Source organism: Durio zibethinus, chromosome 2 (genome assembly GCF_047325235.1).
Source record: "Durio zibethinus cultivar Kanyao isolate XHJ-2024 chromosome 2, ASM4732523v1, whole genome shotgun sequence".
NCBI classification, from domain to species: domain Eukaryota; kingdom Viridiplantae; phylum Streptophyta; class Magnoliopsida; order Malvales; family Malvaceae; genus Durio; species Durio zibethinus.
In genome coordinates, this window is record NC_143163.1 from 33,517,592 (window position 1) to 33,589,680 (window position 72,089).

At 29.2% G+C, this 72,089-nt stretch overlaps 4 protein-coding genes across 6 annotated transcripts in view; all 4 read right to left on the minus strand.

The window, feature by feature from the left end:
* Nucleotides 1-7,845: 7,845 nt before the first annotated feature.
* On the minus strand, nucleotides 7,846-9,666 carry LOC111317448 (sufE-like protein 2, chloroplastic). Its single transcript, XM_022919872.2, has 2 exons — nucleotides 8,737-9,666; nucleotides 7,846-8,276 (listed from the first exon to the last, which is right to left on the minus strand). Exon 1 carries the CDS (start codon nucleotides 9,448-9,450, stop codon nucleotides 8,737-8,739), a length of 714 nt encoding a protein of 237 aa, XP_022775607.1. The 5' UTR covers nucleotides 9,451-9,666; the 3' UTR covers nucleotides 7,846-8,276.
* Nucleotides 9,667-14,468: 4,802 nt separating this feature from the next.
* Nucleotides 14,469-20,183, minus strand: LOC111317921 (Melibiase family protein). Of its 2 annotated transcripts, none has more exons than XM_022920450.2 (14): nucleotides 20,041-20,183; nucleotides 18,931-19,090; nucleotides 18,536-18,793; nucleotides 18,168-18,342; nucleotides 17,694-17,755; nucleotides 17,460-17,623; nucleotides 17,231-17,328; nucleotides 16,683-16,741; nucleotides 16,457-16,591; nucleotides 16,129-16,373; nucleotides 15,878-16,037; nucleotides 15,088-15,163; nucleotides 14,923-14,973; nucleotides 14,469-14,785 (listed from the first exon to the last, which is right to left on the minus strand). In XM_022920450.2, exons 1-14 carry the CDS (start codon nucleotides 20,106-20,108, stop codon nucleotides 14,568-14,570), a joined length of 1,929 nt encoding a protein of 642 aa, XP_022776185.2. In that variant the 5' UTR covers nucleotides 20,109-20,183; the 3' UTR covers nucleotides 14,469-14,567. The 2 variants fall into 2 exon arrangements, with proteins under 2 accessions (XP_022776185.2, XP_022776186.2); XM_022920451.2 differs by lacking the exon at nucleotides 20,041-20,183 and adding an exon at nucleotides 19,475-19,664.
* Nucleotides 20,184-20,834: 651 nt separating this feature from the next.
* LOC111317922 (protein PECTIC ARABINOGALACTAN SYNTHESIS-RELATED-like) lies at nucleotides 20,835-26,422 on the minus strand. Its single transcript, XM_022920452.2, has 11 exons — nucleotides 26,009-26,422; nucleotides 25,682-25,732; nucleotides 25,490-25,580; nucleotides 25,060-25,136; nucleotides 24,329-24,417; nucleotides 23,537-23,656; nucleotides 22,786-22,902; nucleotides 22,510-22,653; nucleotides 22,298-22,421; nucleotides 22,010-22,201; nucleotides 20,835-21,615 (listed from the first exon to the last, which is right to left on the minus strand). Exons 1-11 carry the CDS (start codon nucleotides 26,309-26,311, stop codon nucleotides 21,256-21,258), a joined length of 1,668 nt encoding a protein of 555 aa, XP_022776187.2. The 5' UTR covers nucleotides 26,312-26,422; the 3' UTR covers nucleotides 20,835-21,255.
* A 43,114-nt stretch (nucleotides 26,423-69,536) lies between these two features.
* The window catches only part of LOC111317923 (uncharacterized), a 4,892-nt gene continuing 2,339 nt past the window's right edge, over nucleotides 69,537-72,089 (minus strand). The window contains exons 1-2 of one of the 2 annotated variants that reach the window (XM_022920454.2): nucleotides 71,405-72,089; nucleotides 69,537-70,022 (exon numbers count right to left, since the gene is read on the minus strand). The exon at nucleotides 71,405-72,089 is cut by the window's right edge and continues 2,339 nt beyond it. In XM_022920454.2, coding sequence (XP_022776189.2) covers nucleotides 69,951-70,022; nucleotides 71,405-72,089 — 757 coding nt within the window. In that variant the 3' untranslated portion in view covers nucleotides 69,537-69,950. The other variant, XM_089752427.1, reaches the window with a different exon arrangement.

Below are 72,089 nucleotides of genomic sequence, written 5' to 3' on the forward strand. Positions count from 1 at the left end.
TAATATCAAAATTTTAGATGCAAAGATGTCAATGGTATCTACTGCATAATTAACTAATCTAATAATATACCAACACAAATCTCGTACTTTCTAATGATTATAATATCCATTAATGTTCATCTTTAAAGTTTCCCAACTATGATATTTATGGAAAAACATTAAAAATAAAATGGATAAAAGTCATGCTTTAGTAAATACAACAACTTAATGTTTAATAAATTATTAGTTGTTGCTGCCATGTCATGCATGACATTAACCTGATGCTTGGGCGATGTATAAAATAGTTGATATCTTAAAAAATATTCTTGTTGAATTTGTCCCCATATCTATATACTCATTATCCATCCTGCAGGTTAATGAAAGAACCCATTGAAATTAAAGATTACTTTGCACTAAGTTGCAATTTAATTTTACTTGTAGCAGTAAATTTACAACAAGTTTGACTTTTTTGGATGCTCAAGATGACAGACAGACACTTGAGCGCCAATTGAAATTTCGCTCTAATAAATCAAATTTGAAATTTTTAACATTAGATTATGACGAGTATCAATTATTTAACTGCAACTAATTAATAAAAACTAAAAACTTCATTTCATTTATTTATTTATTTATCTGGATTAATAATATATTTAAGTTTTTTTTTTTGGCCAACATAATGTGATTCATTATATCAGGAGTAAGAATACAACAAATGTCTTTCTATAAAAGAATATCCTCAGAACCTTAATCAAACATCGGAGATCTTTCACCAAGAAATCAGTATCTTAAGGTTCTATATTACACCTCAATGGGGGGTAGGCATGTTGAGCCTGAAGCAATAAACATAACAATACAAAAGCAATATAACACAATAAACCCATAGTAATAGACAACAATCAATAATCAACAATGCATGAAAAATAAAGCATACCAAGATTTACATGAAAAACCTTTCAGTGTAGAGGAAAAAATCACGGATCACTAGAAAAATCTTCGCTATCAAATAATGGATATACAAAGTTTTTTTCTAGCTAAAACTAGAGCTAATCAACAACAAGAGAGACAATTGGAGAAATCTCACTAAATAGGTGACTCAACAAATACACCCTTGATTTGTTCCTAGAGAGCTTCAAACCCGATCTTTACCCTTCAAAATGTAGAAATCTGAATCATAAACCTACTGATAAAGTTTTAGCTCAATCAGATCACGGATCGATTTTCATTCAACCAACTCTCCCTTCTCTTTTTTCTCTCTATTTGTTTTGGCTTTTTTTCTTTTTCTTCTTGATTTATGACACCACCTTAAAATAGCTCCACCTCTTTTTATTAAGTAGCTAGGGCTCTATGTAAAAAGAAAGACCAAGGCCCATGGCCTTTGATTGGTTCAAAACCAATTACATGGGGCTGGACCCTATTTTCCTAACAATCTCTCTTTTCAGCCCCATTAGGAAGAGATTCATCACCATAACAATTTCATTTGGAACTTACCTTGGCCAAAAAACTCATTTCGACCAAGTTACTGCAGAGCTCAAGCTTTTTCTTAGAAAGTATTTTAGTCAACAGATCTGCTATATTCTCATCAATATGGACTTTCTTCAACAATATCTGTTATTTTCAATCACTGAACGTAACCAATGATATCTAACATCAATGTGCTTTTGTTCTAGCATGGTACATGGCATTCTTACTCAAATCTAAAACACTCTAGCTATCATAAAATATCACATATTCTTTCTAATTTAATCTCAATTTAAGAAGAAAATGTTTCATTCAAAACATTTCTTTGCCTGCTTCGATTGTTATAATATACTTAACCTCTGTAGTTGACAAAGTAACACACTTCTATAACTTAAACTGTCAAGACACAGCCTCTTCTGTAAAAGTGAACAAATATCTTAAAATAGATTTTTTACCATCAAAATCACCTGCCATGTCAACATCAGTAAATTCTTCTAGAATTGGTTGTGAAACTCTATAACTCAAGCACATTTTTGAGTTGCCCTTCAAATATTTAAAAATCTATTTCATTGCTTCCCAATGAACCTTTCTCAAATTAAAAAAAAATTTACTCACTACACTAACTGCATGAGCAATGTCAAGCCGTGTACAAATCATAAAATACATTAAAAAACTGACTACATAAGAATAAATAATACTAGATTAGCTAGTTACTCTTGTTTAGATACTGGAAAGATTTCTTGCTCAGATGAAAATGATTGGCAAGTGAACTACTAATTAAAATTTAGCATATTACATGTTGAATCTATTAAGCACCCATTTAACATACCTTTTTTCGTGACAACCATAGTTTTCTAGCTCTCATATCCCGAATAATGTCCATACCGAGAATCTACTTTGCTGAACCTAAATCTTTTATGTCAAAGGACTTAGACAATTATTCTTTTAACCTATAAACCATACCAGTATCTTATCCACAATCAATATATCATCAACATATAATAAGAAAATAATGAAGTTACCATCAAAATTTTTTTTAACATACATACAAGGATCCGTTACTGTTCTTTTATAGCTATGGTTCACCATAAATAATCAAACTTTTTGTACCACTGTTGCGAAGCTTATTTCAAGCCATACAAGCTTTTCTTTAATTTGTAAACTAAGTGCTCTTTTCTTTTTACTTCAAAATCCTCAAGTTGATTCATATAAATGTTCTTTTACAAGTCACCATGCAATAATGCAGTTTTGAATCAAGTTGCTCAAGCTCAAGATTCAAACTAGTTACTAATTCTAATACTACTCGAATGGAGCTCATCTTCATAACTAGAAAGAAGATTTCACCAAAATCGATGCCTAGTTTTAAGAAAAACCTTTCACCACTGATCGAGTGTTATACTTCACTAGCTTATCACCATCATTTTTTAACTTGAACACCCATTTATTTTTCAACGACCTCTCCTCTTTTGAAAGTTTAACAAGATTATACATACCATTTTTTCGTAATAACTCAATCTTTTCTTTCATTGCTTTTAACTAGTGCTCTCTGTCCGAAGTAGCATGCACATCTTAAAAGCTCTTTAGCTCCCTCTCATTGGTAACTAAAATAAAATCTAAACTTGGATACATGGTAGATAGCCTGTGCTCTCTAGTAGATCTTCTAGGTTGAAACTCTATACCATCTGACGTTGAAGGTAGCTCCCTCTGTTCAACACTCTTTGGTGAAAAAAATTACTCTCTATGTTCAAAACTGATTGCATTTGGCTCATCACTAACTATGGCTGGCTCATTCATATCTTTAAGTTATGTTTCTTGCTCATTTTTACCATCTGTGCTCTATTTTATGGAACCCTTATCAATGTTAAAACATCACACTTAATAGTAATATATGTAGTCTTCTCATTTTTTTCAAGCTCTATTATGGTTTTTTTTTCATGAAAAATCACATCTCTACTTCTGACTATTTTTTCTCTTCACTGGATACCATATCCTGTAGCTAAATTTAGCATCATCATATCCTACAAACACACACTGTGTGATTTTACTGTCAAGCTTTGACCTCTACTCTTTTAGCATATGCATGAATACTTTACACTCAAAAACTTTCAAATGAAAGTATGAAGCATCTTTCTCTATCCACATTCTTTCTAAAATATCAAAGCCCAAAGAAACTAATGATGATCTGTTAAGCAAATAACAAGTTATGTTGACTGCTTCACCTTAAAATGGCTTTGATAATTTTACCATCCTCAACACATATATGACTTTTTTCACAATGGTGTGGTTCATCCTTTCAGCTACATCATTATGTTACGGTATTCTAGGTTCTATTATCTCATGCCTGATCTCATGCTTTGAATAATACTCTTTAAAGTCTTTGGATATGTATTCCCTACCATTATTAGTCCGAATACACTTTAAGGGTAACTCTGTCATCCTTTCTACCATAGCATGAAATTTTTAAAAATATTGTAATACTTGACTTTTATTTTTCAATATATACACCTAAGTCTTACGTGAAGCAACATCAATAAAAGTAACAAAATACTTGCTACCATTTAATGACTCAACCTCAGTGAAACTACATACGTCAAAATAAATTAATTCCAATATTTTTTTTTTAGAACTCTTACGAAAAGAAACTGTATTGTGCTTACTAAACAAATAATGATCACATGAATCGAGAGATATACCTTTGGTCAAGGGAATGAGAAACTGCCTTGCCAAAACTTGTAACCTATTCTCACTCATGTGTGCCAGCCTCTTATGCCACAAGTTTGTTGAAGCATCATCCTCAACTGCATTTATCTAGTTGCCATTCAATTGCATCCATGTATTATATATTGTGTCGCATAGTTTTTTCCTTGCAACTACCATAGATCCTTTGAGAAGCTTTAACTGCCCATTATTTTGTCAACTCTCATATCTCTCATTATCAAGGATATTAATAGCAAGCAAGTTCATTCTCATATCCAGAATGTGCCTAACATCTCTTAAAGTCAGCATGTAGCCTGTACTAGTTTATATAACAATATCACCAATCCCAACAATCTGTGATACACTATTGTTTCCCATCTTAGTGCAATCAAAGTCTTTTACTTTGTAAGTTGTAAACAACTCTCTCTTAGAAACACAATGATATGCTACTTTTGTGTCAACTATCTACTCAATGTCGATATCACCAATATGATTACAATCATCATGTGTACAAATCAAAGTAATTGAATCATTATCTAAATTCACTACTGCAACATTGCCATCATCTGAACTCTTGTTTTTCTCATCTTTTCATTCTTGCTTTAAGATTTTATAATGTCATTTTATATAACCTGCTTTACCACAATGGAAACACTTCATTTTATCTCTAGACTTGGATCTATGTTTAGACTTACTACGACCTTTTGAATTCCAACCTCTGTCAATGTTTCTACCCCTATTCTCTGTGACCAAAGCTTGATTCTCAGGGTCTACATCTTTTCGCTTTGTTTTTTCATTAAGCATACTGTCTTTTATCATCTCCAATGTCACTTTGTAATTAGAAGCTGAATTAAGAACAATTACAACTAAAGTATTCTAGCTATCTGACAATGAACCCAAAAGAAATAATACATTCATTTCATCATCCATCTTAAGCTCCATAGTAGTCATTCGATTAAATATATCTTAAAAATCACTCAAGTACTCTGTAATAGATCCATCCTTATACTGTAAAGTTGTAAGCTTTTTAACAAACATAAGTTTATTCATACCTATTTTTCTCTCATACAATACTGTCAATTTTTTTCAAACTGTGTGGCATTTGCCTCCTGCGATACATGATAGAAGATGCTGATATGAAATCATTTTTTTATTGTAGCCATCGTCTTTCTGCCAAACTTGTTTTAGTTTTCATCTTTCATAGCTGTTGGTTTAGCCAAATAACCCAATATCGACTCATACAAATCTTTGTAGTATAAATGATCTTCTATCATTGGCTTTCAAATTTAATAATTTAATGCTATCAATTTTATCATGGAGTCTGTATCACTCTCTATGATTTCAAACAAAATTTATTTCTATCTTGGGCTGCTTTTATATTAATGTCTTAAAATAACCTCACTCTGATATCACTTGTTGGGCCTTAAGCAATAAACACAACAATGCAAAAGCAATATAACGCAATAAACCCATAGTAATAGATAACAATCAATAGTCAACAATACAAAAAAAAATAAAAGCACACCAAAATTTATGTGACAAACCCTTTAGTGTAGAAGGAAAAATCACAGATCATCAAAAAAATCTCCACTATCAAATTATGGATATACAAAGTTCTTCTCTAGCTAAAATTAGAGCTAATCAACAACTAGAGAGACAATTAGAAAAATCTCACTAAATAGGTGACTTAACAAATACACCATGGATTTATTCTTAGAGAACTTTAAACCCGATCTTCACCATTTAGAATGTGAAACTCTGAATCATAAACCTGCTAACAAAGTTTCAGCTTAATCGGACCACAAATCGACCTCAATTCAACCAACTCTCCTTTCTCCTTTTTCTCTCCATTTTTTTTTAGCTTTTCTTCTTTCTTTTTTTGGTTTACGACACCACCTTAAAACAGTCTCACATTTTTTTATTAAGTAGCTAAAGTTCTGTGTAAAAAAAAGACCAAAATCTATAACTTTTGATTGATCCAAAATCAATTACATGATACTAAACTCATTTTCTTAGCAAGGCAATCCGTCCTTATTCAAAATGATTTATTTAAGTTAGAAACGTAGAAATTGTGCCACCCTCTACCTAATTATCGTACAATTGTTAAAAGATTAATAAATCGACACCAACCTAACTTCAGCTTGGAACAAACATTCAAGAAATTTAGAAGAAATTTGTCATTGGAACCATTTATTATCTGCATGACTTATCAATGACAACAACATTCCATCGGAAATTGAAAAAAAAAAGTATTAACTTATCACTCTATTTATGTAAGTGATCAAAATTTATCATTAATCTTTCAATTATATAATTTTATTACTACATTTTTATTTTGGAGTAAATTTACCACCATGTTTTTAATTTTGAATTAAATTTAATCAACGTATAACCGTTTAAAAATGTTTTATGTAATATTTTTGTGAGAAACTGTTTTATAACAAGAAAAAAAAATCTTAAAAATGACATTGTAGGAGATTAAAGTCAATTGAAAGATCATGATATGACATTTTATTTAATAAAAAACTTGTGAAAGAAGAAAAGAAATAAAATTTTGAATTATGTGATATTATATAATTTAATAAAAATGTTATGATAAAAAAGAAAAAAACATATTTTTTATTTTTAGCTTGATTAGTGTTTTTTTCCCTACCATGTCATTTTCAAAATTGTTTTATAACTGTAAAATAGCTTCTAATGAAATTTTATTAAATATTTTTAATTGCTTCAAAATTAAAAATAAAATAGTAAATGTGTTCCAGAATTAGAATTATATGATAGTAAAATTGTATCAATTGAGAGATTGTTGATACATTTAAACTACCGCTTATTAAGTGTAGTGATAAATTTGCACCTTATAAAAAATAACCAAAAGAAGGAGCAATTTATTTTCCAGATATTTATATATTTCCTACAAAAAAAATTTTTTGACTTATAAAATTTACTAGTCATCAATGACAAGATATATATGAAGACTTGGTTTGTTTGTATTCAACATTACTTTTCGGATGAGGATCGGATAAATCAGTTTAGTGTAAAAACCATTTTCCAATACTAACAACTGTGATTGTCAAATGCCGATTAGCCATAGTAATTTATACAGATAATAACACGGTTTTGGGATGAATCAGTCGTGAACTCATTATCTATGTTATGTTTACTTGGACATATTAAGGTAAGTGTCGAATGTGGGTATCATTTTGACGTTTTAAGTTTTTTTTTTTTTTTTAATTTTATATTTAAAAAATTAAATACATATTTGATATACAAAATTATAATAACCTGAAATAAAATAAATATTATAAATAAAATAAAATTAAATAATATCATTTTATTTTATATTTTATATGTAAAAGAATTAGGATAAAATAATTTATTTATTGATAAAAATTATTTTTTTTTAAATTTTATATAATTTAAATTATTGATGTAATTTTTAAAAATATAATAAGATATGTAAGTTCAATCTTATGGATTAAAACTAATATTCTCTACTTTGAGAGAATTGAATTATCTTATATCAAAAGAATAATTAATTTTTTTTATAATTCAATTTTTTTCTTTAAAAGTAAATTAAATACATTATAAGATGATTATTATTTTATCTTATTTATCATCTTATATACTAAATATGATTTAAATCTTTATTTTCGTATCCATTGAATGTGTGTTAGAGATATTTTAAGAGAATCAAAATTGGAGCAACATAGGTAGGCTGAAATTCTTCATTAAATTGGAAATTATAATGGGGTTTTACAATACACAAATTGGTAACAATTCCATTGTTTCTTACACTCCTTTGTCTTACAAATGATAATTAAGTAGATCAGTACATATATACTACATACGCTGCAATAATGCAATGTCAAACACTTTTGCTTAACTTCAAACTAAGTACTATTTCAACCGTTTTTTCTTCAAGTAATTCAACACGAGGGAGGACTCCAGCTTTTCTTTTCTTTGTAAATTACCCAAATTTAGTAGATACCTGGTCTGAGCATCCCATTTCCTATAAATTCTTTTGAAGCAGGCCTCCGTTTCCAAGAAGCATTCCTGCTTAATCTTTCCCATCACTTGCTAATTGATCAATGGAGTGCCCTCTTAAATTGTTTCTTGTAGATGATCATATCTTTCGTATATCCCTACGACAGTTTCTGATATTGTCAGTCCAAAATTCTACTAACAAGTATAACGAAAATTGAGATGCAATTTAATCAATAATTTCGGAAAGCAAAGAAAATTATTATTAGAATAATAAAAAGAAAATTTAAAATTTAATTTAATTAATTTATACAATCACTTTTAAAAAATATAATTTAATAATTTAAAATTTTAAAATTTAACACTTATAATGTTTTTTGTTAATGTATTACGATTTTTTTATATAAAAAAAAAAAAAGATAATTTTTCTTTTCATATCAATTGTTCCAAAAACTTTGCGTTCTAGCAGACTTGTCCAAAGATATTGGTCAATGACCCACCTTTTTTTTTTTTTTCGAAAATACCCTTTTTATTGAGATTTCCCCATATCCAACTCATGATACTACCCAACTTTCATTTACACATCTTGAAAATACCAAAGACAAAGAAACAGGGGACAACCTAAACTCTGGTGTAACTGCCATGATTAGAGCTGACAAGGAATGAAGGAAATGGCCTCAGCTGAGGCAGCTTTCCCTCTCTCTCCACCATCAACGCCTCCGTTCTATCCCGCATACTAATCAACACATTCTGCCACGTGTTGACTCTCGATTTGGCCTTCCCATGGGCCCCGACGTTCAACTCAACCAAATCCTCCGCCCTCACTCCCACCACCTCATCAGGATCGGCACCGTCCATCATCCATATTAGACACGAACAGAACCCTTTAGTAATCTCCGAATCACTGTCGGCTCGAAACCTTGCCTTTCCATTTTTGTCTATTCTGGCGTCGAGCCACACCTGAGTGGTGCAGCCCTTGACTCTGTTCTCCGGCACCCGAGCCAACTCGTCAAACGGAGCAAGCATCTCTGCGTAACGTAAGAGCCGTTTCACGCGATCTATTGGCTCTGTTAAAGACTTGAATTCTGAAATCAAAAGCTGAATCTTGTCCGAAACTCCTAGTCTGTAAGTGGTTTCCAAAGGAATTTCAATCGCCGTTGAACAAGAAGAAACAGCGAATTTCTTATCCGAACCAGATACACATAAGAATTTTGATTTATTTAATCTGGGAAATTTTAATTGAGACTTGTTACTGCTAGGGAAAAAGTCTTTATCTCTGAAGCAATAGCAGGATGATATATAACCAGGGGTAGTTCTTATGGATGAGGAGGTCATGTTTGGATAGAAAGAAAACGAAGATAAGTGGAAATTAGGGAAAATGAAAGAAAATTAAAAGAAAATTACACAGAGAAGAAAAAGAAAGGAAAGAGCGAGAAGTTCGTTAACGTTGAACAAGTAAAGTGGAAAAAAGATCCTTAAAATACGCAGCCGATCGGTTGTCTGTCTGTGTCTGAGATTGTTCGTGGAAACTGAAGTGGCTAAGCTGACTTTACAAAGAGAAGACCCGAAGGGCTTTATTATAAGGAGTTGGTTTGGCATTAAAATACTGACGCGCCAAAAAATTGCACAAATGGATTTTGGACCGCAATATTATTTTTTTCATTTCCACCACAAAAGTTCATACACGATGTCAGAAAAAATTATTTTTATAACTCCTATTAGTATTAGTAAATTGCACAGAAACTCGAGTTTATGTCGCCAATTTTAAAAGTTGATATTTAATAAATTTAAATTTTATATTTTAATGTGTATTTTTTTTTTTAATTTTTAGACTGTCACATTTTTTAATAAAATTATATATATTGCCAAAGTTAGTGTTATATTTTTGAATGAAGTCTTAATCCATAAAATAATGATTTTAGTATCAACAAACTTATGATTCCAGATAATATTTTAATATTTTATTACCTATAGTTTGTTAGTTTACAATACATAAATATGATTAACAATCACATGTTTATTTTTAAATTGTAGATTTGGTTTCTTATGCGAGCTATAAAGATAAATATATAAAATATTATTCTTTTTCTTTCATTTTGTTTGTTCATGTTTAATTTTTTATCAACAAGTTCAACTTTGATCACTGTTTTAAAATATTATATTAAATTAAAATTTAAAAAATAAGTAAAAATTTGAAATACCAAATGTATAAATCTTATTATTTTTTTAAAAAATTATAATTTTATGATTTTATTAAAAAAATGGTAGTTTGTTTTATCTAAAAAGTGAATTAGATCATGACAAGCATAATGGGCCCCTAAACTTATTATTAACTATGTTAATTGATATGCTAATGTTTTTAATATTTATTTATTTTGAAAAGTAAAGCACATCTATACAGAAATTCATTCATCTAGCTATATAGTTGGAGTTGAAGAGCCTCATTTAATGATGTGTGTGCATTATTATTATTTTTAACACTTAAATTTTAGTATTTGCATTTTAAAATACTGTTAAAGAGTAAGAGCAAATAATAAAAAAACATATTTAATTAAAATGAATACATGGTAAAAATGATGTAACATAGAAAATCATTAATAAACATTAAAAGTTTTAATTTTTAATCATTTCAAAGTATTTTTTAATACTTTTGGATCATATTATGCTTTTTTTACTTTAACAAAGAAAAAAAAAACACAATTATATGGAAACCAAATTTATAAAAAAGATAAATCCAAAAATAAACTCATTTGATTTATGAAATTATATCTAAAACGTGATATTTAATAAATTTAAATTTTAAATTTTAGCTCCTATAATTCTTTTTTTTCTTTAAATGACGATTTTTTTTGTATAAAAAATTATAAAGAGATTTTAAAAAGAGTAATAAAAATAAAAATAATAAATAATTGATATTTCATCCTTTTGCATAGGTGATCGCTCTTCCCACCATGTTTGAATTAACAAATAATATAGGCATGAAATCATGTTTCCTTGCACTTATTCAAATCCTATAGGCAAAAAAAAAAAAAAAAATCATTATTAGCAAATGAAGTGGGGAAAACATAAAAAAAAAAAGCATTTAAGCCAGACCGCCTCTAGGTCCATTCGCAATGTCTGGATTTATAATTTCCGAAAGCGTCATGGTCAAAACTCAAATGCATATGTGCATTATGTTTTTACAAATGTTCATGATAATGAAAATAATTATGAATATTGAAATTTGAATTTAAAATCTGCTAAACATTAATAGTTGCTTGAACAAACTCAAATGCCTATATGTTTAAACGTATGCAATTTGAATAGAATCTTTGTTTGCTTTTGTTGATATTGGACTTTTAGTTTGATTTCTCCACTGTTGCTTCATGGAAAAAGAATTTGATATGGCGTTGAATTTGCCCTCCATTATTGGCCATATGTCGTAGCAAGAGACAAGGGCTTTGAAATTCAGACAAATAGGCAAAGACTTGCCAGAAACCTTATCTGCATTATGGGACTCACCGTTCTCATTAATTTGAGCTTCTACCCTTTTATGCATAAACAAAAAACCAATAGAGTTAAAATTTAAAACCCTCTCTCACGAGAAGAAAGGCATTTTGTGACTGCCAAATGTGTTTGCTGAAGTTGGTTGCAATTTGATTAAAATACGAAAAAAATGTATTTTTTAATAAAAATTTTCTTAGAATTCTTTTATTCCCTAATTAAACTTTTAAAGCGTTATTTTTTAATTAAACTCTTAAAGTGTAATTTTTGTTTAATTAAACATTTAAAATATTATTTTTTAATTAAACATCTATTTTAAAAATATTTTAGTGGTTTTTACTCAAAATAAGAGTTTAATTTAACAAAAATAATTTTTTAAGAGTTAAATTTTAATGAGTTGGCAGGAATTTAATCTTGGATTAAATACTATTTTTAAGAATGATTTTTGCCTTTAATATATCGTTTTCACCAAATTTTACAAAGACAGTGCATTATTGTAAATTTATTTCCATAAACATCGCCTCCATCAGTACCACTGGCACTAATTTTCCATCAGCATTTTTGTATTTACGGTCTGCTCTTTTACACTTTTAGCCATTATTTTTCAATATAATTTTTAATCATATTTACAATAATGATTTTCACAATTCATAAGTAAATCTTACACATGTGAATGATGCTGATGAATGTTTTGAGAAATAATAAATAAATAAATAAATAAATAATGGATAGAAACTCAACCCTTTCCTTATGTTTAAAATATAAAGAGTCAACCTTGTTCAAAAGATAAGAATTTCAATCCTTTTCTTCAAATTAAAAATAAAAAATCTAAAGAGTGGACAAATTCCAAAGAAAATCACTAAATTGCCCCACCTCAAAAAAATCCAATAAAAATCACTAAATTTCCCCATCTCAAATATTATGTGCTTCTTTTTTTTTTTTTTTAAATGTCCATTGTTATGTAATCTTAAATGTTGTGGCATCACGGTACAATCCATCCGATAGTAGATTACGTAAAAATTTAAGGCAGTGTTTGGTATCTCTAGTAAGACTATAGTAATTTAATTATTTAAGTAATTTTATTATTAAGATAATCTTATCACTAATTAATTTAAAATTATTTTATTTGATTAACAATCATTAATGCTTAGTAATTAAATATTACTATATTTGGTATTATTAAAAATTAAATATTATTTTGTTTAAAGTACGAAAATAACTATATGTATTACAATAATTATACAAATTAATAATTTAATGTTATTTAAAGATAGTAATTTATAAAATATTAGTAATATTTTATAAATTTTTTTAATAAAATATAATTAAATTATTAAATTAATAAATATATTTATTGATAAATAAATTATTTTTATAATAAAAATTATGTAAAAAATATTTGAATTCAAAAATAAAATTAATCTATTAAATTTATAATAAAAAACAAATAGATTATATTATATATAAAATATTAAAGAAAACACAATTTATTTTTTAACTATTACATTAAGTATTAGTTTTCAAATAATAAAATTTATAATATAAATAATTACAATTTTAAGAAGAAGCAAATTTGTAATTCATATATTAAATATGTAAATTGATTATTATTAATTTTACATATCATTTTATTTCAATAATAAAACCTTTTAAGTTCATGATCTAATCATTTTTAATGATATAAAATCACCTTCACTTAAGATTATTGAATGTTTTAAAGTGATTTAATTACTATATATAAATTATCATAATTTTTAAAATGATCACTCTATATTAAAATACTATTTAATAGTATTTAATTATTTTAGTTGATTTGGAAAGGGAAATCTTGCGTTAAAATAAGAAAAGAAAACTATAATGATTTGAAAAATATTACAAATTGGCCTCATCGTATCAATGCTTTGAACTTAAGATTTAATTTAAATGATCTTACAAAACTGTGGTTTAATACCCAAGGGCTAGCAAAATTTTTTCCCTGTATTCTAAGCTTGGACCTCCCTTTGCATTAAAAAAAAAAAAAGCAGAAAAAGCCGAAAAGATTTGAGAAAATTGAGATGATTCTTATAGGTTTGCTTGTTTGAATAGATTAAAGAAAAATGAAAGAGTTCATAATATGATAAGCCATATAATATGTGTTTGTTTTGGTTGAAAATATTTTATAAGATTAAAAAAATGAGAGAATTTATGAGTATTATTTGATATTGAATATTAATTAATATGATTATATATTTATAAATTTTTATAATTAATGAAAATTTTTTTTGTTGATATAGACTGATTAGATTAGTCATGTTAAATTATTATTTTATATGTAATTAATTTATTGTTTGATTTTATTTTTGTTAATTTAGATGCTCTAATTAATTAGGAAATTTTGCCTAATAACTAGAATCAAAGCTGATTATAAAACTGATATTACAGCTATATTCAAAGCAAATGCAGATGAAATCCTAATAATTGATATCAAAACATTGGTCGAAACGTGAGAAAAGACAACCCCAAATGAACTTGCTTCAAGGAAGGGTTTAAGCTTATGTGTTGAGAGATCAATTTGAGTAAAACGACAAAAACATACAATAAAAGATAATTACAAAACTTTCATTACATAAAATTTGATAATTTGATGAAATTTTAATAAATGTGAAGATTGTTAAAATTAATTCAAATTACATAAGAAATTTATTTAAGATTTTTTTTTTTAAGATTGATTAGATATTATTTGATAGATATGAAAACATACAAAAGAAGAATTTAAAAAAAAAAAATTTTAATAGGTAAATTTATATATTTATAAATAATAAAATTTTTTATAGAATTAAGTAAGAAAAAAGATATAAAAAAAATTATACAACAACAACGACAACAGCATTAATATAGATAATATAGATCACCATTGCATAAGAATGAAAATCGAGACATAAAATAAGATGTAATGGGCAGAGGGTATCTGACCATAAAACTTTCCTACACTAATCACAAAGCAGAACAAACAAAGCAGAACCATGCCTCTCCACTGCTATTGATATCAACTGTTTTGTCACTCCATAGTTTCCACTCCAAATTTCACGGTACTTACATGATGCTCCTTTCAAGTTTTTCCAGGGAAGTACCTTAGAAAGGTCTGCTACGTTAGCAGATATCACAATCTTCTCCGGGTTCAAATTAAAAAAAGCAAGATATATTTCTCCTGGAAAAGTATGAAAAAGATAATTAAAACAAGAAAGAGCTTTCAAGTAGGACAATATTCTCCGGCATGGTGTTCGAATCTGCTGTATAAATTGATAAAAAAAAAAAATCTTATCAACAGTTCCAAATATATCAAACCTCTTATTCCAGTTGCAATCCAAGAGCGAGTTCCACTGGAATCGACATCAGCTGCATGAACAATCAAAAAGTATTTGGAAAGTAAGAAAAATGTAAATTATAACAGAAAAAGTACCAAAGTCTTGTAGATTTCTGTAGCAATTCAGTTAACACCAAATATATCACCTTCCAATGATCCCACTGTTGCACATAGACCAGAATAACTGTTTATGAGAGATCCATTAGCATTTAACTCCCACATCTGTGAATTTCAGAATGGAAGCATTAGGCTTGAAGACTTTATTTTTATACACCTAGCCTAGAAAAACAGTCATCAATAACAAGGTACTAAAATTACTGGATAATGTTTATATTTAAATGCTAGTGGTCTGATAAGGGTCAGATACGTTTCAAGCTAACCAGCATGAGTTGATAACAATGCAGTCCTGCCTACTAGGATTGTGCATTTATGACAAAACTCTAACAATTCTTCTTATTTGTGATTATCGAGCTACCTGAATGGAGCTATAAGGGAAAACGTGTCAACAACCCATTGTTTTAGATTAGGTTAATGTTATGAATGGCCCATGAATTATAGTGAAATGTTCAATGTAGTGCCTAAATTTTAAAAATCTATAATGTAATACCTGAACTATGAATTTGTTAACTAATATGATATTCACTCCTAATGTAACAACTCCAAATGATGACACATGACGCACAAACAACCCTCCAAGTATTATGTTAGTTAACAAATTCATAGTTCAAGTATCATATTAGAGATTTTCAAAATTCAAGTACTACATTGGACATTTTACTATAGTTTATAAGCAATTCATAACATTAACCCTTTTAGATTCCATTTTTATTCATCATCTTTGGCTAATTTTCAGGTAAGTATTTCCAACTTTTTTCTTTGTTTGGTTTTAACTGTGCATCGAACTTCTCTACTTCGTAAATTACAAATAAAGAAAACCTGATTAGCATCCATCTTGCAAGGTGAGAAAGAACCTCCCCCAAATTCCTTTGAAGTAAGCCTCCTTCTTGGAGAACCATCGAAGCATAATTCCATACCATCACTTGCTAATAAATGGAGTGTTCCCTCATATTGTTGCTTGTAGATCATCTCTTCACCCCTGAATAAGTTGTATCCAACACAGAATAAAAAGTTGCATGTTGCAAAAAATGACAGGAAATAAGGTAACTAAGAAAGATAAAACTAATTACGAAGCCAGAAGAGGTTTTCTCTTGTAAAGGCATGGAGGTTCCTCAAATTTGCTTCCCAATTTCTCTTTCCAGCAGATTTTTTCAAGATCTTGGTCAAGAGCTTTAATTGACCAACCATTTGCTTTAGGATCCATGCAGACAGAAAGGCCCAAAGCTCTTCTATCTAAGATGCTTCCTTCTGCCAAATCCTTGGAGAGAACCTTATTCTTACTTGTTGATCCCTCTGTGCCAGTAATATAACGAAACTGTAAAAACAACAAAATAGCATGTTATTATTACATTAATGAAAGTTCAGTTTACCAAAATATGTCCATGAAAGTTTACATACCTCCATATTGTTTGAGCTAAAAGAGTTTATCTCAAGCAGTGTAGGGTTTGTGATCAGATTGTATGTGGTTTCGTCCAGCTTTCTTACATCTCCTCCAAACATGAGAGGAGACTTGGCCATAGCCCATAAAGTCATCTGTGAAAAGAAAATAATAAGGTTAACATAAATTTCTATTTGTAGTGCAAAGTAATAGAAGACCAAATCACAGGTATTTATAGAAACATACCTGAGTTCTTTGCTCGTCTAGATTAAGATTACACGGTCTATGTGGACCTTCATTTGAACCTATAATGCAGGAAAGTATCCAGTTATTTCTGGCTATTCACTGATTCTAGGTAAGCCCTCACATATAAATGCCCAGCTCAGTACAGAAACTTCACAACTAAAAAGGTAAAAAATGCACAAAAAAACTTGGTTGGACTTTTCTCGTCAACAAAACATGATATCAGATAAGTTTTAAGTTTGAGAATTTAATTCTACAGACAATGAAAGGCCAAATACAATTCTATTGGAGTATAAGTTGCTCTGCAGGACTGAATATGTCCCAATCATATTCTTAAGAAATGCTATAAAGGTTGAGTGCATGGGAGCAAACAACTACCATTTACCCAAAAGAGAGTTAACAGCAAGCATCACATTGTCACTTTTTAATTAACTGATAAAAGCACTGGGTTACTAAATTGCGATATTTCTTCAATCAATCTTGTCATCTCCTTGAAGTGAAAGGGTAGGGTCACCAAGAGAAAGGAATAGCTATTTGCTGGGGCTTATAACCTGGATCAGTGAGCCATCCCAATGGTAACATATCCAAGTCAGGCCACGACCTCCCCAGCAAGCCCTTGGCACCTATCATTTTAGAGGTAGAGAAGTCTCTGAAATAGAAGCCAAGAATATCAGGTTACGTAAAAGATAAAGAAGCAAAGTGCACTAAAATTTAAAAAACGCATAAGTTGAAATCTCATCTGAAGTATAAACTCTTAATCTTATGGAATGCTTGATCCACCTGCTAATGTCAAAATGGGACACAACATCTCTCCATGTATCCCAATCATCCCCAGTAATCCTGTACATATTGACGAGTTCACTAACATCTTTAGCCATAGCTGGTGTCGCACTAGCACCAGGGGACAACGAATATAAAATGGGGCGATCAAGCTTTCTCAGAACCTGCAGAAGGTATCTCTCTTCAGAAATTTTAACATGAATATCACTAGTTTTACCACAAACCACTGCATACCTCTGATACAAAGGTTATCTCATCTATATCCAAATCATCACCAAATACACAGTCATGCTTTACTGCAAACAGAAAAACAAATAAAATGAAGGAAATAGCATTAGAACGATCCCAGTTATAGCACCACAAAAAAGGAAATTTATCTGATCAAGTTGTCCATTTGTGATTGACACAAACAATAAAAGATTTATGTGCCTCAATTGGGATGAATTTAGTTACAATCCTCCCAGGCTTTCCCATTTTTATCCATTAGCCCACTTCTAAGATTAAAAATGATTACCAACTCATGCTTTCAAGAAAGGGAATAGATTTTAGCAAGCTGAAGAAATGCAAACATGAATTTACCACTTTTTGTGCTATTCAAAACACACTACAAAACTATATTTCCTAAGGCATTCAGTCAATTTTTTCACAATTCAAAGTGTCGCAATGAAACTGATTGCAGGAAGACTTTAAAATAACTGTTAACATTACCAAAATCAACACCCCACTCAGCATATTGGAGATAAAGTGACCTCAAGAAGGCTCTTCCAGCTTCTTGGTTGGTATTTACACTCATGAAACCATGTGACATCCAAGCACAAGCCCTCTCCTTAAGCCCTATATCTTTTGCCCTCCACTGTCTACCAGACTCTTTGTAGGCAGATCCCTAATAAAAGAGAATAGAAAGAAAATAAAAGTTCAAACATAAGTGTCAATGCTAATGCTTCAAATTTCTTGAGTTTCTTGATATTCACCTTCAACATTTCCATTTCAACTTTTGTTATTCAATGTCCTTTTGAAGTCACCATTGGAAGTTAAAAAAAAAAGGAGTAACTTGTGCTGGGAATAAGCATTAATACCTTGACAGAGTCAAAGATGGGGGTGTTTGCATTAAAAGCTTGCAGGCTTATCCCTCTCATAACATGAATTCCAAACTTCAAACCCATGCTATGTACTTTCTTGGCTACTTCTGAAAAACCTTTCCCACCTTTGGATGAAGGCCATCTTTCTGGGTCAGGAATCGGCCTCCCCCATTCATCAATTACATCGAATCCAAGAGAATCAGTGTAAGCACCTTCCACCTTCCTTCTGTACCAAAGGTAATCCACCACAACATACTGTGTACAAGTGCAGGGATAAATGATGAAAATAATTTTTTTTTTTTTAATTTCGCATTAAATTTCCACTTCCATGGTGGTAAGATGTCAATAAAGTATTCAAGGAAATCATTATATAGCCATCAACCATTTCATACCTCATATCCATGTGGCTTAAGACGGTTAGAAACAATTTCAGCACTTTGCAAGAATTCTTCCTCGGAAATAGTCCAGCAAAAGGAATCGTAAGAGTTCCAACCTCTTGGTGGGGTGCTAGCATGCTCTGGTTCAGTTACTAATTGTGTTTCAGACGGTACCCTGAAATTAGTAATCCATCATGATCATCACTTTAGCACTAAAAAGAAATGGAGAATCATTACCAGACATCACCTAATTTAGTGAAACGGTAAGTCATGTAGCAAAAAGATGCATTCATGTTGACATTAGACAAAAAAATTTCTTTCCATTAGAAAATAAGGAAATAAGAAAAAGATATTTGACCATCCAGTTTAACAAACTTCATCTTCATCTTACAAGGAATCCATAGATTATGAATGATAGGATGCCAATTAAGCTGAATAGCTCATATTTGCCCAAGTTATTGGCACTGTATGATTAAAAAAAAAAAATCATATACTAAACACCTCAGAAAGAAAAATAATTACTATCTTAAAAAAATGAAAATAGAGTTTTGATAGTAACATCAGAAAATTTATAAGTCTTTGTTTCACAGCCTCCAATCCCCTCCCTGGTTAATGGACGGGTTTGATGAGATGAGTGGAAACAGTGAGGAAGTATTTCAGCATCAGTCATCTGGTTTTAGCATGCCCCGAATCGCTTCTTATCCGTTTCATGAGCAAAGAATTTTGAAACTACTTCGCAGCTAAAAGACAAAAGCAGTACCCTATAAAAACTGCATACTTAAGATGCCAAAATAGTCTTTTCTTTACAACAAAAGGAACTAACAAAAGAAGCAATGCAGTGAGAACTTCTTGGTATCTCTGAATTGGGTTCCTTTACCCTTGTTTGGTGCTACCGAATACTGATATTTTCACATTTCAGATTCACCCCATTATTAAACTAAAACTGAAACAGCTGTTAAGTCGGTAGTCATTTTAATAAACGATAAATGAACCAAATTATCAATCAAAGCTAATAAATTAGTATCAGCCGTCGCATGAATTGTGCAGCAAATGGTAATCCCGTCAGCAATGGAATGAAAGAGAGAGAGAGAGAGAGAGAGAGAGAGAGAGAGAGAGAGAGAGCACCTGCAGAGAGAAGGAGTGAAGAAGAAGAAGAAGAAGTAACAGAAGAAGCTCAAGACCAAGATCTTCATGCTGATTTCGTCAATTTTGTGTATTCCTTGCGGTGTCACGCCAGAGTCTTGGGCTTTTAACGAGTCTTATTCCTCAGACTTTGATGGAATGGTGAGTGAAATCTATAAATATAGATTTTGCAATAAAATCCCAAAATTGATTTGACTTTTAAACTTTTTTTTTTTTTCACTCTCTTTTGTAGATACATGTAACATTAGTAAAAGGTTAATAGTTAATTTTACCAACCAAAAAAAAAATATATGCTCGGTTGAAGTAGGGATAATTAATTTTAATTAATTTAAAATAATATTTATATTATTTTAATTATTTATTAAATATAATATATACATATATATATATATGATACTAACACACAACAAATACTATATTATTCTTCTATATTTTTATATTTAATAAAAATTTAAAATCATTATCATTTTTATTCTCACGATATAGTTCCTATCCTATAAATCGAATTCTCCATCTGTCCGAGTAAAATTGAAATCCTAATCTCAATCATTATCTCCGTCCTTAACACATTTTCAGACACATAATGTGGTGATGACGTGTCAATCTTGCTGACATACGTCAATATCAGACATATGTGGATCCTTCGCCTTTTTATCACCTAACCAAAACAACTGAAGACAGTAATTCTTTCTCATGAGGCATGGCCGACACCTTTAATGCGAGCCCAGTTTATTTTCAACTCTGTCCGGTCTTACCCGACTTCCAAAATAAAAAGAAGCAGATGAAATGATTTCTCTTTCTTGAACATTCACTAACATTTAACACGTCGTCCTGAATCCCAATACAAAGTAATATACTGTCGTTGTGACAAATTTGACATATGCCAAAACCCATAGATAAAGAAAGGGGCAAACATGTTAAAAATCAATCTGTTGTTTTTGGAGACAATACTGCTAGTGCTGGGTGCCCCGGGAGAGGCAGCCCCCACCAGGTCAATTTCGAATCCGGCTCTGATAGGCCAATACCTGTCTCTGTCCGCACTCCCTTCCAGGTTTTCACTCTTTTCCGGGCTAAGAACTTTATTGTTTGGTCTTTATAGCTTGTGGATAAAAGAATTTTAGTTTGTCATATGCAGATATGCAGTTTCCTTTCCGTGAAGCTCCTCAAAAATAAACTAGTGAAAAGAAATTCGTGCTATCAGGCTTTACACATGCAAGGAGTCAAGGGGTTCTCCCAAAGGTCATAGTTAGGGAAGGTCTCTTCTGGCAATCCAGTTCGCGTCTGGTGGGTGACGACCACATCCTCAACAAAATTTGCCCAGCCCATATAAGGATCCCCAAAAGATTTAGACATAAGCCCCTTGTCTGGTTTTATGGATTTTTGACGGTGACCCATGTACCTTCTCGCCCCGATAATCAATTTAGCAAAGTTGCCTCCATGTGTCATCACGAACACATCAGACTTCAGGCAGACCAAGAAATCAAGTGCTGCCAAGCTTGTTACATGCTTCCTGAAAACAGCTAACTCCTCCTTACTTGCCAACTCCTCCTTGGTAACCTGTTAGAAAGCCGTGTAAGATCAGCTTAACTTTGCAAAAGAAAACAAAACAAGGATTTATTTTCACAAAATCAAAGAAGAGGAAAACAAAACGTGACAGTCTGCATTTCATGTGTCAAGTCAACTACTTGCATTGCAGTCTCAGACATAATTCCTGTTTGTTAACTAACAGATCTGGATGGGTATACAGCTTCACTGCTCCCATATAGAACAAGGACAGTAGCACAGGAAGAGATACTCCCCAGATATATAAAATGCTGAACACTTGAACACAAAAATGCTACAAATAGTTTAAAAAATGCATAGTAATATTGTCTTTGGATATCCAAAAATGATTGCAGACAAGAAGATTTTCTAGCATCCATAGAAAATAAAGATTAAAAATAGAATGTACCAGATTTGGGAACATGTTCCTTAAGGGTGCCATCCGGTTCTGACCACCATAAACCTGGCCAGAAGCAACATAAATCTGTGTTTCCTTGGGATAGCCCATTGCCCGAAGAATCACTGCCACTTCCCCAGGTTCAAGAGGACACCGTCCTTCCTTCCTCTTCTGCAGAGCCAGCTGCCAGAGATGGGATCCATTCTGCATTCACAGTCGCAACAAAAATAAGCAAAATCCATGCAAATTTTTGGTTCTCAAAAAACAAACAAGCTGAAAAAGCAAGTTGTTCTAAATCACCTTATACCGTCGAGGCCATTCTTTTTTTCTGTATTCTGCCATTTTAGCTTTCTCCTCCCTAGTCCCCACAAAATCGCAGAATGATAGGCCCACCATCCCTTTCTCAAATCGAAGATGTAAAGCCCTGAATGAAATGGATTGTTAGTAAACCTGGAGTTCAAATAGCAGGATTTCAGCATAATATTTGTGCCTTAACAGAAAATATTACATACATGTAAGGATTTGGACTTCCTGTGCGGTTCCTCATCCTTGAAACCAATAAATCTGCCATTTGCTCTATCTCTGGAAGAAATTTAAGAGCATGATAATTGACCCTGCATCTTAGCCTGTTGATATCTGGAGGGACATTATCATACCTGAACCAATACCCAGGAAGGGAAAGGAAATACAGAGTGCAAGAGAATTAACAACCCAACCCCAAGTTTCTTATCTGAAATGTAAACTTTTAAAAGTAATAATGACACATATCTACAACATCCATGACTTACCCAAGCCTATCTACAAAAGGTTTCAGGGCCATTATCTTCTTCTCTTTAATCCGAGGCAGCACATTGTCAATGTAAAATTGTGCTGGTGCATATTTTGGAATGTTCTTCACTGTCCGTCTATTACACATCACAAAATCCCTCCATGATAACAATTCCATTGGAAAAAAGTAGGAATAGATGTCTATAAAGAAGCTTTATTAATTCTCGAATTCTCATGTCACATTTGAAGTAGAGACATCATTACCCAATAAAGCCTATGATTGAATGGCTACAAGATCCAAACAAACTATGATACAGATTTAGCATGATGAAGGCCTAGCACCAATGATTCTAACATATATGAAATGACACATGAGCAACATATGTTCTAACATTTTATTTTTTAACATAATTGGCAACAAGGTTCCATTGTTTCCAAGATGAAAAAATAAATAAAAGATTAATATAATCTATCAATTAATATAAAACAATGGAATGGAAATTGCTGGTATGTTGTCTATTAAAAGTCATTATGAAAAATGTCCCAATCATTCAAAGCCCACAGAGGACCCACATCTCCACCACCTCTAGCTTTTGTGCCTCCAAGGACTTCATGCCAATGATAGTCACAATCACAAACAATGAGGAAAATCATAACACCATCATGATTGAAGCAAATCCATAGAAGCAAACAGCTTCTAAATTGGCAGTTGAAATTTGACTAATTATAATTGCAAAACCAGCAGAGAGACAGAGAATCATGAAAAATCACCTTATACTTGTAAATAATTCTGATTTGTCAGTAAACCACTCAGGTATGTCCCGGACAATTGGCAAATCATCCTTCAAGTAGTCAATGAAATGATCAACATCAAAAATGTCTTCAAATTTCCTGCACATAATTTTACAAATACATTACAAACAAAAGCAGGAAATGGAGTTGCTGCAGTTAGATAGTAAGCAACGCAATAAAGCGATTTACTTAGTTTCATGAAGTGATTAGTGAGTAGCAAAAGAAACTGAGAATTTTAACCAACCTATAGTTAGCTTAGAGCTTGAAAGCTCAGTTCGGTGGCAAGAATGTATTTAATCTTGAGGTATTGCTATTTATATATGAAACTTGATAGCTTGTCCTTGACAAGGTTATAAGCCAACCACAATTTAACTTGAATAAAGAAACAGTTATGATGCACCTAAACATTTCAATTGTTAATTAATAAGAATTTCAATGTTAACACATGCTATATTATTCCTCGTAGATTTTAGGCACTATTGAAGCTTTAACATCATGGGAACTGACACAAAGGCACTATAGTTCAAACAAGAATTTAATTCCAAACTCCATAGTCTTAATAAAAATAATCTTTAGTATAACACAATTTGTGTGTATTAAGGTTGGGAAGCTCTAGTATAATAATTAAACACATCTTTTTGCTAAATTAATAATCTCAGTCACTTCTCTTTTATTATCTAATGCATATATGAGTACTTATGTTACAATGGTTAGAACATTATGTGCACAAGACTAACAGCATGCATGAGGTTATTGGACAAGAAATCTCACGTTTGGTCTTTCCAAATCTGGTCCTGCTTCAGCACTGGCAAGATAAGAGTGGCATTCATAATTTTGGCCACAGCCACTGCATTACATATCTGCATGGAATATGCAATAAGTTTGTAAGTTTGTTGCTGGCCATTAAAAGATACCAAATGAGTAGAATTTTCAGAAATCATTCAGCCAAAGTTCCATTTTAAGAACAATTAAAAGGTGTTTGGAAATGATAAAACTAGCATAGAACCAAGATTAAGATCAAGAAATCATGAAAGAACCAAGCAGCAAAAAGTACTTTAAGGAAGCACTTTATTTGCTAATTCTCATCTTAGGCACTGATGTGCTTATCATCCTTTGTTTTTTGTTCATATCAATTACTGGTATCATAAGAATGTATGTCTTCTCAAAAAGAAGTCCCTAGGACACAATAGGCCAAGCAAAATGTCAACAAAATATTGTAATTTTAGACTCTATTTCATAGATTTTTAAGTTAAAGTCATCAAGGTGACAACATAATTGATCATAACGCTTTTGAATTGCAAGGTGAGGCAAGATCTTTTTTATTTTTTTCAAAATCCAAGTCAGTGACAGCAACTATAAGTATCAGTAATTTTAACCTCAATCACTTCAAAAAGGTTTCTGACCTCCTTCCAACTCCATAAGATACATTTGAAATATAAAAACTGGAAACAGGATAAGAAAATCACTCACTCAGGTTGCAACCAGAAGAAAAGAATCCATACCGCAATTCTTTGCTGATTTAGACCACCCTCAGCATGAATAAATATATAACCACTTGTTTCATTCTCAGGAGGAAGGTCTGCACAATGTTTAAAATAGTGACTAACCTTAGCTGTGATAATATGAAGAAGAAAATGAAACAATTTGGTAACAAATATCACGAATGTAATTGTTAACATGTCTCAAAAAGTTTGGAGTGATATAGTTCTTTATGACCATAACCTACAACTTAGCACCTCTCTATCTTAAGAGTATACATACAAATGGTAGAAGCAAGCCATATGATAATATAACTCCTGCTAAACTGCTTTTCTCCAACCCATAACACAAGTTAGGACACACATTTGAAAGTAACAAATAATTTCTTAAATGCAATTGACAAAATCTAGGTGATAGCAAAAACATAGTACTAAAAAAAGGAACCTACAATACCTGATATTCCACCATCACGGCGCTCAGCACAAGGCTTCCAAGAAGTAGTTGCAGAGAAAGGATTCTCCCAAAGTGAAGGATTCTCCTTAACCTAGAAAGCATAAAGCACGATTTACAAATGGCAGAAGCCACCACTAGTACAGGAAGTAAGAAAAATAATAGTAATCAGAACAAGATCCGTCAGAAACTTACACGCGGACAATGAAGGACAATGCCATCTTTTTTGCACAAATACGGGGAATTCTACCATTAATTAACACAGATATTAGTATTAGAAACACAAATTATAAAACCAGGAAAAGAGTTTGCCTCACAATTTCCATTAAAAAAACTCCAATAAACTAAAGTTCGATTGCACTTAACCTGCTAGCTCACTCCAATTAAAAAATTATTTCCCAAAAATTAATACTACTACTATTCAAAAAATAAGAATCATTTAAAATCTGAAATTCGTACGCAACAAAAAAAAAGGTACTGAGTAAATTCAACTATTTAAAACAAAGTGAACCGCTTTCTTACTAATCGATGCAAGATCGAGAAAATGGAGATCAATCCAGCAATGGCGACAAAAAGGAGCAAGAGAAGAGAGATCCTGGAGCCGTGTTGAGAAACCCTAGGATCATCGTTAAAGAAAGGGAAAAAGGAGTGAATTTGTGGCCAAAACGAACGGTCACGGTCTCGGAAAGAATGGCTAAGGTGATCGTCGTCGTTGTCTTGAGGGATGTGATCGTGGATAAGAGGAGAGGCGTCCTCGTCGCGTTTCATTGGAGAAGAAGAGGCTCGGCTCCCGAGTGAGCTGCTTGAGTACCTTAGCTCAACCATGGCTCGCTTCGGACTATAAGCCAGCTTTCGAAAGCTTGCTTCCGCTTCTTCGACTCGGAATTTCGCGTCGGGTGGCTGGAGATACTCGAGAGAAGAAAAGAAGGTTCTTTCAGAGTCCACATGCGAAGTGTTCAGATTAAGTTGACACCATCGAAAAACGTTACTGAAAATACCTTCATTTCTTAAGGGCATTTTCGTCCTTTAATATTTTATTGAAAAGCAATAAGGGCCTTATAAGAAGGCATACATCACAAGATTATCTTTATATATTCTCTAAATTTTCTTCCAAAAATACTTTTATAGTAAATACTAATTTTAACTTTTATTAAATAAAAGAACCCTTTTTCACATACACTAAACTTTAAAATCTTGAAAATAAATTTTGAAGAATTGTATTACATTTTTTAAAATATATTTTTGAGAATATAATATATATATTTAAAAATATATTTTCAAAAATACATAAATTTTTATTTAAATATATATTTAATTATAATGTCTTATAACATTTAATTTTAATTTAAATAAAATAAATATATTTAATCTTAAAATAAAATACTAAAACAAATCCTAAATTAAGTATCTAAACCATACAAATGCTCTTCTATCATTTCAAACAAAACCAATAAAGCAAAAACCAAAGAAAAGAAAACACTTCAATTTCTTTGTTGCATTAGGTATGAGAAAGTAGATTTCAATCTCTTGGCACCCTAAGGAACATTAACCTTGACAATGTCCCTTGTAAGGATCCCTAAACAGATCTCTAATAATTTTTTCGAAATATGGCTATTTAAATCCGGATTTGCTGATCCGTTGACATTATTAGGGTCAATATTCCTTACGATGCTAAGTTATTGTGTTAGAAAAAATTACCATGTCTCTTCCATTCACATATATGATCAAGTAAATTGGTCCATAAGCGCATATAATTTCAATTAATTCATTTTTAATCAACTTATCAGAAATGGATATCTAAAAAATTTTAAAACTTTTAAAAAATGGATATCCGAGAAGCTTTAAGGCTTTTTAAAAATGAATTTTTGAAAAGACTTAAGACTTATCGAAAATGGATTTCCAAAAAGCCTTAGAGCTTTTTAGAAATGGATATCCAAAAAGCTTAAAAACTTCTCAAAAATGGATATAAAGAATTTTTAAGTTTCTCTGAAATGATTTTTCGAAAAACTTAAAGGATTCTAAAATATTCATGTAGACACCCAAGTTTGGAATCAAGCTTTTTGGTGAAACTTCAAATAAGGTTAAATTAATAAAAAAAATAAATAAAAATAGAAGTTTAGTCCTAATGAAAATTTGAGATCAGGGGTTTTGAAATTTGAAACTGTGATTTTAAAAAAGGATAAACAGATCATAAGATAGGGTTTTTTTTTTTAAATAAAAGAGGATTTTGATTTTTGAATCTTTGTGTAATCTGGTGAACCAACCCTATATAAACCTTTTAGTAATCACAAGGAGGACAGACAAAAAAAAAAAAAGGAAAGAATTAAAGAGAAAATTTTCAAAAAAGATTATAGCTTTCTAAAGGGAAGTTTCTATGGATCAGTTATTTTGATTGAAGGATTAGTTTTTTTTTTTTGGATTTTTTTGCATTTTTTTGAAATTTTTTTAAAATTCCAAAATTTGTTTGAATTTTTTTATGAAAATTCAAATTTTTCGACGAATTTTTTACGATGAATCCAATTTTCGATGATAAAACTAAAAAACTAACAAGAATCCCATCGACGTTCTTCACGTTTAAAGAGAGACGCAGAGAAGACAAAAAAAAAGAGAGAGAAAGAAATGGAGCATCTGAGGAAAAAATATTTACCTTTTATACTGCTTGAAAACGAAGCCATTTTGAGCTAAAAACGAAGCAAGATCCATGTGTTTTCCTTTGGTCCGATCCGACTCACAGCGCCTCGACCCATTTACCCATTTCACTCAGCCTCTGTTGAGTTGTTGAGCCAAGTCACACACTAAGCCACTCTAGCCGCATTTGTTTTTGGAGCCACACTTAGTTCGAGCTTAGCCGATCCGCACCAAGGTTTTATTTTATTTTATTTTCCTTATTTATTTATTTATTTTTCTATTTATTTTTTTGCTTATTTATTTATTGGTTAAATTGATGCCATTTATTTATTTAATTTGTAATTGAACATTCTTTAAATTTCTAATGATTTCTTAAAATGACACAAAAAAATATTTTCTAGGAAAAATTGAAGGTATTAATTTTTCTTGAAAACGAAAATTTCAAAAATGTTTGTAGGAAAAATTGAAAGTATCAATTTTTTTTAAAAATAAAAAATTTCAAAAAATATTTTAAAGAAGAGTTAAAAATATCAATCTTCTTTGAAAGTAATATTTCCAAGAAAACATTTAAGGAAAAGTTGAAAGCATCAATTTTTTTTAAAAACAAAATTTTCAAAAAACAAAAAAAAAATCATTTTAAGAAAAAGTTGAAAGTATCAATTTTTCTTAAAGATGAAATTTTCAAAAAATATTTTTCGAGAAAAGATTGAAAGTATCAATTTTTTAAAACAAATTAAAAATTCAAAAAACACTTTAACGAAAAGTTGAAAGTATCAGTCTTTCTTGAAAGTAATATTTCAAAGAAAACATTTTAAAGAAAAGTTAAAGGTATCAATTTTCCTAAAAAAATAAAAATTTCAAAAGATGTTTTTGAGAAAAAGTTAAGAGTGTCAATTTCTTTTGAAAATAAAAATTTCAAAAGATGTTTTTTTGAGAAAAAGTTGAAAGTATCAATTTTCCTTGAATAAAGGCATGAATTCCTTTAAAAAAAAAAACAAAATAAGAAAAACGATCTCTAGAAAAGGTTGAAGTATTATTTTTTTTCCTTTTTCTTTCTTGGAATTCTTTTTTAATGTTAAATAATCTGACAATAGAGCCCCTACAAGAAAAACAATAGTTTTCTTGTATACTTTTGAGGTAAGAGAATTTTTTTAATTTTTTGCCAAAAGTATTGGAGTCAATTAAGAATAATTTTCAATAATTAATTACTTAGTAAGATTTTTAAGGCTTAATGAATAACACAAAATCAAGCTGGTATCATTTTTTTATGGGCATTGTAGGGGTGCTGTAACATTTTCACACATAAATGTACTCTTAGACCTAGTTCTGGTTTCATGTACATTGAATCTACCTTTTAAAGACACTTAAATCAAACTTAAGATTTCTCTTTAAAAAGGGATAGATTCAGTTAGATGGCCAATTGTACATAAATAAAAAAGATTGGTGGTGACTCTTTAAGATAATATCTAGCAATAGGTCCACGAATCTAGACATTATGATAATTTGGTGATTTCGCTGGATATAAGCCAAGAGTCAGGCCAACAAATAAACTTGTGTTATCCAAAGCCTAATAAAATTAAATTTTTTGTAAAGGTCTTTGTTTATACATTCACTCTATTTATTTATTTTGCTTATTATGTCATTCATATGCATATGCATAAAATGAGCTCTATACTCGAGCTCCATCCCCTTAGGAGGGAGTAAAGTACCTATGCTTTCGTGAGATTTTAATGCCTCCACAGTGGCTAGTGAAATACTCTCACTCAAATTGAAGCTTTTTCGCTTCTAGCCTATAATGGGCTAGAATTTTGGTGTCTTACTAGTTTGTGATAGATAATGATGTAATGAGCAATTTGAGAACCTTTAGATTTTCAACCTTAGACCACATATAGTGAACCTTAGAAATGCCTAACCTATAGATGGAACTATCTTCTTCCCTTTAGAATTGACCAAAAGTATAGGATTCATTCCTTTTATTGTGTATGATGTTCTAGTTCATTTATTTATTAATTTATTTATCCTTATTTAGTGTACTAACCTTTTTTTTATTCATTTTTGCATGATTCATGCTCATATCATAAAGTTGCATAAAAAACATTTACCTGAAAAATGATCTTCAACAAAGAGCTTTTCATGGATTTCACAAAATGACTAGTCTACTCTTCATCTGTACTGGCTCTTTATAAGTCACCCAACGAAGTAAAGGTTCAGTCAAAAAAGATCTAACAAAAAAAAAGATTGTCTACCCATTGGTCATGCTTTTACCTTACCTAAAGAAATATTTGTCCTCCTCATATAAAATAATCTAGAAGATTTGGTTGATGTATGAAAAAAGATAGGTTCATCAAGACAGGAGAATTTTTGCTAGAAATATGGACACATAGCACACCTTCTTGCCATGAATGTTGAAAATCAGTTAGTTAGAGCCATTGTTCAATTATAGGATCCTTCATACAAATATTTCATATTCAATGAAGTTGATATGACACCCATCATTGAAGACTATTCAATTTTGCTAGGTTTGCACCTCAAGGCTCCTGATAAAGATATATGTTAAAAAACACAAATCAAGAATCTGTAAAAATCTAACGAGCATTATGGGTATAAACAAAGAGACTATGGATTCACATACAAAAAGAAACTAGGGCAGATCTATTTAACTTGGAAATTTTTTCATGATTTCCTAGTACAACACACCGACAAAGAGCAAGGGTTGATGCGTTTGCCTTAGTCATATATGGAATGGTGATCTTTTCAAAGGTTCTAGTTTACATTGAGATAGTAGTGATTGACTTCTTAGAAAGTGTGGTAAATGGCTACAACCCTTCAACGGTAATATTAGCAAAGACTATTAGATAGTTAATGGAAGGCGTTTCACATGCTGTATATAGCTATTTTATTAATGGATGAAAGCCATTTTAAGTGTAAAAGAAGTGTATTCTCAAAACTTTATTTCCACAATAGAGCTCTAATTAAAGAATTTTGTGAAAGCGAATGGCCAAAACAAAAGTATAAAAAAAAATGGGTAGTTTTCTTACAAAAGCTTACTAGCACTAAAGTGAAATGGTTGGTCCCATGGATGAATAAGGAACTCATGCTCTATTAGTGTGAAGACAACATCGTGGTTTCACTTTTGGATTTATAGGAAATAATAAGTTATACATTATTTCTAGTGAGAAGACAGTTTGGGGCAGAATAATTCATTCCTATGACACATAAATTTCATCAGTCAAAATTTTCTTATAATGAACTAAAAGCATTTCTGAAGATGAATGATGTGATTAAACCATGAAAAAACTCCTATAGGGTTAGTCCTAGACCTTTTACTAATAAAGTCACTCTTAAGTACTTGATTTGAATAGCAAGATGAGGAAAGGAAGTTGTATTCACTCCTAAAGATTTTCAACAACCAATAAGAGAAAAGCTTGAAGAAATACCATTAGAATTTGAACTTACAAAAAAAGAGTTTAAGACCAAAAAAGATAAGCTAAAGCAAAAGATCTAGAAGCTTCAAGAAGAGAAAAATTAGTGGAAAGATAGAGTTGAAAAACATGAAGTTAAAGTTTGTAAGATTGTTAGAGAATGCGATATAGCTATTAAAGACCTAGCAGAGCTACACTAAGAACATAAGAGGTTGTGTATGAAGGTAAAAGCCAAGGTGATAACAATTGCTGAACTGACTGATGAGAATGAGCAATTAAAGTAAAAATATGCTGAATTAAAGGAAAAAAGTACCCAAGTGCAGAGAGAAAACAACATGTTGAATAGTTACATAAGTAAATTGAAACAAAGATTGAATGAACAAGAAGACTATATTACCGCATTGGTTAAAGAACATAGAGAATTATCGTACTAAGTATGGTGTGATAAAAGCTAAAACTTGGGGAGACAAAGGTATATTAAGCACTTAACAACCTAAATTTGTAAAAGGGTATGTAAGGCAAGAGAAATGGTCGAAGAGACAGAAACATTGAAGTAAATGGTAGTCCCAATAAGGAAGCATGGACAATGTTTGCTGAATTTCATTGAGGAAGTAAAAGATCAATATGAGCAAATCAAGTGATTCTATGGTTATAATTCTAGGATGATAAATTCTATATAAACAGAGTACTTGGAATAAATGAAATCTTTTAGTTGAACATTGTCTTAAGGTAAATTTTTTTTGCATGCATACATTTTTTGTTCATCGCATTTAACAAAATAATCATCTTAGGTTTTCATGAGATAATCGTATAAACTTACTAATTTTGAGATATGGTATTAAAGGTTCAAGGATAGCTCAATTATCAATAAATTCAAGCCAACCAACATGTCACCCATATAACACTCGATTGAAAAGGAGGCAAATGGAACATGAGCAAAGTAATTGTGTAAATAAGATTGAGAAAACTTAAAAAAAGATAAAATGGGAGTTGGCTAAGATGATGAAAATGCTAAAAAAGTTGGACAAGGGTAAGATAGTAAAAAAAACCCTTAATTTGACTAAAAGACAAGACATTGTGGATCTTCTATACCTTTTCAAGTTTAGACCAAATCAAGGTCAATCTTCTCAAGAGACACAGGCCCCATATATGCCATTATTTAAGGCATATGCTTACACCTACCTTAAAACACCATATCGTAGTTATATTAACCCCACTTTTTGGGTAAAAAAAGTAGACCCAATTGAATTCCTTGATTTTGATGACCTTAAAAAAAAAGAGAGGTTGAAAGCAAAAACCTTTAAGGTAATAGAGAAGTCAAGCTCTTAGTAGAAGATGAACATTTTAGAAGAAAGAGTCAGGCCATTGAAAGTATGAATTATTTTAGCTCTATAGATGTAGTCCAACTATGTTTAGTCCTAAATGTGGTTATCTCACTAAAATTTAAAGTCCCTGAATTTGAAATATACGATGGGACTAAATGCTCGATAACCCACGTTATTATGTATTATTGCAAAATGGCCGTCTATGCTCATGATGAGAAATTATTGATGCATGTATTTCAAGATAGCCTTACAAGCTTTACAATTAGATAGTACATGCAGTTAGATTGAGCCTGAGTCTATTCCTGAAATGATTTGGCAAAAGCATTTGTAACTCAATATAGACACATAATGGACTTAGCACCTGACTGTCTCTTTCTACAAAGTGTGAAAAATAAAGCCATAGAAAGTTTCAAGCAATATGCTCAAAGATGAAGAGATGTTACTTTTCAAGTCTAACCACCTCTCAGAGAAAGAGGTAACAATGCTTTTTATTAGTACAATCAAGCCTCCTAGTATAAAAAATTAATAAAAAATGCTATGAAAAATTTTACTGATATGATAATCTCAGACGAGATGATTGAAAATGCTATTAAGAATGGTAAACTAGATGGAAGAAAGACAACAAACGTAAAAAAAAATGGCCCACCTAAAAAGAAAGAATGAGCAACTCATGCTGTGAGTTATAAGGGCCAATAGTTCAAAGGTTATACTCCTTTTTATAACTAACCCATTTATCTAGCCTAAGTAGCTACTACCCACTACCCATATCAACCATCATACCAGTAGATTTACCATCCCACACTTTAACCATCACCACCCACTCATATATATAACTTATCCATCATATCTTAGGTAATATTTACCCCTAAACTAAAAACCCAGCCAAGTAATTCAAGAGGATCATGAAACAATTAGGAAAAAATCACATTTGACCCAATCCTAATGCCTTATACAGACCTACTTCTACAGTTTGTGAAGAAAAATTTAGTAACCCATGTTCTAATAGATTTTGTGAAACCACATTTTCTCAAATGGTATGACCCAAATACTTATTGTGATTACCACTATGATGTTATATGCCATTCTACTGAAAATTGTATCTCTTTGAAACATAAGATACAAAACTTGATAAAAAAGGGTTTGATAAGCTTTAAAAAAAAAAGGACACTTTATGTCAATGCTAATTTTTTGTCGATCCATATTGGAGCAACAATTAATGTCATATATGAGGATAAACCAGTCAGATTAAAAAAAAAGTAGATGAGATCAAGACCCTTTTAGTCGAGGTGTTTAATGCCTTGTTCGAAGCAAAGATGTTGCATCTAGTAGACCCATATACTTACTATAGAGAGCATAACCCAACTCATATGTGTAAATATCATAAAGGAGCTACGGGGTATTCGATTGAAGAGTGTGATTAGTTTCACCAAGTATTGTAGTAGTTGATAGACTCATTCAAAGTTGAGTTCTATAAAGACCAAAAAAGCTCAAAAAATGTAGAGATATCCACTACTGAACAAGTTTCAAGGTTTACCCTAAAACCAGTAACAATATATTATAAAAAGTCAAAGCTGTAAAAAGCCAATCAACCTTTAAACTAGTCATAACCTTCAAAGTCCCTAGTCCCTTTTCGTACCAAAATGATAAAGTAGTGCCATGAAAATGCAATTATGATATTGTAACATCAAGATTAAACGGAGAAGATACGTTAAGCAATTTTGATACTGCAAACATAATCGGTGTGGGCGACATGACTAGAAGTGAAATGTGTTATTCTTTAAATATGTTAGAGAAAGTAGAAGTGGAAAAAGAAGAAAAGAATAGGAAAGATTCTGTGGCAATGCCACATTAGGAGTACCAGAAACCCATTTCTAAAAAGAAAACTTATGAGTTTTTGAGTTAATCAAATATAACGAGTATAATGTGGAGGAATAGCTGAACAAAATGCCAGCTATGATCTCAGTTTTATCATTGTTACTAAATTTAGAGCCTTATCGTAATGCTCTATTAAAAGTTTTGAATCAGACATATGTATCTCATAATGTATCTATGGAATACGTAGATAACCTTGTAAGAAATCTAGTAACCTTAAACTACATTACTTTTAATGATGATGAGATCCCTTCAGAGGGAAGAAGAAGTACTAAGGCTCTTCATGTTATGGTCAAATGTAAGAGTCACACAATGGTGAAAGTTTCATTGACAATGGCTTCGCTATTAATATGATGCCTATGTCCACTCTGGCTCAGTTATCAGTTGATATGTCCTACATGAGAATTAGCAATATAGTTGTTAGAGCTTTCGATGAAACCAAGCAAGAGGTGGTAGGTGATATCAAAATACAATTGTAGATTAGGCCATGTAATTTCAATGTCAAGTTTTAAGTGATGGATATCTTACCATCATATAGTTGTTTATTAGGTAGGTTATGGATCCACATGGCGAGTGCTGTCCTATTTTTATTGTTCTAAAATGTAAAATTCATTATTAATGGAAAGCTGAAATGTGTCTCAGGAGAATAAGATCTATTTATGACCCAGCCAACAAATACCCTATATGTGAAAGTTATAGAATATTCTTATAGATTTTTTGAGCTTGTTAATGCAACTTATGTTAGTGAAAGATCTATGCTATATATGCCACAATTGTCAGTAGCTACCAAGGTGGTTGTTAAATAGATGATTGGGAATGGTGGCATCCCGAAAAAGGACTAGAAAAAAAATAGTAAAGAATTTGGAAGCTATTAGCTATGATCAATAACCAAGAAAGGTTTAGCTTGGTATAAGCCTATAAAGGTGGATAAGAAGAAGCTGATAAAAAATAAAAAAGAGAAAAGGATGACTAAGTTTAAAAGATAAGAGCTACAGTAAAAAAAAAAAAAAGACCATTTCCTATCTTTATGACACCTTTTAATCATGGGGATGTATTTATCCTAGAAATGATAACCGAGATATAGGGCTAGAGGAATTCTTTTATGAACTTACCATTCAAATGATGGAATGGGAGGCATTTGATAGTCAAGATAAAGAGTTACTCGTGTATCCGACCTCATAAAGTTTAGAGTTAAAGAATTAAGAAATCATAAAGCTGCTTATTGTTCTTGAATCTTTTCAAAAGTAATGTAGTGAATGAAACTCCATTGCTTTTACCCAAAACTACTAAGATATTTTTATGTATGGGCCTTTCATTCATTTCAATAAAAAGATTAATGTGATGCATTTTCTTTTATTCTTTCCATTCTTTAATTTTCATCCCATACATCTTGCCTACATTTCTTTTTTTTACTTACTCTTAAGTACTCAAACAATAAATATGAAGATAATCATGATAGTAACCTAGGGTTTAACTTTGAAAATACAATCTATACTGGTGAACTTGATCATAAATAAGACTCAGATGATGATACTTTACCTATTGACCTACTAAAATTAGTAGAACAAGAGAAAAAATCATTTAAACCACACCAAAAAAATATAAATTAATAAATATGAGTGATGATAATGATAAAAAAAAAGTTAAAATGGGCATGTCATTACCCTCGAACGACAGATGGAGGTTGAAAGAGTTACTTTATGAATATGTGGATATCTTTACGTGATCCTACTAAAACATACTTGGACTCAATATTGAAATAATAGAGCATAAGCTACCTTTAAAGCTAGAGTGTAAGTCGATACAACAAAAATTAAGATGAATGAAACTTAAAATATTATTAAAGATTAAAGAAAAAGTGAAGAAACAATTTGATAGAGGTTAATTAGAAGTGGTTAAGTATCCAAAATGGATAGCAAACATAGTCCCAGTATCGAAAAAAGATGGAAAAATTTAAATGTGTGTTGATTATAGAGATTTGAATAGGGTAAACTCAAAGGATAACTTTTTCTTAACTCACATTGACACTTTAGTAGACAATACTACCAAACATTCCATATTTTCTTTTATGGATGGATTTTTGAGGTATAACTAAATTAGGATGACTAGGGATGACATGGAAAAAACTACTTTTGTAACTATGTGGGGAACATTTTGCTACAAAGTGATGCTTTTTGAGTTGAAAAATGCTGGGGCCACTTACCAAAAAGCTATGGTAATTTTTTTCCATGACATGATGCATAAAAAAATAGAAGTGTATGTGAATAATATGATTACGAAGTCTAGAGAAGGAAAAGATCATATTGCCAACCTCCAAAAATTATTCGAGAGGTTGAAAAAATTTCAGTTTAAATTGAATCCATCTAAATGCACTTTTGGGGCTAAGATAGGGAAGCTATTGGGTTTTATAGTCAGTGAAAAAGGAATAGAGGTGGATCCTGATAAAATTCGGGCTATCCAAGATCTGTCACCTCCATGCACACTAAAAATGGTATGAGGATTCTTGGGGAGATTGAATTATATATCTCGATTCATTTCCTAGCTTACTCTTAAATGTGATCTTATTTTCAAACTCTTCTGTAAAGATAGCTCTGAAAAATGGGATGATGAATGTCAGAAAGCATTTGATAAGGTTAAAGAGTATCTGTCAAATCTGCCTATATTGGTGTCACCTATTCTAGAAAAACCATTAATTTTATATTTAACAGTGAACAAAAGTTCGATGGGATGTATGCTAGGGCAACAGGATAAAACAAGTAGGAAAGAGTGAGCTATTTACTAATTAAGTAAGAAATTCACTAACTATAAGTCAAAGTATTCCTCATTGGAAAAAAATGTATTGCATCTTAGCTTGGACGACTTGTTGGCTTGAACAATATATGTTATACCATACCACATGGCTCATAGCAAAATTGAATACCTTCAAATATGTTTTTGAAAAATCTTCGTTATCCAGAAGAATCGCTCGATGACAGATAATACTTTTCGAATATGATATCATCTATATAACTCAAAAAGTAATTAAAGAAAGTATCATAATTGAATTTTTAATGGAAAGAGTTACTAATGATTATGAGTCGATAAGGCTTAATTTCTCGGATGAAGACCTAATGGTTGTTTCTCAAGTTGGTGAGGAAAAGTTTACTGAGTAGTCTTGAAAGATGTATTTTGATAGAGCTGTAAATGCCTTAAGACATGAAATTAGGACAATCTTAATATCTCTAAAAGGAAATTATATCCATATTATAGCAAGATTAAACTTCAATTACACTAATAATGTGGTTGAATACAAAGCCTGTGTCATGAGCTTATAAGCTGCAATTGAAAAAAAAAATCAAAGTATTAAAAGCCTATGGAGACTCAACCTTGATTATTTACCAGTTGAAAGGAGAATGAGAAACAAGGGATACAAAGTTGATTAAATACCATAAGTATGTCACTGACTTAGTTAAATAGTTTAAAAAGGTTCAATTTGAACATCTATCTAAAGAAGATAATTAAATTACTGATGCCTTAGCCACATTGACAGCTATAATCAAGATGAAAGTAGATATTAAAATTCAACCCATTAAGCTTGATGTGAGAAAATTTCCATCGCATTGTTCAAATGTCGATAGTAGGTTGATGGGAAGCTTTGCTATAATGACATCTTACAGTATCTAAAGAGTCAACAATACCCAAAGCATGTAACTAAAATGACATGAGGATTATTAGGAGATTGGCCATGAGTTTCTTCCTTGATGGGAATATTTTATATAAAAAGAATCAGGATCTAGTTCTCCTAAGATGTGTGAATGCAACAAAGGCATGAAAGATCATGGAAGAAGTTTGTGATGAGAATTATGAAGCTCATGCAAGTGGTCATTTGATGGCAAAACAAATTATGAGGGCGGGGTATTATTAGTCGACCATGAAAAATGAATGCATAAATTATGCTAGAAAATACCATAAATGACAAATCAACATAGACAAAATATATGCCTCTCTAAATGCTTTACATGTTATAGCACCCCCATGGCATTTTCAATATGGGGCATGGATATTATTAGACCCATTGCGTCGATGGCTTCAAATGGACATAGGTTTATTTTTGTAATGATTGACTATTTGACTAAATAGGTTGAAGCTGCATTATATGTTAGTGTGACCCAATCAGTGGTGTGTCAGTTCATTAAGAAAAAAGTAATATGCAAATATGGGCTTTCAAAAAAAATTATCTCAGATAATACTAAGAATCTTAATAGTAAGATGATGAAAGAGATATATGCCCAGTTTAAGATCAAACATCATAACACTACATCCTACCATCAAAAAATGAACGGGGTAGTAGGAGCAACAAATAAGAATGTTAAAAAGATCCTTGAGATAATGATTGAGACCTATAAAGATTGGCATGAGAAGTTATCTTTTGCTTTACACACTTATTGGACATCAGTATGTGCATCTATCAAGGCTACCCCATTTTTTTTGGTCTATAAGATGAAAGTTATGTTGCCAGTGTAGACACTCTATTTTATCCGAGATTTTTTGTCAATTGAGATCAGTCCAAGCTAGATTGTAGGGATTTTTATTCATTTTTATTTTATATTTATCTTTTTTTTTATTTTATGGTCTATCTATTGTTTATTTTCTTTTTTTTTCTTCACTATCTGATTAATTAAAAAAAAAAAAGGTAAAAGATTGAGATTAGGCTCAGTGATGATTGTTATCAGAAAGCATAATTAGATGCTAATCTTTAGCTTTGGAGGCTAATTAGAATTGAATTGAAACTCTATCAGCATGGTTTTATATATCATTGCAATTCACGGCAACAGGGAGGGATGAAAGGAAGATCAAATAGGTAGAAACACAAAGAGAAAGATCACACAAAAGGGTATATAGTAATTCGAGCTGTGATATAGACTAAAACCAAAAGGAAATAGGGAAAGTATAAGAGAATTGAGAGGTAAAATAAAAAAAAAAAGCAAAACAGAGAGAAGAGCTTCGGTTTAATTAAAAATTTTAGGTTTTGTTTTTTTTACAAAAAAAAAGGCAATTTAGTCATAAATTCGGGGTCTCGTGTTCTTGAATTTTTAGCTTATGGGTTTTTAAGTCAAGAAAAGCACACGATACAGAGGGAGAAAAAGTTAGTCGATTCCATTGTGGCCATTTCAATACCACCAAAATCTAAGAGCCAATCTTTCCACAAGCCTTGCCTATGTGTCATTGAAGGTTTAGAAGATGATTGTTGTCGATAGACAATAAGAAATTTTCTAAGCAGACAACTAGAATGAAGGGAGGCTGTAATAGAAAGAGTAGTTTGCAGTAGTAGTCTCGTGTACATCTGGAAATACGTGCTTTTTGATTATTTCTTGAATATTTAATTGGTTCATTAATTTTAATGGTGCATGGCTTGCCAAAATATTGAGATTGACATGCATCATGGCTGACAAATCAATAATTCTCTACAGTTGCAGTGGTTGGTTTTTTTAAGATTAAAAATCATTAGATTTTATTCATGTTAAAGTACATATTCAAGTGGGAAGGCAATCCATATTTTTAAAGGATTTCTGGAGACGAGCTAACTAGTCAAGCCATATAAACTGTTGACTTCTGAGTTGAGCCATTGGTTGAGCCTTCACTAAATCTTGAGTTGAGTCGGTCCTTTCTAAGCCTAGTTGAGCCAATTTTTTTGGTAATATTTTATGTTATTTAATATTTCTTAGGTGCATATTTTTAAAATATATAAAAAATAATTTCAAAACTTGAGAAAAAGTTAGTAAAATTATTTTTTAAATAAAATGACTAATTTTTCTTAAATAAAAAATAATTATCATAAAAAAATATTTTTAAGGAAAAATTGAAAGTATCACTTTTTCTTGAAAATAAAATTTTTAAAAAATATTTTTGAGTAAAAGTTAAAAGTATCAATTTTTTTAAAAAATAAAATTAAAAAAATATATTTTAGGAAATGTTGAAAGTATCAATTTTCCTTAAAGATGAAATTTTCAAAAAATATTTTTGAAGAAAAGTTGAAAGTATCAATTTTTCTTAAAAATAAATATTTTCAAAATGTTTTGAGGAAAAGTTGAAAGTATCAAATTTTCTTGTATAAAAGCATGAATTTTTTAAATAAAATAAAACAAAATAATGAAAGAGAAGTTTTTTTCTCTTTTCCTTTCTTGAAAGTTTTTTAAATGTTAAATAATCCGACGATGGAGCCTCTAGAAAGGAAGCAGTAGTTTTCTTGTATACTCTTGAGGTGAAAAAATCTTTCTTAATTTTTTGCCAAAAGTATTGAAGTTAGTTAAGAATAATTTTCAATAATTAATTATTTAGTAAATTTTTTAAGCTTAATGGATAGCACAAAATCAAGTTGGTATCATCATTTGATGGGTGTTGTGAGAGTGTTATAACCTTCCTCACATGTAACCGTACTCTTGAATCCTGTTTTGGTTAATAGAACGAACCTATTCTTTTAGGCACCCTTAAGCTTAGGTGTTCCTTGGAAGGATAGATTCCTTAGGTGGTCAATCGCACCTAAATAAAAAATATTGGTGGCAACTTCTTGAGTCAATGTCTAGTGATAAATCCCTAAATCTAACGTTATGACAGTTTGACAACTCTACTGGGGATAGCCAAGAGTTAAGCCAGCAAATAAATTCATGTTATCCAAAAAACCTAATAAAATTGAATTCTTTGTAAGGATTTTTTTCTTTTTCTTTCTTTTCCATTCATTTTATTTATTTATTTTGCAAACTATGCCATTCATATGCATGTGCATAAATGAGCTTTATACCCGAGCTTCGTCCCTCTATGAAGGAGTAAAGTACCCATTACTTTTGTGAGGTTTTAATGCCTCCGCAGTGATTAGCGAAATACTCTCACTGAAATTAAATCTTTTTCGTTGGTAACCTATGATAGGTGAGGTTTGGATTGCCTTACTAGTCTATGATGGACGATGATGTAAAAAACAATTTGGGAACCTTTAGTGGTCAAAATTGTCTAACCCAGCATATAGTGTACACTTAAGTGGCCAACCCTAAGATAGAACGCTTCCTACCTAATGATAGATATACCCTGAAACTAGGACACAATAAGGGTATTTATCTAATCATTTTGATTGTCTGACTTTGTGCATCATTTTTATTATCGTATGTAACATTATGCATTTGCATCACTTTCATTTCATCTGTGAAACTAATCATATTATTTGTCTAATTTTATGCATCTACATTATTTCATTCTATGCATCATTTTCATGATCATGTTTTAACATTATCATTCCCATCATTCTCATTTCATCCATAAAGATCCACATTCCATTCATGCATCAGCATATCATACAGCATAGCATAACATTTTTAATCATAATTATGATGTTTAAGGTTCAAAGATAGCTCCACCAAGCAACCTCACTCATCAATACAATACAAGGGCTCAAGCCAGACAGATGAAACAAGAAAATTTCAATCGTCTTAAGAGGATAGAGAAAGCCCAATAAAAACTTGAAGGAGAATTAAACAGAATTCTAGAGGCCTTAAACAAGTTAAATAAAGAGAAGACAATATAAGAGAATGCTAGTCAACAAGACCATCCTTTACAAGAAAAGGATGACCTACTGTACCCTCTTGGTTTTAGGCCACATTAAGCCTAACCTATATAAGGTCCATCACCATAGTAGTTCACCTATCCTGTAAGGTACACATACCTTAGAGTGTCATCAATTTCAAATCTGGGGTAGTATTAGAGTTATATAAATCTTATCTTTACTAAGAAAGTAGTAGAACCAATATCGATCCCTAATTTAGATAATCTAGAAGGAAAAAAGAAGTTGAGGCCTAAAGAGAATGAGACTTTAAAAGCCTCAAAAGCTAAACAGAAGATAAACTTGTTAGAGGAGAGGTTAAGAGCAGTAAAAGGCATTAGTTTTTATGGTTCAGTAGATGCTACTGGGTTTTGTTTAGTCCTAAATGTGATAATTCCTTTAAAATTTAAAGTGTTAAAGTTTTAGAAGTATGATGGTACAAAGTGTCCAAAAACCTATATTACCATGTACTTTCGAAAAATAGTTGCTCATGCTAATAATAGAAAGTTATTAATGCATGTATTCTAAGATAGCCTTACGAGCTCTACTGCTAGATGGTATGTCCAGCTGGACAAGATCTATATTTGTTCTTAGAATGATATGGCTTATGCTTTCATTAGTCAGTACCGACATATTATAGACTTAGCCCCAGATCATTTTTCTTTACAGAATATGAAAAAAAAATGATTGAATCATTTAAAAAGTATGCCCAAAGATGAAAGAATATCGCTTCTCAAGTGTAACCTCTTTTGACTGAAAAAGAGACCACGATGTTGTTCGTCAGTACTTTGAAATCTCTCTATTATGAAAAGATGATAAGAAATACCACAAAAAATTTTGCCCATATGGTAATTTCGGGTGAAATTATTGAAAATGCCATTAAAAATGGCAAGTTAAAAGGAAGGAAAATGAAGAAAGTATCTAAGAAAAAAGAGACTGAAGCTCAAGTTGTGAGCTTTAGTAGATAATTCAAGGGATATCAACCCTATCCACAAGGTTATTCCCCATTCTATCCTACTAGAAACAATATCTCACCTTACCCATATCAACCATATCCATAATCAACTTACTCACTAACTTACCAATCAGCCTTTCAAGTAACTGTATATGATTCTAGTCATATCACTACATCAGCTTCAAAGCCTAACAACCAAGCAAGTAGTTTAAAGAGCCCTATCCCTATGACCTATACTGAGTTATTCCTAGAACTCGTCAAGAATAATTTAATTTTTTCAGTTATTTTAAAACCATTGAAGCCACCATATCCAAAGTGGTATGATGCTAGTGTAACGTGTAATTATCACAATGGGAATATAGGTCATTCTATTGAAACCTATCTTGTTTTTAAACATAAAGTGCAAAGTTTGATTCAAAAAGGTTTAGTGAGCTTCGACGAATCAGGGAGGTAAGATGTCAATAAAAATCCTTCGCCTAATTGCACAGTAGCATAATTTTGAAAAGGTTGTTAAGGTTGTTGGAAACTGCTTGTCATTTTAAGATTTTTTTCATAGTAATGTTAGAAATTTTTTTTTGTAATATGATTTCACTTGTTATCATTTCAATAAAAGGCAAGTTAATGCATTTCATTACATTTTCTTTCTCATTCAATTACTGTTCCATGCTTTGTCACCTTTTATAACTTTTTATTCCCATTCTTAAACTCCAAACGATCAATGTTTAGACAGTGATGCTAATAATAATTCTGAGATTTAATTTTAAGAACTCATTCATATTTATTTGAGGTGATTATTTGAAAAAAAAGTTACTAATAGATATAAAATGGGTATATCTTAAAGATGTAATCTTTTATGAAGATCTATGAGCATGTTTTTGTTTAATAGATGATCTTTAAAGAAAACATTCACATTTGAGAGAAAAAATGGCCATCTTTTCTTTCACCATTCGAAAAACCATTCATTGCTATACCTTTGAGTCTATTATGATTTTTTTTTCTAAAAAACCCTGACTAAGGTTCACCCTCTACACTGGAGGTATTTTTTTGAAAAAAAAGGCAAAAAAAATTGTAAAAGTCTCAAAGATAGAAAAGAAAGAAAGAAAAGCAAAACAGAGAAAAAGATAAAAAAAAAAAAAAGAAATGGATGCCATACATGATTTGGGGTAAAATAAGAAAAATCTTTTTGTGAAGAATGAGATCGATGAAAAAAGAAAAAGTAGTAAAATAATGTGCAATGGGGCAAAATGCCAAGTTGCATCAAATAATAAATGATCTTTTGGTTCTAAAACCTTTAAACACATGTTTTGAGCTTATTTTATCTTTTTTTTATAATCCCTCACCATGGCCTACATTACAACCTTGAAAAGTTTATTTGGATCAAGTATGAATATTCGAATTGAATAATCATATATTGGGCAAAGGCATGCTTATGATAGAATATTGGAATCACACAATATTGCTTTAGAGATTAGTATGTGAGAGATATCAACAATGGATGAAAAAGATGAAAAAAGAAAGAAAAAGAAAAAAAAGATGAAAAACGAAAGAAAAGAAAAAAAGAAAAAATAAGAAAAAAGAGAAAAAAAAATTAAAATGAAAAAAAAAACTCAAAATGAAAAAAAAAAACTTAAATTGAAAACTCGAAAGGGCGATTTGGATAGAGAAATCTTTGAGTTAAGAGTTGGATAAATAGTTCACATGGATAGAAAGTCAAAGACATCTGAAGATCTCTCAAAGCTGGGCCAAAGTTTAATAAGCTCAAAATGATTTCGACAGTAAATGAAATGAGTTTTTGAAAAAAAATTTGGGATTAATGTTCAGAATTGTTTGAATATTCATTGTTTGGATATACCCCTCATTCTAATGACATGCATCTAACTTGTTTCTTTCTCCATTTGTTTTTGTACCAAACTCGTCTTCACTGATTACTTTTCTTCCAATTCACCCAGTGCACTTTTATTCTCGCATCTCCAAAATAAATCAAGAAAATGTATGATTGCATTATCTTTGTCATGAATTGAGATGCTAATGAATGAATGATAATGTGCATAAAAGATTCTTGCTTTCCTTTGAAAGAAATCTAGGATAATAAAGCACAAATGATGAAAAGATGGTGAAAACTTGAGAAAATGACACATGGGATGGCCAAATGATGAACATGGGGATGGATTGCTCAACAAAATGAATAGAAGGAAAAAATTGAAAAAGATAATGTGATCTAAAAATGTATATGGTGATGGATTGGTTGACCTAACTTATGAGTTATGGTCAAATGATGGAAGTAGTGTGGATCAAGGGATAAAATTTATTTTGTTAGTACTGATGAACCTATGAGTTGAGTGAGGAAAAAATATGGATCAAAAGCCTATTAGCTATGATTAAATGAGGGAAACAATATAGATTGATGGATAAAAACTTGTTCTGAAATTGCTAATACTGAAAAGCCTTTAAGTTGTGATTAAATAATGAAAGACAAAATTTGTTTTAGAATGGTTAGTGCTGAAAGGCCTGTAAATTACGATCAAATATCAATTGACGAAACTTGTTCTAAAGTGCTGAAGAGCTATAAAAGGAAGATAAGAAATGATGGAGTCTTGAGAACCATATTACCATAATTAATTAGAGTTTCATGATATTTATCTGTATTACATATGCTATGTTTGCATCGTCATTTGTACAGTACATGCACATGATTCGGTGAATATTTAAAATTTTATTTAGACATGCATTAGCCAGCAAACATGGAAATTATGATTTAAGATATGGCATCTACATTATTATGTGAATCCAGATTATTGCACTTGCATCCTTAATAATGACATAAAATTTTGAGTCACCTGAAAAAGAAATTATGAATCTTTTGATAAGAATCCTAATTTCTTAAAAGAGAATCTTTAAGAAATCTTCAAATGATAATCTTTGAGTTTTAAATGAGAATCTTTAAGTATCAAATGAGAATCTTTGAGGTGTGAAACTCAAAATTTATTGAATGTGAATTTTTGAATTCAAATGAGAATTTTTAAATTTCAAATGAGAATCTTTGAATTTCAAAAGAGAATCTTTAAATCTCAAATAAGAATCTTTAAGTGTCGAATGTGAATCTTTAAAGTCAAATGTGAATCTTCAAAGTCAAATGTGAATATTCGAATTCAAATGAGAATTTTTGAATTTCAAATGAGAATCTTTGAATTTCAAATGAGAATATTTAAGGTGTGAAACTCAAAATTTATCGAATGTGAATCTTTTAACTCAAATTAGAATCTTTGAATTTCAAATGAGAATCTTTTAGGTGTGAAACCCAAAATTTGTCGAATGTGAATTTTTGAATTCAAATGAGAATCTTTGAATTTCGAATGAGAATCTTTAAGGTGTGAAACTTAAAATTTTTAAAATTTCTCGAATGTGAATTTTCGAACTCAAATGAGAATCTTTGAATTTCAAATAAGAATCTTTAAGGTGTGAAACCCAAAATTTATCGGATGTGAATCTTTGAACTAGAATAAAAAGCTTTAAACTTTGGATGTGAATCTCCAAAATTCAAACAAAAAACTCTAAACTTTTTTGGATGTGAATCTCAAATTTATGTGAACTTTTGAATTCAAATGAGAAGCTTCAAACTTTTGGATAAGATTTATAAAATTTGAATGAGAATCTTTAAATGTTAGATATGAATCTTATAATTTGCAAATGTGAATCTTGTGAATCTAAATTCTTACATGTTTGAAATCTTATGAATCAAATTCTTGTGAAACAAAAATTTAAAGAATCAAGTTTCAGTGAACTTTTGCGAAGCTGAAAGGTTCTTGCGAATTTGAACCTTTGGATTTTGAACTCAAATTGTGAATATTTGAGCTTCTATTATAAATTTTATTAGATCTAATATATGACTCCTATGACATGATTGTCAAGGGACATTTTTCAAAGTTGTGGAGCCTCTGATTAGAGGAGCTTTATTTATTTTTTCAAAGTCACTTTGTTTATTTTTCAAAGTCGTTGAGCCTCTGTTTAGAGGAGCCTTTTATTTTAAGTCGTTGAGCCTCCGTTTAGAAAAGCCTTTTATTTTTTTAAGTTGTTGAGCCTCTGCTTAGGGGAGCCTTTATTTTTTTAAAAGTTGACAGCCTCTGCATAGGAGAATTTTATGCCATTCAGCAAGTTTGAGTGTCTGATTAAAAAAAAATGTGTCGAGCTGATTATTTAGATATGAGGGGTGTCTACGTCTTTGCACAATTTCTATTGCACAAAAACTGCGCAAAGAAGGGTAACTGTAGACACTCCATTTTATCTAAGGTTTTTTGTCAATTGAGACTAGTCCAAGCTCGATTGTAGGGATTTTTATTCATTTTCATTTCATATTTTCATTTTGTATTTATCATATTTTTATTTCATTTTATAGTCTATCTATTGTTTATTTTCTTTTTCTTTCTTCATTATCTGATTAATTAAAAAAAAAAGTTGAAAGATTGAGATTAGGCTCGGTGATGATTGTTATTAGAAAGCATAATTATATGCTAATCTTTAGCTTTGGAGGCTAATTAGAATTGAATTGAAACTCTATCAGCATGGTTTTATATATCATTACAATTCACGACAACAAGGGGGATGAGAGGAAGATCAAATAGGCAGAAACACAGAGAGAAAGATCACACAAAAGGGTATACAATAATTCAAGCTGTGATATAGAGCAAAACCCAGAAGAAAGAGGGAAAGTATAAGGGAATCGAAAGGCAAAATCAAAGAATAAGCAAAACAGAGAGAAGAGTTTCGGTTTAATTAAAAATTTTGGGCTTTGGTTTGTTTACAAAAAAAAAGATAGTTTAGTTATAAATTCGGGGTCTCGTGTTCTTGAATTTTTAGTTTCTAGGTTTTTAAGTCAAGAAAAGCACATGGTACAGAAGGAGAAGAAGTTAGTCGATTCCATTGTGGCCACTCCAATACCACTAGAATCCAAGAGCCAATCCTTGCCTATACACCATTGAAGGTTTATGAGATGATTGCTATCGATAGATGATGAAAAATTTTTTAAGCAAACAATTGGAACAAAATGAGGCTGTAATAGAAAAAGTAGTTTGCAGTAGTAGTCTCGTGTATATTTGGAACTGCATACATCTTGATTATTTCCTGAATATTTAATTGGTTCATTAATTTTAATGGTGCATGGCTTGCCAAAATATTGAGATTGACATGCATCATGGCTGACAAATCAATAATTCTCTACAATTACAGTGGTTGTTTTCTTTTAAGATTAAAAATCATTAGATTTTATTCATGCTAAAGTACATATTCAAGTGGGAAGGCAATCCATATTTTTAAAGGATTTCTGGAGACGAGCTAGCTAGTCGAGCCATATAAACTATTGACTTTTGAGTTGAGTCGTTAGTTGAGCCTTCAAAATCTTAAGCCGAGTCGGTCCTCCCTAAGCCTAGCTGAGCCAATTTTTTTGGTAATATTTTACGTTATTTTATTTATTTAATATTTCTTGGGTGCATATTTTTAAAATATATAAAAAATAATTTCAAAACTTGAGAAAAATTTAGTGAAAATATTTTTTAAACAAAATGACTAATTTTTCTTAAATAAAAAATAATTATCATAAAAAACATTTTTAAGGAAAAATTAAAGTATCAATTTTCCTTTAAAATAAAGTTTTTAAAAAATATTTTTGAGAAAAAGTTGAAAGTCTTAATTTTCCTTAAAGATAAAATTTTCAAAAAATATTTTTGAGAAAAAGTTGAAAGTATCAATTTTCCTTGTATAAAAGCATGAATTTTTTAAATAAAATAAAACAAAATAGTGAAAGAGAATTTTTTTTCTCTTTTCCTTTCTTGGAAGTTTTTAAAATTTTAAATAATTCGACGATGAAGCCTCTGGAAGATAAACAATAGTTTTCTTGCATATTCTTGAGGTGAGAAATTTTTTTTTCATTTTCTGCCAAAAGTTTGGAGTTAATTAAGAATAATTTTTAATAATTAATTACTTAATAAATTTTTTAGGCTTAATGGATAATACGAAATCAAGCTGGTACCATCATTTGATGGGTGTTGTGAGGGTGCTATAATCTTTCTCACATGTAACCGTACTCTCAAACCCTGTTTCGGTTAATAGACCCGAACCTATTTTTTTAGGGACCCTTAAGCTTAGGTGTTTCTTTGAAGGATAGATTCTTTAGGTGGTCAATCGCACCTAAACAAAAAAGATTGGTGACGACTCCTGAAGCTAATGTCAAGCGATAAATCCCCAGATCTAATGTTATGATAGCCAGTGGAAGTAGAAATTCCTTCTATAAGAGTCCTAAAGGAAGTCAATTTGGAAGAAGTCAAATGAATCCGAAAGCATTACGAGTAACTGAATTTTATTAAAGAGAAAAGATTGACAACGCTATGTCATGGTCAGTTATACTAAAAGAGAATGATGCAAGCACATGACAAGAAAATTCGACATCGATGTTTTCATGAATGAAAGTTGGTTTTGAAAAGGATTCTCCCAAGTCAACATGACAACAGAGGAAAATGGACTCCAAATTAGGAAGGTCCATATGTTGTTAAGAAAATGTTTTCAGAAGGAGCTTTAATCTTAGTAGAAATGGATAGAGAAGACTTGCCCAATCCAATAAATTCAGATACTATGAAGAAGTATTTCTTTTAAAAACAAAAAATGGCTTAAATTGAAAACCCATAAAGGGTAGTTTAAGTTCTTTTAAAAAAAAAGATTTCAAATGGAAAGCCAATAAAGGGTGGCTTGAGTTTAAAAAAATAAAAAAAAAAAGCAAAAAAAAAGCTCAAATTGAAAACCCGTAAGGACAGTTTGAGTTTAAAAAAAGAAAAAATAAATAAATAAAGCTTAAATTGAAAACCACAAAGGGCAGTTTGAGTCAGGAAAGGATATCTAAGTTAAAAACCCAAAATGGTAGCACAAAGGGTTAAGTCATCACTTTTATAATGCAAGGGACAAATGTGATTTGATGGACTCAAAAGGATTAAGGACTTCAGTTGGATTGGTTTTTAGAAGAACTCCAAGTTACTTTGATCATGATTATCCGATAGCCCACTCTAGCCCATCTTTATAACTCAGCCCCATTCAGTCAATAAAATCCATTTTTTTTTTCTGATGTCAACACCAACCTTTTTTATTATTCTCATTTTTTTATCTACCCCCTCACTTAGGTCAAAAGAAATGTGCAATTACTTTACATCATCGTTATATTAAAATGATAATGAATGAACAAATAATGATATGAAAATTCGCTTTATTACTATGGAAAGCTAAGAATGGCATGGGTGAGTGAAATGAAGGTAATGAAAACTTAGTGAAATGTTGATCTCAATTTGGCCAAAACAAAAAGACAATGATAGTTTGATTCCTTAACCGAATATGTTTAGAAGTTAAAAGATCTATAACTAGTGTATGAATGAAAATAGAAAAGAGCTTGAGAATCTTTTTACCGTAATTAAATAAGCTTGACATCTCATAACATTTCATTTATGTATTTCAGGAAAATTTGCATTTCATAGCATTTTCTGTATGCATGTCATGAGATTTACTTTTATAGGAAGGTGTTTCGACATCACAACTGATTGAAGTTATCAAGAATGAAGTAGTAGTTGTTTCAAATTTTTTACACAATCTTTACTGATGTACTTTGGCTTAGTCCAAGTTATTCATTTCAAACTTCAGTTTTATCTAGGTCATTTTATTTTGGATTTAAACCTATGCCAGATCCATTATTAGGTCAATCCCGATTACTTATCTTAAACTTGATTCATCCAAGTCATTTTGTTTTAGATTTCGACCTATTCCAGATCTATACTCGAGTCAATCTCAGTTACTTAACTTAGATTTCGGTTCCATCTAGGTTATTTTGTTTTGGATTTCAACCTATGCCAAATCCATCCCCAGTCAGTCCAAGTTACTTATTTCATACTTCGATTTGGTTCAGGTCATTTTATTTTGGATTTCGGCCTATGCCAGATCCTTCTTCGATTCAGTCCAAAATTATTTATTTCAGACTTCCATTTAGTCTAGGTCATTTTGTTTTAGATTTCAGCCTATGCCAAATCCTTCTTTGGTTTAGTCCAAGTTATTTATTTAAAACTTCAGTTCAGTCCAGGTCATTTTGTTTTAGATTTCGGCCTATGCCAGATCCTTTTTCAATTCAATCCAAGTTATTTTTTTCAAACTTTGGTTTAGTTCAGGTCATTTTGTTTTAGATTTTGGCTTATGCTTGATCCTTTTTTGGTTTAGTCCAAGCTATTCATTTTAGACTTCGGTTTCATCTAGGTCATTTTGTTTTAGATTTCGACCTATGCCACATCATTTTTTGGTTTGATTTAAGTTATTTATTTCAAACTTTGATTCAGTCTAAGTCATTTTATTTTGGATTTCGGCTTATATCAGATCTTTTTTTGGTTCAATCTAAGTTACTTATTTCAGACTTTGATTTTATCTAAGTCATTACGTTTTTGAATTTTAACTTGTTACCAAATTTTTTTTTGACTTAGTCTAAGTCATTCATTTTAAATTTCAGTTCAATCTAAATTTTTTTGTCTTTGGACTTCATATTAGTCCAACTTATTCTTTTTCTTGAATAAGATCTTGATGGGTATCTACGTCTTTGCATAATCTCTATTTCATAAAAAAAATGTAAAGAAGAGTAACTGTAGACACTCACTTTTGGAATCAAGCTTTTTGGTGAAACTTTAGATAAGGTCAAATTAATAAAAAAATAATAAATAAAAATAAACGTTTAGTCCTAATGAAACTCAGGGGTTTTGAATTTTGAAACCGTGACAAAACAAAAAGGGATTTTTTTTAAATAAGGATAAACGGATAAGGGGATATGGGTTTTTTTTAAATAAAAAAAATGATTTTGATTTTTGAATCTTCGTGTACTCTGGTGAACCAACCCTATATAAACCCTTTAGCAATCACAAGGATGACAGATAAAAAAAAAAAGGGAATGAATTAGAGAGAAAAATTTTGAGAAAGATTATAGCTTTTTAAATGAAGGTTTATGGGAATTGGTTGTTTTGATTAAAGGATTAGCTTTTTTGGGGATTTTTCTATATTTTTTGGAAATTTTTTGGAAATTCCAAAACTGGTTTGAATTTTTCAACAAAAATTCAAATTTTTTTATGAGTTTCAGACAATAAATCCAGTTTTCGACGATAAAATCCAAAAATCGGCAAGAATCCCATCAGTGTTTTTCACATCCAGAAAAAGACACAGAAAAAACAAAAGAGAAAATAGAGAGAAGGGAAGGGAGCATTTAAGGAAAAAAAATATCTGCCTTTTATACTACTTGAAAATGACCTTGTTTTGAGCTAAAAATGATATAGGATCTGTGTGTTTTCCTTTGGTCCGATCCGACCTACAATGCCTCGACTCTCTTGCCCGCTTCACTTAGCCCCTATTGAGCTGCTGAACCGAGCAGCACACCAAGTTGCTCCAACCACATTTGTTTCTAGAGCCACACTCAATTCGAGCTTAGCCAAGCCGCACCACGATTTTATTTTGTTTTTTTTTTTTGCTTATTTATTTTAATTATCTTTTTATTTATTGGTTAAATTGATACCATTTATTTATTTATTTTATGATTGAACTTTCTTTAAATTTTCAATGATTTCTTAAAATGACACAAAAAAATATTTTTTGAAAAAATTGAAAGTATCAATTGTTATTGAAAACAAAAATTTCAAAAATGTTTTTAGGAAAAATTAAAAGTATCAATTTTTCTTAAAAATAAAAAAAAAATTTTAAAAATATTTTAAGGAAGAGTTAAAAATATCAATCTTCCTTAAAAGTAATATTTCAAAGAAAAAATTTACGAAAAAGTTAAAAGTATTAATTTTTCTTAAAAAATAAAATTTCAAAAAGGTGCTTTAGAGAAAAGTTGAAAGTATCAATTTTTCTTAAAAATAAAAATTTTAAAAAAAATATTTTAAGGAATAGTTGAAAGTATCAATTTTTCTTAAAGATGAAATTTTTAAAAAATATTTTTTGAGGAAAATTGAGAGTATCAATTTTAAAAAAAAAATTCAAAAAATATGTTAAAGATGAGTTGAAAATATCAATCTTCCTTAAGAGTAATATTTCAAAGAAAACATTTTAAGAAAAAGTTGAAAGTATCAATTTTCTAAAAAAATAAAAATTTCAAAAGATGTTTTGAAGAAAAGTTGAGAGTATCAATTTTTCTTAAAAATAAAAATTTCGAAAGATGATTTTTTGAGAAAACGTTGAAAGTATCAATTTTTCTTGAATAAAGGCATGAATTCCTTAAAAAAAAAACAAAATAAGAAAAGCGATCTCTAGAAAAAGTTGAAGTATTATTTTTTTTCCTTTTTCTTTCTTAGAATTCTTTTTTAATGTTAAATAATCCAATGATGGAGCTCTTACAAGAGAAACAATAGTTTTCTTGTATACTCTTGAGATGAAAGAATTTTTTAAATTTTTTACCAAAAGTATTAGAGTTAATTAAGAATAATTTTTGATAAGTAATTACTTGGTAAGATTTTTAAGACTTAATAGATAACACGAAATTAAGCTGATACTATCTTTTGATAGGTGTTGTAGGCATGTTGTAACCTTTGTCACACGTAACCATACTCTCGGATCTAGTTCTGATTTCGTAGACATTGAATCTACCTTTTAAATATATCTAAGTCAAACTTAAGATTTAAAAAAAAAAAAAAAGACATTCAATTAGGTGCCCAATCGTATCTAAATAAAAAAGATTGATGGCAACTCATTAAGACATACCTAGCGATAGATCCACGAATCTATACATTATGACAATCTATTTTTGAGAAGTTTGATTTTACCTAAATTCTATGACAAACCCTAAGTTAAAAACACAATTCAACCAAAATTAATCGAAATAAAGGTAAGAGTCTTACCTTTAATCACTGGAAAACTAAAAAATACAAGTGATTTGGGGTTAATTTGATGGATTTATGGTTTTTTCTTTTTGTATTGAAAAGTGAAAGATAAGAACAAAGAAAAGGTAGGAATAAATTTCTCATTAGTCAATGCATCCTAAAAATTTTATTACAAATTTAACCTTTAAAGAAACTATTTAAATACTCATTAGTTAATTACTTTTTTGTCATTCACACCCAGCTTTCTTCTCTGAATAGGCTTTATCGAAAATGAATTTCTAGAATAATGTGAATATAGCTGGATATACTTTTTCGGAATAGCTCAGTAAGTTTCGAAAATTAATTTTTGGAAAAGCAAGTTATTTACCGAAAATTAATTTTTCAAAGTGAAAAAAAATTTATGAAAATTCATTTTCAGTAACTTTTTCAATTTACTGAAAATACATTTTCAAAAAACAATGCAATGATCCAAAAATGCATTTCTGAAAGTATCTTGGTTCCTTGCTCTGCCATAGCTCCCATTACTAGTTCAGCATCATTTCTAGCATTTGCATCAGCTTTTGTTATTATAACCAAATGTCAACTACACTAGCTTTTCTTGACCTACTTTGTTTAAGGTTGGGATAAAAAAACTACTTAGGAGAAGCCAATATAGTTGACGTCTTGTTGGGTTTCTTTAACTATACAAGCTAGACTAAGAATGAGTCCCCCATAATAAATAATTCTTAAAACCAACAAAAGTATTGTTCATTTAGGTGACTTTTGTTGTTCTCAAAAACATTCATTATAGGTGATTTCAACATCAAAGTATTACGAAAATAATTACGAAATCAAACGAAAAAACAAAAAGGACAAATGATTTACTTATGATTTTATGCTTTCTAACTTCAAGTGGCTTGATTTGGTGCTTCAAATATTGGGGTTTACTGTTTAAGTTTAAGGTATAAGGGAAAAAGAGATAGGATGTTTGAGTTTTAGGTAAATTTATGTTTTAGGTATGGGGTGTGGTAAGTAAAAAATGGGGTGTTAAAAGTAAAGGGATTACTTAGTAAATGTTAATATACAAATAGCAACCATCTTTTTTTTTTTTGTAAGTGAAATTACTTTTTCTTCTTATAAATTTTCTAATATTCATATTGGATAAGTTTTATAACTTATCGGATATGAATTTTCAAAAAGTTTTATTATTTCCAGTAAGTTATAAAACTTTTGGAAAATTCACTTATGAAAGGTCAACAAATAAAATTTTTTAAAAAATTATAAAATAGAATTTTTTATTAATTAGTTTAATAAAAAAGCTATTATTTGCAAAATCATAAATTTTAAAATTAATAAAAAGTTAATTTTATTATTTTGACCTTAAAAAAAATCTTATGAGACCTATAAATAAACTAAGAATAAAATAGTAAATGTAATTTTTTATAAATTTAAAATTCATTATTTTTTAATAAATATTTTTTTCTTGGTATCAATTATTAAAATTTTATAATAGTTCTAACTAAATTGAATTCTTTGAAGAAGTTTCTCCATCTACTTATTACGATAGGTTTAAGATTTTGACAAAATTGAGTAATATTCAATAGTATTACTGTACAAATTTAAGAAGTTTCAACTTTTAGATGTTTATTAAACCTAGTTGTTCCTTCATCATCTCTTGTAACATTAAAAGATGAAATATTTAATTAAGACCTGATAAAATTTTATTCTTTCTTTAAAATCAAAATAGTAAAATCAAATTCTTTTTATTAATTTTAAATTTTATTATTTTTCAATGATAATATTATTATTACATCAATTAATAAAAATCATTAATAAAATTCCTTTCTTATAATTTTCCTTAAAAATTTTAAAAAAGTTTTACTGAAAATGGATTTCCATTAAGTTATAACATTTACTAGATATTGGTATCCAAAAATTTGTAAAAAAAGTAATTGAATAATTTTACTTACAAAATTTTTTTAAAAAATGCAATGCAAATACCAAAAAGTATGTTGCATTTAAAATCACTCAAATCAATAACTACATATTAAACGGGTTAAATATAAAAATGACTCGTATATTATATATTTATTGTTAGTTGGTATTTAAAAAAATAAAATTATTAGTTTGATACTCTAACTTTTATTCTGTCATCCACTTTTGTACCTAAGACTAATATTGTCAGTTAACATGCTAATGGGACATAAATATCCAATAAGATATTAATACTTATCAAAAAAATTTAGTCAATGTCATTATTAATTGCCACGTTAGTATGAAAACAAAAATTTTTTTAATTCTAATTCTTTAAAAAATTTTAAAAGGTTTGAAATATTTTAAAACATTACAAAAAAATTAAGAATTTGAGATAGTTAAAAAAATTTTAAAAATTATGAAAACTTAAAATTTTTAATAAAATCTCAACATTTTAATAAAATTCAAAAAATTCAAAAACTTTTTTAAAAATTCAAACAGATTAAAATTTTAATAAAATAATAAATTCTTTAAATTCTAAAATTTTGAAATAAAAAATAAAAAATAATTTTTTTTTGAAAAAACTAAAAATTTTTAAAAACTTGTAAAAAATTTTAAAATTTTTTCATTTTTTAATCTTACAATTTTAATTTTTATATATTTTTTAATTTTGAATTTTTTTTTGTTTTTATTGAAATTTATTAAAATTTTATGCTTTTATATTTTATATTTTATAATTTTTGATAATTTTTGATAATTTTTTTAGAATGTTTCTAATTTTTGAAATTTTGAACTTTTTTATTTTTCAAAAATTTTAAAAAATTTTTCAGAGTTTTTTTTTAATTTTAGATTTTTTAATTTTAAAAAATGTTTATATTTTTAAAATTTTTAGTTTTATAAGCTTTTGTTATTTTTTTTAAAATTTAAGAAAATTTTATTTTTTATTAAAAATTTTATTTTTTACTTTTTAAGATTTTTGGAATTTTTTGGATCATTTATTAAATTTTTGAGATTTTTTTTAGTTTTTACGTTTTCTTATATATTTTTAATTTTTATAAATTATAAATATATTTTAGATTTTTTAATTTTTAATTTTTTATAATATTTAAAATTTTTTAAATTTTTTTGAATTTTTTGAATGCTAATGTGCAATTGATAATGTAACATTGACTTGACTTTTTTTACATATGTCATCATATTATTGGATATTCATGCCACATCAACAAGTTAAATAATGATGTTAGTTCACAGTACTTAAGTGGATGATAGACTAAAAGTTTGAATATCAAATTGATGATTTTATTTCTTTAAGTATTAAACTGACATAAAGTATATAGTATGAGAGCCATTTTTATATTTAACCCATATTAATTACTATAATGCTCTATGGTTATATTTAGTGTATAAGATTATGATAGGATAGGATAGTATAAAATTATAGATAGGATTAGATTAAATTACATCATCCTATGTTATGTTTGGTATGTGCAAGGGTTAAGAATAAAATAAAATATTATTTTATTATTTATCATATTTGTTATGTGCAAGATTAAGATTAGGATAGGACAATATTTTTTATTGGTCAAAATTATCATTTATATACTAATTTGATTTTTATGTAGTCATAAATGATATCATTTCTCAATTATTTTTTTTAGAGATCATCTATCAATTAATTAAAAGTTACCCAAATACCTTTTTAATTAATAAATTCCTTCAATAATTTTGACGTAAAAAAATACACATAATAAACAAATAAATACATCAAATAAATAATAAATAAATACAAATTCAAATAAAATTATATATTATTTTATATTAAAAAGCTTATAGCTTATAGTTTAAAAAATATCAAAGTTTTAATTACAAAATTTGTAATTAAAAAATTACAAATTACAAATTAGCAAAAATGGAAAATTTGAGAAATAGAGAGTATTTTTTTGTAAAGAATAAATGGGTTTTCTCCATCGATGGAGAGCAAAAAAAATTAGAGAGTGGAGAATATTTTTAAGTATTTGATAATTAAAATTTTAGGTTTTTTAATATAAGGGTAAAATAAGAAATTCATTACTTAAAAATTTTGATAAATTATCTAATCTTATGGATTGAAAACAATCCCCTACTTTTCAAAGGATAGAGTTATCCTATTAACATAGGATATCTAATCTTTTCAATAATCTAATCCTTTTTTTTAAATGCATAATAAACATGTCATAACGTAATTAGTATCCTAAAACTAATCTTATATGCCAAATGTAGCCTCTATTTATTTGATAAGGAATTGATACTTGTCCATATTTGCTACAATACTTTTCTATTATAATTACGGAAATATTCCTATTCTCATATGAGATTTCTAAATATATCTCATTTCCTTTCTTTACATCTATTTTATTTTTTTAAAATTATTTTTAAGTGAAATTACTTATTTAAGTGATATTGTAATTACAAAAATACTCTTATTTTTATATGATATTTCTAAGTACGCCTCTTTTCCTCTCTTTACATCTATTTGATTTTCTTTTAAAAAAATTATTTTAAAGTGAAATTACTTTAAAATATCTGAAAATTTTTCAGTAAAATCACTTAATTATCATTCATATTTAATTAACTACATATTAAATTACTAAAATTCTCTTACAATTGCTTCATTAAAATTTGATATGTGGTACTCCTATTAAATTTCATATTAAATTAATTATATAAAAGTTAACTACATATTAAATTACTATAATAAAACAAAAATAAAAAATATAATGTGATAAATATAAATATATAAATGCATAACAAAAAAATTAAATTATTTCTTATTTTTTTTAAATATTTTTACAAAAAGGTTTATGGACTACAATAAATTGAAAATCATACAATTGACCAAATTTTCATATGGGATTTCTAAATACACCTCATTTCCTCTCTTTACACCCATTTTACTTTTTTAAAAATTATTTTTTTAAATACTCTTCTTCTAAATACGTTTCTTCTCATATGGGATTTCTTAAAACACTTTTGTAGATACTTAATTTTGGTTACTAATATTTCATTCTTATAAATTTCTCTAAAGTTGTTAAAATTGAGGATAAATCAAAATAGGTGATAAGCTTGTTTCAGTAAAAGTTATTTTACGAAACAATTATTCATGGAATAATTTTTTTACAGAATAACTATTCATAAAACAACTATTTAAGGAATAATTCTTTCACAGAACAACACTTTTATGGAACAACTGTTCTTGGAATAACTTTCCAAAGAAACAACACTAACAGCTTTATTAAAAACTCTTTCACTAAAAATTACTTCACTAAGAGTTATTTCACAAAAAATACTTTATCGAATGTTACTTCATCGAATGAAGAAGTGAAAATAACCTCAGAATATGCTGGGGTTCTTAGGTTAATTCCACTATTGGGATGTTCTGAAGAGTTTGGCTTAGTGGTTAAAATATGGAGATAGTTAATAAGCTTTCTTTTAATCTTTCCTTAAAATATGAATAGTTCTCATTTTCTTTTAGAACAGATAATGAACTTCTATATTCACTATACTTATCGCCAAAAGCTAATTAAACTCTCATTAACCAATACATTAACACCTTTTGTAACGTCCAATTCTTTCACTATTCATCATTATTTCTATTCATTACTCAAAATATGTAACTTTTATTCTTGAAATATATAACTAAGAATTTTCACAATTCATGGGGAACTTTTGGATTTTGACAAATTTCTCTTAAATTTCTCTTAAGCTCTCTATCTACAGTCTTTTCTTCAGAAATCCTTCCCTCAGCCTTATTCTCTTCCCTACTTATCCTTATTTCATTATCCACCACCACTTGCTTTTACACTCAATACTTCAGGGTATGGTCTCTTCCTCTCTGTCGTCTTCTAGCATATCCTGTTTTACTTGTTTGCAATGTTTTCTCACCTTAACAAAGAATCCCTTTACATTTTTGTAACTCCACTAAAGAGGAACGATTGCATTGGATAGAACTTTACCAAAGACATGTTATAAGTAACTTTTCTAGATATCAAAAATCCTAATGCCATAGGAATACTCAATGTTGGAACAATAATCAGGTTAAAATGTTTATTCTTCCATATTAGAAGTTTAATTAATTACAAATATTTTAATCTTCACTTTTTACTATTATTCAATTAACTAAGCATTTCTTTACTATTATTATTTAGTGCATACATATATAAGAATTTTAATTAATTGATAAAAGGCTTAACATGAGAAAAATGAAAAGCCAACAAATGTCTACTCTAATGCATGCTCCTTTATCAAATATTACAAAAGTAATAAAAATGTTTACCTTTCTATAACTTTAAGAAAAAAGTCATTACCCTAAATTGTGTTGAGAGTTTTTTTTTTTTTTTAATTGTATATGAGATTAATCTTCAAAATCAAATTAAGATACAAAGTTGATTTGGCTGCCATGTTAAATCCACTTTTATTGGCCATAATTTAACACTTCCTGCTTTGAATCAAATTAATCTTTTTGGTACTAAGTTAAGAAAAAATTATCTGTTTAAAACATAGTGGAGTTTTATCTCTTTCTTTTTAGGTTAAAAATTTACCTTCTTAGTATGAAATTGAGAATCACTCATTAGCTATAGCTTTATTGCTCATTTTTTTGCCGTGACTCTATTATTGATACTTGCTATCAAATGAACCTTTTTAGTACCAAGTTGAGAATTATCTCTAAATTGAAAATTGTTCTTTGCCTTAGCTATATGACTTATTCTTTTGCCATAATATTATTATTTATACTTGCCATCAAATTAGCTCCTTTAATAGCAAGTTGACAATTATCTCTCTCTTATAAATTAAAAATACGATAATTGGCCACAATTTTATTACTTATTTTTTGGCCTCAATCTCTTAAGTACTATGATGTAAATCATTTTGATAATTTTTTGTTATAGCTTCATCACTTTTATTTAGATTAAACATCTTTTTAATATGAAGTAGAGAGTTCTCCTTAGCCACACACACAATTATATTAGTGTTACTATTATACATGTTACCTACTTCATAAGTGGAGGTTTTACAATTATAATGCAATGCTAATATTATTTAGACTTTTTGAACATTAAAGTTGAAAAAGCTCACTAGTATTACATTATATACATATTATTATATCACATAATTTTTATATGCTAAGAAGTTCACCTTGTTATGAAAACAATCTACAATTGAAACGCTTAAAACTCTTTGGAATATAGTGAAGTAAAAATGTTTAATACATGCATATGATGATATAAATTTGAAAGATTAGTTATTCCAAACTTAAAATTTTTCCTCAAAAAAAGAATCTTCTTTAAGAGAGCTAAACATCTTAAATCTTATTATTTCATTTAGTTTATGTACAAAGTTCTTCCAATAAACGCTTTGTGGCCTTGCACTATTTTTGTCACTATCATATATAAAATATTTCAAAAAGAAAATCAATATTTGTAGTCTTTTATCATTCTCACTTATAAGCTTCTTTTTTTTTTTAAGTTAGATGTTATGGTCATTTAAGTCCCTTCTATAACTTTTTTATCTAAAGAGAAAATTTTGTGCTACTTTCATACAAGTTCTTATTGAAATCCAGTTGATTAAAAAGCTATTTTATGTTACTACATTGCCTTTATATACAGAAACTTAAAAAAAAAAGTTAGCAATTAAAGTGTTTTACATTACTCCCTTATTGTCACTATTTTACTCATATGTACAAGTTCTTAAAAAAAATTAAAAATTGAAATATCATTTGTATTTTTGTGTGTAAAACTTCTTGTACAACATCTTAAGAAATGTCATATTTCTACTATAAAAGATGTTTCCCTCACACTTGATACTTGTGTATCATTTCAAAAAATTTTTAAAAAAAGCTTATCTCTTTTGTTACTTTGACAAATGGTTTTAAAAAAAATGATTCTTATTCAATACCTTAAAATGTCTTATATGTGCACTTTTCAAGAATTGCTTCTTTCATATTCTCACATAACATCATAAAAAAAATAATTTTTTAGAAACATTTTACTAATCATTTTATTTTACAATATGAAATATTTCTTAAGAAGAGCATCCCATGTATTATTTTAAAAGCTTTTATGATAAGAAATTTTTCATAAATCATTATAATGAAATATTTTTCAAATGCCACTCTAATAAGCATTTCTCACTTTTTCTTTAGTGTACTCTAATGATATTGTAATGTATTCTACATGTATTTTTCTAAAAGTTGTATATTATTATTCAAAAGAATTATCAAAATATTCATGTGTATTTTTAAGAAATGTTTCTTATGAAACACTTCTCATTGCCTGTCATTTAAAAACATATATATTTCTTATTCATACTTACATATTGAAATGCTTTTTTACAATTAAATGATAATTCCTAAAAATGAATTTGTCACGTGTTACTTCAAAAAGTATTTTCACTCATAATTTATGAAAAGTCCATCTCTCACACTTTTACAAGGAATAATGTTTCTAACATTTCAAGGGGTGATTATCGAGAAACATATCTTATTTATTTATATAATTGAAAGAAAATCCACTTAAAAAATGTTTGTTACCTAACATTCTTAAAAAAAAAAAAAAGAAAATTTCAACTTGCTACTTCAAAAGCCATTTTTTATACATTTTCTAAAATGTATTTTTAAAAAAATTTATGATGTACCTACATGTTTTTTTTTTTTAAAAAAAGAACTCATTCTATATTGTTTCAAGAAGTGTTTCCCAACATTCTAAAAAAATATTTTTCTTTAAAATTTTTTGAACACACTTCTAAGAAGTATTTTCCTTAAGAATTTTTCATTCATCATTCTTTCAAAAGTGATTTTCATAGATTAATCTATGAAGCTTTTCTCGTTATAAAAAGAAATCTTAAATTGCTAGCATATTATATTAAGAAACTGTTCATAAGCAAAACTATTCTTTTTTTAAAAAGTGATTCAATTTGTAAGGTGTTTTTTAGCTATCTTTATTTATTTTTTTTAGAAAAATCGATGTTCATTGCTTGTTCTCATAAACAATACTTAATTTTTTTTACAATATTTGTTCTCCTATTCTTTTAGAGAAGTATTCTCATGACTATTCATATATTTGTTTAGGAAAATATTTCCATTACTTGTTTTATTATTTTTAGGAAAGTATTCATTACTTAAGCAAACATTCTCATTACTTATTCTTTTATTTTTAAGGGAAACATTCCTATAAATTGTTCTCCCATTTTTTGGGGAAATATCTTCATTATTTATTCTACTATTTTTAGGAAAATATTTTCATTACTTATTCTCCTATGTTTTAGGGAAAAACTTTCATTACTTATTATCCTATTTTTTTTAAAGGAAACGCTCATTACTTGTTCTCTTTTTTTTTTTTTTAAAGGAATTAATCTCATTATTTATTCTCCTATTTTTTAGGGAAACAATCTCACTCCTATTTTTTAGGGAAACACATGCATTACTTGTTCTCGTATTTTTTAAGGAAACACTCTTATTACTTGTTCTCCTATTCTTTTGAGAGATATTTATATTACTTATTTTCTTTTTTTTTAGAGAAGCATTCTCATTATTTGTTCTTTTATTTTTTAGGGAAGCATTCATATTACTTGTTTTCCTGTTTTTCTTAAGGGAAACAATCTTATTACTAATTTTCTTTGTTTTTAGGGAAACACTTCTTTATTTTTTCCTTTTAATAATTTTTTTTTATTTTTTAGGGAAACATTCTCACAATTCCTTTTACTAATTTTCCTATATTTTAGGGAAATACTTCCTTACCTGTTCATGTTAATAATTTTCCTATTTTTAGGGAAACTTTCCCATCATTATTTCTTTTAATAATTTTTCTAAAAAAACACTCATTTACTTATTCCTTTTAATGAGTTCCTTTTTTTTTTTCATAGAAACATTCTCTTTACTTATTCCTTTTAAAAACTTTTTTATTTCTTTAAAGAAACATTGTCATTACATATTCCTTTTGATAATTCTAATTTTTTTTTTAAGGAGACATTTTCATCAGTGACTTTTTTACAATTCTTCTATTTCTTTTGGAAACGTAACTATCTAACAAGTAATTCTTTAATCTATAACACTAAAGTTTATTTATTTTATACATGGAACATTCTTTGATGTTTATCAAAAAAATTATATGCAAGGGGTAATGATCCTACCCATGCGCAATGTACAGTCAAAAAATAAATTTTTTAATGAGGCATACATTATTCATCCTTTACTTTTTCATTATACTAGTGCATGAAAACTTTTTATACTAAAACTTCTCATGAAGGGGGTAAATTTATATCATTCATCTTTAAAATTATGGAAATAAATTTATCTTATATTTTAATTTTACTCTTTAATTGTATTAGTGAATGAGAACTTCTTATTCTAAGAATTCTCATGCAGGAGGTAAAATGTAGATATTTGATTTTGATTATTAATATTTTATTTGTATAAATTTATCTAAAGTTGTAAAGTCAAAGATAAATCAAAATAGGTAATAAGGTTATTTCAATGAAAGGTTATTTTATAGACAGTTATTCATAAAACAACTCTTTCATAGAACAGTTATTTACAAAATAACTATTTAAGGAACAACTTCTTCATGGACCAACACCTTTAGATAATAGTTATTCTCGAAACAACTTTCCCAAAAAACAATACCAACACATTTACTAAAAACTCTTTTACCAAAAATTGCTTCGCTAAGAGTTATTCCACCAAAAAAGCTTCACTGAATGTTACTTCATCGAATGAAGCAGTGAAAATAACCCCGAAATATGGTAGGGTTCTTGGATTAATTTCACTATTGAGATATTCCAAAGAATTTGGCTTGGTGGATCAGATATAGAGATAATTAAAAAGCTTTCTCTTAATCTTTTCCTAAAATATAAGTGCTTTTCTTTTTCCTTTAGAACAGATAGTGAACTTCTATATTCACTATACCTATCACCAAAAGCTAATTAAACTCTCATTAACTAATACATTAACATATTTGTAACGGCCAATTCTCTCATTATTCACTATTATTCATATTAATTACTCAATATATATAACTCATATTCTTAAAATCTATAAATAAGAGTTTTCACAAATTATGGAGGATTTTTTAACTTTGAAAAATTTCTTATAACTTTCTTTCAAGCTCTGTCTCTATAATCCTCTATTTTTAAATATTTCTCTCAGCCTTATTTTCTTCTCTACTTAGCCTTATTTCATTATTCATCACCACCTCCTTTTACACTTAATTCTTCAGGGCCTACTCCAATTTTACTCTCCACTGTCTCCTGGCATATACTATTTATTTGTTTGCAATACTTCCTCACTTTAACAAAGAACCCTTACAACCTCATTTCTTCATTTTACAACTATTTTATTTTTTAAAAATTATTTTAAAGTAAAATTACTTAATTATCATTCATACTTTTAAAAGATCTTAGACATCCAAGAGCTTTTAAGTGAAATTACTCAAAAGAATCTGAAAGTTTTTAAATGAATTACTTAATTATCATTACATTTAATTAACTACATATTAAATTACTAAAATACTCTTACAATCTCTTCATAAAAATTTGATACGTGATATGTTAAGCATATTATTATAATACCCATGCTAATTATATAAAACTTAACTACATATTAAATTATTATAATAAAATAAAAATTAAAAAATAAAATGTGATAATTAAATACATAAAAAAATTATTTTTTATTTTTTAAAAATATTTTTATAAAAAAATTTATGAACTACAATAAATTAAAAATCATGCATTTGATCAATTGACTGATAAAGATACAACATTCAAAATATAATATAAAAAATTAACAAAAAATTATAATCACAATATACAAAACACTATATATATTAATTTTAATACTTTTTCAATATTTTTATTTATTTTATTATTTATATATTAAAATAATAATAATAATAATAATAATAAAATTTTGACAAAAAACTAGTTAAGCCAGCATAGTCGGTGACTATTTCCTGTGAACAATAACAAATAAAACATAAACGCTTATGAAAATTGAAACGGCAGACAGAGACGAAATCCCAAAGGCTAGTTTGGATTCAAAAGGAGGGCCAGTTCCTGCGGTTAGAGGTAATTTGGGCCTTCAATCGCGCCACATCATTCGTTTGGATCATCTCCGATGCGGCATCACACCAGCCTATGTCCCTAGCAGTCAAGATCCCTATCCCTTACCAACCAATTAATTGTCAGTCTTCCTTTTTTGTTTAAAAATTTATAAAATTATTTGTTTTAATTTAATATAAAATATAAATTTTATTATTATGTAATAAATTAATTACTAAATATTATACAATAAACTAAAAATAAAATTTATTATATTATATTATATTATTTTAACTAAAACTAATAATTACGTAATAAAAAATGAAAAACAAATATTTTTTTTATTATTATTTTTATTAAATTTTAATTATTTACTAATTAAATTATTATTTGATATAAATATAATTTAATATTTTTTACTTGTTTACTAATTTTATAAATTTTAAATAATTTAAAATTTTTATTACATACTTATATTAGTTTAATGCCTTTAATTATCATTTTTTTTATTACAATTCATCTCATCGTTAACATTTTGTTTGAATCAAAATATATACTCTCATAATTAATTTTAATTTTATCATTATAACAATTAATTTCATCTCTATAATTATATTTAATTTCATCAAAATTAATTTTATTATTCATTCAAATAGATTCGTGTCAAAATCCTATTACCGAAATGAACGCGATAACCGGACGAGTTAGGCCCATATGGATGCAACTGATACTGTGGTGGAGATCAAGTTATTATGAATTGGTGTGCCAAACGCAGATCATGAGGTGTTTAGCAAGCATAGGAATGGTGCAACTGCACCAAAATTTTCTCACCACAGTAAAACTTTCCAATGGAGGGGAAGGGGTGTGGTGGTTCACCGCAATCCAAATCAGACAACTATAGCCCTTGAATTTATTTTTAGTCCAATTATATCCTCTGTTTATTGACATTTCTCTCACAAATAAATATTTTTTTCATACATTAATTTGGACTCTTTAATTAATTTTTATTAACAAATTGATTTTTTATCATAAAAATAATTTAATAATAATTTATTTATTTATTTTTAAATATTAAATAATTTAAAATTTTTATTACATATAAATTTTAATTTAATATCTTTAACGATAATTTATTTTCTCATCATAATTCAACTCAATATCATTATTACGTTTACATTAAAACATATATTCTTATAATTAATTTTAATTTTATTATTATAATAATTAATTTCACTTCTATCATTATTTTTAATATTATTAAAACTAATTTCACCGTTTATCCGAATAAACTTTTAGTGTCCTTACTCCTCTTTTTCTTCTCTTCTTGTCCTAGGATTACAATGAATGCTTAGATATACCTTGCCTCCATTTTTACCTTCTCAACTTTGCCTGAGACTTATAAGTTTATTTTCCGTTATTTTAACTTTTAATTTAAAGTTTTTCAAATTAATTTATTATAATTATTTATCATATTATTTATATAATTATTTAATAAATTAATTAATAGTTAAAATAATAAATATAAAACTAAAAAATCAATTATATAATTAAATAGATTATCAGTGAATGAAAAAAAAATACATAACTATATAAATAATAATATAAATAAATATTAATTTTTTTCTTTTAAGATATATAAATATATTAATTTTTTTAAATTATTTTTTTTGAAATAAAAATAATCATATATTATAAATTTTATTATATATTAATTTAATCTAATATCTTTAATAATTATTTTTTATTTTATTATATTTAATCCCACTATTACTATTACATTTCATCTAAATATATATCTCATCACTAATTTTAATTTATTGTTATAGTATTCAATTTTATTACTATAATAATTAACTTCATTATCACAATTATTTTTAATTTTATCATAGTCAATCTAATTATCTATCTAAATGGACCCTAAAAAAACAAAAAGTGTGGTGAGAACTACGAGTTTCACTGGGGGGACAAGTGCTAGTGGCTAAACAAAGTTTTAGTCCAGTTAAAAAGCATCCAATCTCCACCGAAGTAGTGTGCCAAATGCATAACCAGTGCGTTTAAATGATTTAATCGCATCCCATTAAGAACATCCAAATGTGGCCCAAGAATTCAGAGAAGTGAGTTTTGGCACAAAAGAATTTGGAGTGTAAGATTCGACCGCAGGATCTCGCTTGCAAGCTCCAAACCATCCTCATCAAGAAAGTCAGGTACTTCGGGATTATTTTTCTTAATATGATAAGGTTTAGATGGCTTTGGTTAAAAAGAAGGTAACAAAGAATGTCGACTATAGATATATTGATGGATGTCGACTATAGATATATAGATGGATGACCCAAGGAACAATCTTTACTATTGTGTTCGAATCTGTTGTTTATAGCTGGAATTATAGAAATTGTTGTTATAGATTTAATAATATTGCTTAAGAAAAAAATTGTTGTTCCTGTGAAATATTTTCAATTTTTGTTTCTTGCTTTTCATTTCCTTGAATGAGTAGAATAAGATCATAAAATATAGTGTCTTTGTTGCTGATAAGTTGGTTCGAATAAATAGGGGTCTATGATGACAGCTTTGTTGTAATTGCTGGTAATTTTGCAGAAAAAGTTCATTTTTCTTATGGAATTCAATGAGCATGCGAACCTTTTTTCTTTTTTATGGCTAAACCTGATAAGTTGGGTAATGGCATTGGCTTTGTACTAATTTGACATAAGGAAATGTAGTCTTTCAGGAATTTAGCTGGTTGAGAATTTATGATATATAAATTTATGTGCATTGAAATAATTATCATAGACATTTTTTATTGACCATGATCACCTGTTGTATCATTGGATCAAGAGATGAACGATAAGATTGTTAACCATGGTGATTGATTAGATGGTTTTGTTCATTCACATCCGTGTATTGGTACCATCGATGTCAATGACTCCTCTACGATCCCCTATTCAATGTACTTTTCTTTGAGTGATGGTTTTCTTAAGAGTACAAAATGGGATCTGAGGAACAGTCACCCCTCTCCCCGTTTAAGTGTAGTTCGGCAATGTTTTTGAACCTTTGAAAGATGAGGGCAAGGTTATTTTGTTTTGGCTTTTGCTTTTCATTGTGTACACATGTTTCTAACTGCTTTTGATGGGACAATGACTGTCATGTTCAATTTTACCTGCATTTAGCACATTCATGAAATCTGATCGGTACAGCATTCGTTACAATAATTAATTTTACTGTCACCTTCAAAATAATTAATTTCATCACTACCTAATTTGACCCCTCATCCAGATTAACTTTAACTGAAATTGATAGATCTATTGAACTTTAGTTCTAAATTACACCTCAATTCATAGTTTCATGTTTAAAAACCAAACAATAGAGACCCTGATTTTCCGTTAGATTCGTGATAACCACAAAGGAGAAATAGAAATAACTGATTTATAAAATGAGTAGACGCTTTTAACAATAACAAGGACTTGGATTTATTTTCAACCCAAAAAGCAACACCTTCAGTGCTGGATGTCGCCAACGGATAACTGAACAGAGAAAGAGATGATTTCAAAACCACTTATTGCAACTGAGTAGTATTTACTTGAATTCCTATAAGTGTACAGCAGATCTTAATTTCTGTACATTTTTTGTTAAACAGTGCCTCAGATTTTGTCAATAATACATCACACAAGCGGATAGAAATCACTTGCAAACTGCTTGGGATGCCAACTAACCTTTTACTGAGCTGCAATTGATCCATTCTTACACTCAATGAGGGTGCTAAAAATCCCACATCATGGTTAAGCCCCTCTCAATCATGGTTCCACTGTTCAGCCTTCTGGAACGATTAAACAGTTGAAAAGGTTCAGGAACTGCTCCGGCTCCTTGCCTTCTGAAACTATCTGCGTGTTGCAAATAAAATTTTCACATTAGAGAAATAGCTCATAATATCTAAAACAGTGGGTTAGAAGGGACTTGTGTGTTTGTTATGGGGTCAGTTCACAAACGAAAGAGTGAAGATTTGACATGTTATTCTAGTATTCTTTGCTAAAGTTTCAGCAGTCCAGACTGCTTTAAACTATAACAATAATGTAACAACACATATAACCAATATGCATAAGTTCATGTTTAGGCAAATAAAAAAAAAAAAAGATTGTCAAACTACGCCTAATTCTACTGAGAAAAAAAATCTTTATGGAAGGGGAAGGCAAAGTCTTATGCTAGCAATATACAATTTACAAGCACACATGCCATCCTTAGGGCTACTTTACGCCCCCATTTTCATTTTATTGTAGAAAGAATGTTCAACTTGCTGCCAAGGTTCTAAGTCCCCACTAGCAAGCTTGGTGGGGCGGTGGTCAGACTGTCCATCCAACTTGGATTGAGTGAATGCCTGTGGGCCATAGTCGTCTAGACTCCTCCTGTCAGCTTTCCAGCAGGTATGGTTTAATCACGCCCTACCTCTATTCCATACCCTTTTTTCTCTCTAAGCAAAAAAGCAAAGTCCAACAGATTTGATCAATGACCTATTCAATTATACAGGTTCTCTTACATCAGTAAGCTTGAACAGCTCCTAAACTCACACTTCTAACTAGCATATTATTGGTGACTGACCAGATATACACAGATCTCTGACTTAAACTGTCTAATCTCTAAATCTTTATCAAAGAAACTGAATTCAATTACCGCATTTCAGCAAAAAAAAAAAATCCCTTGTTTCATCACTCTTCAACAGTTATCTTCACTAGCAAAAAATTTCATGTGCTCTGTATTTTCAACACTATCAGCACGACTACTAAAATTTCTGGCAGTAAAGAATTAGAACCTGTGTATTTGATTGTGATGATCAATAACCATGTTTATACAAGTAACCTTATTCCTTTTCAATCCCCCACTTCTTTACAGCAGCGAATGGGGATTCTCCCTTCTTCAAAGCAAAGGGGAAAAACATGTAGTAATCATGTCATCTACATGATTATATACATCAACAGGAATCATGAAAAAAATCTGTTGTGCATAAAACTGATCTCTTGAATTAGAGAAAACTTGTATAGAAACTGAACGTGAATTGCAGCTAAAGGATTACAGACTTCCTAATACAACCACCTTCAATGTTATTAATAATCTTCTTTATCGCTTAGGGAAAAGTGATTCCACTTTAATGGCTCATGCAGAATTCCAAATCACTAATAAACTAATCAGCTATTTACAGAAACTTAACCAAAAATTTTAAAGGAAAATATAATTTGTTATATGAATTTCAGAATAGAAGTGCGGGGGTTACCTGTATAGAGGCATTTAGGGGCAAATCCATATTATTAAGAAAGTCACGGCCAATAGATTCCCAGTAAAGATGGCTATCCTTGTCTGTGCCATCAGAGCTTACAAATTGGCTCTGTCCTTTTTCACAAAGAACTTCACGCCCAAGCCAGACATATAAAACACAAGAATGATCGCTTGCATCTGGAGCCAATAACATATATGCTGCTCCAGACTCAAGGATGTGAGATCCATGCATCTCCACTTTATTGAATGTAGGCCACTGGTACAGAGCTGAGGTGGTTACTCCTGAACCCTTCTCAAAGATACCACCGAATTGAGGATGATATTCACCATATTCCCCTTTATTTTCAGCCCCGCTATGTGACTCAATACTAGCACCAACAGCTTCAGCATCTAACATTATCTCTTCTCTATTGTCTTCGGGCTCATCTTGGTTACAATCTACGTCATTCATTACATGATTATCTACGTCGGGCAAAGAAAAGGACCAAGACCTTACAAGATTCCTGGGAACTGGTTCATCAACTGATGGTAACAGCATGAGCGGTGGAGGATGACTCCCCCTGCGCTCTGCAATTGACAGAGAAGTACCTTTACAAGGCAAACAAGTATTTGCCACCTTCAAAGTAAGATCAGAAGAAAATGTCTTTGTTGGTGAAGGGAAACTTTCTTTATATGTTAAAGAA

Coding starts and splice junctions, on each gene's coding strand:
- LOC111317448 (XM_022919872.2), bottom strand. CDS start 9,450: ATGACCTCCTCATCCATAAGAACTACCCCTGGTTATATATCATCCTGC.
- LOC111317921 (XM_022920450.2), bottom strand. CDS start 20,108: ATGAAGATCTTGGTCTTGAGCTTCTTCTGTTACTTCTTCTTCTTCTTC. Junction 18,794..18,930: donor TTAAGCCACATGGATATGAG/GTATGAAATGGT, acceptor ACTTGTACACAG/TATGTTGTGGTGGATTACCT. Junction 17,624..17,693: donor AGATAACCTTTGTATCAGAG/GTATGCAGTGGT, acceptor TACCTTCTGCAG/GTTCTGAGAAAGCTTGATCG.
- LOC111317922 (XM_022920452.2), bottom strand. CDS start 26,311: ATGGTTGAGCTAAGGTACTCAAGCAGCTCACTCGGGAGCCGAGCCTCT. Junction 22,903..23,536: donor GAATTATTTACAAGTATAAG/GTGATTTTTCAT, acceptor GATGTGTAATAG/ACGGACAGTGAAGAACATTC. Junction 22,654..22,785: donor CCTTTTGTAGATAGGCTTGG/GTAAGTCATGGA, acceptor GTATTGGTTCAG/GTATGATAATGTCCCTCCAG.